The sequence below is a fragment of the Eucalyptus grandis genome, chromosome 8 (assembly GCF_016545825.1).
Source record: "Eucalyptus grandis isolate ANBG69807.140 chromosome 8, ASM1654582v1, whole genome shotgun sequence".
Classification (NCBI taxonomy): Eukaryota; Viridiplantae; Streptophyta; class Magnoliopsida; order Myrtales; family Myrtaceae; genus Eucalyptus; species Eucalyptus grandis.
This window is the reverse complement of record NC_052619.1, coordinates 43897280-43967430: the sequence shown is the minus strand read 5'-3', so window position 1 is coordinate 43967430 and position 70151 is coordinate 43897280. Positions and strand designations below refer to the sequence as shown.

Sequence of the window (70151 nt, the reverse complement as noted above, 5' to 3'; positions counted from 1 at the left end):
AGGACGGTCAACCGGGTCCGGGAGGCGTGCCAGAGGTGGGAGAGATTCCAGGCGGTGAACCACGGCATGCCGGCGGCCCTCATGGAGGAGATGGTCGAAGGGGTGAGGAGGTTCCACGAGCAGGACCTCGAGGCGAAGCGCGAGTGGTATTTGCGAGACTACGGGTCGAGGAAGGCGGCGTACAACAGCAGCTTCGACCTGTGTCGAGCTCCGGCGGCGAAGTGGATGGACACGCTGACCTGCGCCTTGGCTCCTCGTGGTGCGGATCCTAAGGAGTTTGCTGCCGTCTGTTGGTGTTGGCTGGGTCCACCTTCATGTGGGGCCCAGCCAGCATTAAATTAAAAAAAGAAAAAGAAAAGAAAAGAACAAAAGAAGTGGAAGTTGGGGGTCGTGCGTGGGGTGCGTCCGAAGTGAGGAGAGAGAAAACGAAAAAAAAAATGCACAAAAGAGAAAGAGAAGAGAGGAAGAGTGATGCAACTTTGCGGCTTTGATTCGAAGGCCAAATATTGTCGGAATCGGCTCAAATTTCAGTATGTTATTCGTGAGACCGAGGGCTACGAGTTGATGGTTTTTGTTCATCGAGAACCGTCTCCAAATTCTCTAGTTGCAGTTAATGTTTCGCTCCAAACTTGTTTGTTACCATGTGGTGAGAAGAAGATGATTGAAATGTTGATGTTGAGACTCTAATGTGTGACTAGAAGAATACTTTGTGTATCCTGCTATTCTGGTGATTAGTGGATGTTTTGGGCTGGTCAGTGATTTTTCCCGCATCGGGTTTTCCACATTAAATCCTTTGGTGTCGTTATTTACTTTGTCTACTTATTATTTCGGCGTTATATTTCCATTGTGTGAGGCTGTACATTGCTGGTTGTTGCTGGGGGTTAAGAAATTCTTAGTTGATTTTGCTTCGAGGGATAAATTGATCCTGGATTGCGTTTGGACGTGGTGAATTGTTATACCCGAGTTCTCCCCAACAGCTGGGAAGGTCTGTGCGTCTCTGTCGGGATCACTGTGTACGTGTTTTTGCGTGCACGTGTCTGTCTGACCGTTTGCGAAGGTTCCTAAACGGTTTTTCTTTTATTTTATTTTTTCTGGAATAATAGCAAGTCAGCAGAAGAAAAGAAAGAGTGCCACAAGCTGTAGCCTAAATAACCCCTACCTTGACAATAAGATTTCCATCCTTAGACGATTAAATCCATTTTTATTTTCATTAGGCAGACAAAATCGTTCTTGACAATATCTATATTTGTACAGTTTCCTTTAGCTTAGAAAGTTTATAGTTGCTTTCGACCATTAAAAAAAAAAAATTATTGTTGCTTAGATAATGAAGATTAGCTTCTTACTCATCATCATTAATCTTATCGCAACGTATCATTTCTACCTCAAATGGTAACTTTCATGGTGAATTTGGTTTTCGATTAGTTTGAAAACATAATTAGGCCTTTTATATGTTATATAATTTTTATATTATTTACTTACATACTTTTGCATAGACCATGAGAGTGAAAAGAGCATCTAAAAAGTGTTTAAAAACAACGATGTAAAATGCTTTTGTAGACACCTTGATATTTTTCTCATAAACTCCTCGTCCAAGACGAATTACATGTAAAAGTCATTTTGACCTTTTATTTCATGCAAATTTTTATTTAATTATTTTTCATCTATTAAATTTTGCATTAGGGAGTATAGTAGCAATTTTACTCCGACAAATCTTGTAAGAGAGTTTTCTTTATTTCATCCGAACATCTCATTATGTGGATATAAAAGGTCAGATAGCTCGGTGGCAATATGCACAATACAAATAAAATTTTGTAATGTTAAAAAGCTGTTGATCTTCAAATTTGTTTTGATCTTCTTATAATTAATCCATAATTTCGCTTGACAACTTGAAAAAGAATAAGATTTTCTGCAAATTTCTCGTTTCAATTTTGCTTAGATGTTTAAGCGCAATTTTGTCTCTTTCTACTATATGGTTGGATTTAGACATAAAATGGGTTGAAATAGCCCCCACTTTATGATTAAGGATGTGATAATTTAGTAATTGAGCCGGGTTTTTATGCAAAGTATATTGACCCGGTTCATATATATCCACACACATGAAACTAATTGTTGACACCTAAATTTTGGCAACCCATTTAGTCATTTATCGCCTTAAAAAATTAGGGGTTAATTTTATCCCTAAATATATATATTGCATAGCATATAGATTTATGTGCATTTGTTTTTAATTTGCATTTTTTACATTTGTTTATTGGACCGGTGGTGGATGGGTCGAATTGGTAGTTTTGAATTTTAAATTAACAAGGTCGGACCAAGCCCAAAAAGAATACAAATTGGCCCAAGCCCATTTTCGAAATTGAGATTTGAAATGAAGATCTTTTTGGAATTTGAGAAAATCGGATTGTGATCTTTAAAAATCAGTAGAAAATATTTAGGAGATAAGGAGAATAAAAAGATTTTTGTAATCAAGAGGTTATAGAAATCTTCGAAATATCCGAAGATCACATTTTTTCATGCTTATAAAAGGGCCGTGTACGGTAAAGCAGGGGGGCTTCTCTTCGTCGAAAAAGAAAACACAAAAAGTCAAGAAAAAAGAGGAGAGAAGGGGAGAAAAAGGAATTCTCTTCCAGTTGAGAAAAGAAAAAGTCTCCTACAGAAAGTACACGGGCAGAGGGAGAGTGACGTGAGAGAGGGGCAGAGAGGAAGGGACGTGCAACAGGAGAGAGAAAAAAAAACCAAAAAAAGAGAGAAATCCTAGCACTATTCATCATCTTCTTCAACGCTTCATCCCCGTTGGCTGGCCGCCCACCGAGCCACCTTCCTCGCGCCGACGTAGCCGCCGGTCTCCATCCACGAGCCCCGACGACCCGCGCCACCACGACGCCGAGCCTCGCCGCGCCTCTTTCACGAGCAACCCGCGACGCCAGTCCAGTTGTCCGCGACTCCCCTTGCCGACGCCGCTCCTGCCCTGCTCTGCCACTCGCCCGTGATTGCCCAGCAGATCTCGCCTACGCTCGGCTGTCTGTCCCTGCTCGCCTCCTCCTGACGCCCAGCCGACGCCGTGCTGCTGTCCCTGCCGCGTCCCGACGCCGCCGGAGCCCACACCGTCGCTGCTCTCGTCTCCTCGACAGCCCGAGCAGCGCATCTCACGCTCCAAGCGACACACGCCACAGCAACCGCCTGTCCGCCTTGCTCTGCCTCTGCCCGAGCCGAGTTGAGCCGTCGCCGTCCAACCGCACTGTTGATTCACCTCGCCGGAGCCCCGAACGTCGGCGACCCAAACCCCTGCCCGGTGTCGACGAATTGGCTGCCTCTCCATTTTCCTTAGGTTGTTTATTTTTCTTATTTTATATTATTTTACTTTACTTTTAGTTAGTTTTATTATTATTGTTTAAGTTTGAATATTGTGAGTTGACTTTTAGGTTATGAATATTGTAGGCATTACTCGCAGGAGTTATCCCTAAAATTATTATAATTATTAATCGACCCGTAAGATATCGGGTCATTTTTTAATTATATTAATTCTTGGGATTTGTCGATAGCATTTTAAGTGTTGAATCAATATAATTATTAATTTGATTCGTAAGAATTCGAATAAGATTTTTAGTTATTTTGAACTCTTTGTCGTGATAATTAGGGTTATAATAATCGTTAATTTGACTCGTGAGACAACGGGTTATTTTTTCGATTATTTTAATCATTTATTTGATTGAATATCTTGATTGTTTAGATTTAATGTTTAGTTGATAATTGCTTGTTTTGGAGAATCACTAAAAAAATCCAAAAAATATTTGAATTAGGATTTAGTTTGTTTTGGAGTATTTCTTGTTATCTTGCATATCTAGAATAGGGATTTTATTCCGAATTTAGGAAAATATTAAAAAACAAAAAAACAAAAAAAAAAAAAGCATTCATTTAGGTTGTTAGTTTTATCATTATTTGAATTGCATGTGAAATATTAATTTCGAAATTAATATAAAAACACAAAAAAATCATCATGTATATTTCATGTTGAATTAAGGCATTTTTTGCACGTCATTGCATATTAGATAAATTGCATGTTAGATTAAGATAATATCTTAGTTTAAATTAGGATTTAATGTGACTTGATCCTTAGTTTAAATTAGATAGAATTTTAATCTAGCTAGATCATTTTGCATAGAAATATCAAATGCACGTCATTTAGTTTTTATTAGGTTCATTTAATTAGAATTTCATCGTCATTAGACTAAGTCATTTAATAAATGTCGCATGACATATAACCCGCATACTAAATTGTATGTTGCGTGTCATTTTAGTTGAAATAATTTTTGTATGTCATTGCATTGCATTGTATGTCATTAGAATTATGTCATTTAGATTGCATTTAATTATTGCATTTCTTCATGTCATATAGTTTAGGTCATGTAGTTAAAATGCATGTTTTTATGAAAAAATTCTAATTTCAAGAAAACCCAAAAAATTGTTTGCTTTGTGTGATGCAATTTATTTATTGAATGTTTGAGCATCCGTGTGGTCACTTTTTGCATCATAGTAATCTAGGTTAAAATAAATCAGCCGCCCGCAAAAAAACATTTTTGAAGATAAAAAGAATGGTACCGAAAGGGCATTAGAAAAATATAATGTAACCAAGTCCCCGTACCCTTAGTCTCTGGTTCGTAGGAGTAAAGTAATTGTCCCATTATTTTACTTAGGTGTCTAATCGACCTACCATAAACCGATTAGTGGCGACTCCTGATTGAAAATCATTTGTATGTTAAGAACTTAAACATAAGTCGCGAATTGGTATGGGCTTGGGAGAGCCCGAGCTAAGCTTAAAGACTTAGTAATCCATTAACCTAGTTTTAGGTGGTAAACCCGAAAAATTGATCGCGACAGCTTGGCGACTCCGCTGGGGACTTGTGTTAAAACACTTAGTGGACTTAGGTCAATTTTTCTTTTTCTTTTAAAAATATTTTTGTTTGGCAGCAAGGATCTCAGGTACGTCTCTAACATCCTTAATGTGTTAAATGTTCTTGCAGATCAGAGGTATAAGGGGAGTAGTCTTTGCTAACCCATGTTCTGCAGGTTGGAGTTAGGGATGAATGTTTGAATTAAAACTATAGAAGTGTTGTTTGCATTTAAACTGTTGTGCATGCTTTATTGCTTTAGCACCACACTATTTGCACACACAACCTGCGGTTGAACCTGGGCTGCGAAATGATTTCTAGGATGGTGTTGAGAATGATACTTCCTCCAAAGCGAGATTACTATGTAGAGGTTGACATTCTCTTCCCCGAAATTTCTTTCATGGTGTCGAATGTGTTTGTCCATATCCGCGAGACTGCGTGATTATTGGGTATTCCATTCGACTGAGCCGGAGTTAGGGGGATCTGACACATTAATGCGAGACTACAACGGTCAGATTATCCTCTTAGCTCCACCTTGTTAAGCCATTTAAACAAAAATCGAGCCTCACATCTCATGTGCATGTCTATGTGATTGCCGTCGATTTTCTTGGTAAAGTAAGTTTTCTATCCCTATACCATGCAATTTATTTTGTCATGGTTTTGGTCTGTCCATGACAATATAGGATAGTCATTTGATCTAATTCCTTTCAAGAATGAAATGAGGAAATTGCCATAAATCATTTGAAAAAATAATATAAAAAAAACTTTGGAGAATTTGTTTTCAATTCATGTCTAAGAAATTTGATCTTACTAGGATGTCTATTTTTCTAGCTCTCTTTAGGAAATTCCCTCATTGTAAGAGCTTTTCATGAAAAAAAAATGAAAATGAAAAATTGATTAGATTGTTGTCATGGATTGTTTCTCTATTTAGACCTTGTGTTTACATATTTCCATCCATTTTCCTTAGGTCATAACGGATCTACCGCGATCGCCTATTATTACACGATCAAGGGCTAAAATGGCTGACCAAAATGAAATGCGTGATCGTATGTCGCTGCGGAGACTCAACTCCAACAAGTACTCGCCTCTATACAGCTTGTGACGGATCAACTCCAATTCCTCCAAGCAAATCCAACAACTGCACGCGCTCTTCCTGAAGTAGTTATCCCGAAGCAAGCAAACAAGGTTCAAATGATTGATGACGACATGCCTGGGCTAGAAGATGACCTAGTCATTGTTGGAAAGGCCAAGCTTGACGGCGTTCCCAAGACAGATCAGGATGAGCGTGTTGCGAAGCTGGAAGAGAAGTTGAAACAATTGCAGGAGTCACAGAGTTCACTCCCATTCGACTTGTCCGTGTAGGAGAAAGTCAAGATGCCAAAGAAATTCAAAATGCCGGATTTTGAGAAATACGATTGTACTTCCTACCCAAAAGCTCATTTGCAAATGTACCACGTACGCATGGCCCAGTATGTCAAGAATGAGCCTCTCATGATCCAATCATTTCATGCAAGTTTGACTGGGCCCGCTCTTAATTGGTATGTGATGAAGAATGTGAACCTCCTCGACACCTGGAACGAAGTGGCCGACGCGTTCCTCAAACAGTACAAGTTCAACATGGACATCGCACCTTCTCGAGAAGACCTGGAGCGGATGGAAAAGAAAAGGAGCGAATCCTTTAAGGAATATGTTGTGAGATGGAGAAACCTGGCGGCTCAAATTAGTCCTGAGCCTACCAACAAAGAGCTGATGAAGTTGTTCGTGAAAACCCTGTCGTCCGAGTTTCGTAATAGAATGGCCAGTACATACGTCGAAAGCTTCAATCAGCTTATTCCTGTAGGAGAACAAATCGAGATGGGGATAAGAGAATGGTAGTTTACTAAGCCATCTAACAAGAGGTTTTCTACCAAGAAGGAGAGGGACCCTGAAGCTGAGATTAATATGGCCTACTCTCAACTAAATCGTGATACATCCAATCGCGCTCCGGTAATTAAGATTTCTCGAGCAACAAGGTGGAGGATATCGGTTCTCGGGTCAACGACGTAATGTTAGGAGGCAGCTTACACCTCTTCCTAGACCCCTATCCAAAGTTTTGCCTGTTCTCCAAAAGAAGGGATTACTCTCTACTGAGCCGAAGCGACCAAATCTCGAGCATTATCCTGCATATAATCCCTCCGAGAAGTGTGACTATCACATGGGAGAGATTGGTCACTCTACCGATGATTGCTATGTTTTGAAGCATAAGGTCCAAGACCTCTTGGATACAAAGGCGTTCTCTTTCAGCAGTAATCAGAAAAATCCTCTACCCAACCATGATGAAGGCGCAAACGCTGTCACTGAGTGAAGAAGTTCTTATCTCCTAGGATTTCAAGTTTTGTTTAGGATTCTCTGCTTTTTGAAATTTCAATTATCGCTTTTGCTTTTAGGGTTTGGCTTGTTTGCATTTTCCATTCCAATAATGTAATTCATTTGATTCTATGAAATTACAATTTTATTTCAAATTTTGAGGACATGATGGAGTATACCAAACTAGTCCAATGACGATATCGAACCATGAAAAAGAAAAATATCATCCACGGAGAAATCCTGAGGGCTGGACTTTCTCATGCTTCCTCCCAAAAACTTTTTTGAAAACAAAAGCGTTTCACTGCTAAAAAAAAACATTTTCCCAAAGCTTGTAGCAGATTAAACTTGTTTGTTTGTCTGACTCATTTGCTTCTCGTCTCAGTGCATAATTCTATAACTTGTTATGACAAGGGACATCTGAGAATGGCGTATCAAGTTTCAATGATCATAAACTTGACTTGTGATCAACAGGTTTAGAGCGCACTTGTAATGAAAAAGATTTGGGGCAAGTAAAAAAGGACCATCATTCCCAAGTGGAAGAGTTGACAAATTGGGGGCATGACAGGTTTTGGTAGTGACCCGATTAGGATAAAGTCTTGACCTGAGCCAAAATGGATGTGCAATTTGAATTTACTTTGATGTTGCATAGTATCATACTGATGCACGTTCTCTTGTGCAGGGGCAAAAATGGATTTTCAGTCTTGAATGATAGGGACAATTCAAAGACATCAACTGCTGAGGCAATTCCCATTGTAGAGGAATCCTTGAATGAATGCTTAAAACCATTTTGCAGTATAGAAAACTATTTGAAGTTGACATGCTTAAAGCTATTAAGTTTTTTTTTTTTTTTAAAGGGTTTTGCATGATGACTCTTACATGTTTTATCCACCAATTCCACTAAAGAACATCAAGATGGACTAATTTAATGAATGATGTGGAATTGATTGAGCATACTAAATGAGACGAGTCGGGATGATAAAAGGCAAACCCTATCCTATACACAGTCCCATATTCATACACTTGTGAGATGAGTGTAGGAAGGTTCATATCAATAAGGTAAAGAGTTCTCTCGCAAGAGGTACGACAACCGAAATGATGAGAGGCAATTCATATCTCTATCCCAAACACTGCAGGTGATCCATTGCTTAACCCCTTTGAGCCCATACACTTACGGATATTCTTTTCAAATTACCCCTGTCAAAAATCACCCCACATCGAGGCAGCTGGGAGATAAAATGGCATCATGAGGTGAGGAAAATGAATTGAAATTTTTTTGCTCTCACTTGCATCAATCTTCAAGTCATACTATTACATTGAATTCATGTGTTAATTTAAGTGCCTTAGGATGACAAAGAGCATTTCTTTCTCTATCATATACACTTATATCCTTTGCATAACCCACTTGAGCCTGCAATTTCATTTCTTTAAACCTAGTTGGTGATCACCCCGCACACTGGGGCAAGGCAAAAGGCAGATGAAGACTCTTGAAAAGTTCAAGTGTCATTCAAAGTGTAATTTGCTTGACGCATGCATTATGCGCAAGAATTGAATTCATAATAGAACTAAGGGGCATGAAAAAGCAGTGTGCTTGGTAAAAGTAAGGCTGATGCCCATGAAAAGAAGTGAAGAAAAAATGCATGAGAACTAGGGGCATAAAAAAACGGTGTGCTTGGTAAAAGCAAGGCCAATGCCCATAGATGAAAAAAAGAGTCAAGATAGGTGACTGTCAATTACAAGAATTGAATCCCAATGGAGCAATAGTCAAAAAACTCAAATGCCGAGTTTCTACAATCAATGGGGGACTTCATGAAGACAATCCCCGATGGTGAAAAAGAAAACTGGTGGCAATGCCAAGATGATCATCAACTCACACCTTTTACACACATTTTGAGCCTAATGATCCTTTCATTTCTCAACCCATGAACCCAACTTACGTTACGTCCCTTACAAAGTCTCTTCAGATTAGGGCATTTGAATTAACGTATGAGTTTATATGTTTATAAGCATCGCTCAAAGAAGTGCGAACAAGATTATTTCTTTGTCATTTTGCAGGGTTCTTGACTTGTAAATCTGGAGATGATTACAAGACTGTTCATTCAATAGTCTTGACTCAAAGAGTCCCTTTGTTAAGCCGTTGACCAAGCCCACATTATGGTCCCTGTTAAAGACCTCTCAGATTGGTAAGATCGTACCGCTTGCGAGAATACTCGGACCTATGTCGATATGATGAAATTGAGTGATTAGCATAAATAGACATTCTAAATGAGAGTGAGTGAAAGTCCTTTCTAACCGAAAGTCTCTTATTTAGTATTCTTAAGAAATCCATGTCATGAGTGAAGATTGTCTTGAATGATAATTTTCTCCAATGGAAATTTGGGTGATGCAAAGGCCATTATGTATAAACCCCGGATTGAGTTGATGAAAACCTCACCGAATTTTGAAATGTGCATTCAAGAGTAGCTTAGATTGTCTATCTCTTTGATGAATGCATATTAGTTTTTGCTTTAAATCATGCCTGACAGATAATGTTTTCTCAAAGACCCAAGAGCTCCTGATATTCAGGAGGTGAGAGGCCTCCACAGGATATCTAAGTTCCAGAAGACATGTCTCAAAGAATCAGAGATATCATCAGGTAAGTGTATCTCTACCCATTCTCGACACTTGATTCCATCAAGTTGTCCTTTTAAATTGACCTGGTGTGCTTTTGTAGCCCAGAGTTCCCCTATTTATTGACCCGGCGTGCTTTTGTAGCCTAGTATCCTTTAAAATTGACCCGGCGTGCTTTTGTAGCCCGGTGTCCTTTAAAATTGACCTGGCGTGCTTTCGTAGCCCAGAATCCATTTATATTGACCTAGCGTGCTTTCGTAGCCCAGAGTCCCTCTTTATTGACCCGGCGTGCTTTCGTAGCCCGGTGTTCTTTATATTGACCTGGCGTGCTTTCGTAGCCCAGGGCCCATCTTTATCGACTCGGCGTGCTTTCGTAGCCCGATGTCCATTTATATTGACCTAGTGTACTTTTATAGCCTAGAGTCCCTTTTAATCGACACTCGATGGAGTTGTCCCCAAAGATTTTTCCTAGATTGCAACGCTGGGCGACCGAAGAATGGTTCGAGTCCTAGCCAAGCAAAACCTCGTTTAGGCGACCGTAGAATGGTACGGGTCCTAGACAACATTTATTGCTCTAACAGGCGATCGTAGAATGGTACGGGTCCTGGAAAAGCAATTTCCCCATTCAAGCGACCGTAGAATGGTACGGGTCCTAGAAAGTGAATCCCCGTTTAGGCGACCGTAGAATGGTATGGGTCCTAGAAAGTGAATCCCCGTTTAGGCGACCGTAGAATGGTACGGGTCCTAGACAAAACCTATTTCCCTATTCAGGCGACCGTAGAATAGTACGGGTCCTAAACAAAACCTATTTCCCTATTCAGGCAACCCTATAATGGTACGGGTCCTATAAAGTGAATCCCCGTTTAGGCGACCGTAAAATGGTACGGGTCCTGGAAGGTAAATCCCCGTTTAGGCGATCGTAGAATGGTACGAGTCCTAGACAAAACCTATTTTCCTATTCAGGCGACCGTAGAATGGTACGGGTCTGGAAGGTAAATCCCGTTTAGGTGACTGTAGAATGGTACGAGTCCTAGACAAACCTATTTCCCTATTCAGCGACCGTAGAATGGTACGGGTCCCGGGAAGGTAAATCCCGTTTAGGCGACCGTAGAATGGTACGGGTCCTAGACAAAACTTATTTCCCTATTCAGGCGACCGTAAAATGGTACGAGTCCTAGACAAAACCTATTTCCCTATTCAGGCGACCGTAGAATGGTATGGGTCATGGAAGGTAAATCCCCATTTAGGCGACCGTAGAATGGTACGGGTCCTAGACAAAACCTATTTCCCTATTCAGGCGATCGTAGAATGGTACGGGTCCTAGAAAGTGAATCTCCGTTTAAGCGACCGTAGAATGGTACGGGTCCTAGACAAAACCAAACACTGTTATACTAGGCGACCGTAGAATGATACGGGTCCTAGGAAAACAGTCTCTTTGCAAAGCCATCTTACTATTATGGGCGACCGTAGAATGGTACGAGTCCTGGACATGTAACGCCAACTATCTTGAATCACTCTACCGTCCTTGAAGGTAAGTCATTCCAAGTAAGTCTTTTATCATCTGCATTAGCATTTCCATACATCATATAAGTTGCATCAAAAAAATGGAATTCATTTTCCAACAAAAATCATCCATTGCATACGCATAACCAAAATTTAGGTCTCAAATTATCTTTGAAGACAACCTTTACGAGCTCACCTTCAAAGAGGGGCAACTGTTGACACCTAAATTTTGGCAACCCATTTAGTTATTTATCGCCTTAAAAAATTAGGGGTTAATTTTATCCCTATATATATATATTGCATAGCATATAGATTTAGGTGCATTTGTTTTTAATTTGCATTTTTTACATTTGTTTATTGGACCGGTGGTGGATGGGTCGAATTGGTAGTTTTGAATTTTAAATTAACAGGTCGGACTAAGCCCATGAAGAATACAAATTGGCAAGCCCATTTTCTGAAATTGAGATTTGAAATGAGGATCTTTTTGGAATTTGAGAAAATCGGATTGTGAACTTTAAAAATCAGTAGAAAATATTTAGGAGATAAGGAGAATAAAAAGATTTTTGTAATCAAGAGGTTATAGAAAAATTCGAAATATCCGAAGATCACATTTTTCATGCTTATAAAAGGGCCGTGTACGGTAAAGCAGGGGGGGCTTCTCTTCGTCGAAAAAGAAAACACAAAAAGTCAAAAAAAAGAGGAGAGAAGGGGAGAAAAAGGAATTCTCTTCCGGTTGAGAAAAGAAAAAGTCTCCTGCAGAAAGTACACGGGAAGAGGGAGAGTGACGTGAGAGAGGGGCAGAGAGGAAGGGACGTGCAACAGGAGAGAGAAAAAAAACCAAAAAAAGAAAAAAGAGAGAAATCCTAACACTATTCATCATCTTCTTCAACGCTTCCTCCCCGTTGGCTGGCCGCCCACCGAGCCACCTTCCCCGTGTCGACGTAGCCGCCGGTCTCCGTCCACGAGCCCCGACGACCCGCGCCACCACGACGCCGAGCCTCGCCGCGCCTCTTTCACGAGCAACCCGCGACGCTAGTCCAGTTGTCCGCGACTCCCTTGCCGACGCCGCTCTTGCCTTGCTCTGCCACTCGCCCGTGATTGCCCAGCAGATCTCGCCTTCGCTCGCCTGTCTGTCCCTGCTCGCCTCCGCCTGACGCCCAGCCGACGCCGTGCTGCTGTCCCTGCCGCGTCCCGACGCCGCCGGAGCCCACACCGTCGCTGCTCTCGTCTCCTCGACAGCCCGAGCAGCGCATCTCACGCTCCAAGCGACACACGCCACAGCAACCGCCTGTCCGCCTTGCTCTGCCTCTGCCCGAGCCGAGTTGAGCCGTCGCCGTCCAACCGCACCGTTGATTCACCTCGCCGGAGCCCCGAACGCCGGCGACCCAAACCCCTTGCCCGGTGTCGACGAATTGGCTGCCTCTCCATTTTCCTTAGGTTGTTTATTTTTCTTTTATTTTTTTCTTATTTTATATTATTTTACTTTATTTTTAGTTAGTTTTATTATTATTGTTTAAGTTTGAATATTGTGAGTTGACTTTTAGGTTATGGATATTGTAGGCATTACTCGCAAGAGTTATCCCTAAAATTATTGTAATTATTAATCCGACCCGTAAGATGTCGGGTCATTTTTTAATTATATTAATTCTTGGGATTTGTCGATAGCATTTTAAGTGTTGAATCAATATAATTATTAATTTGATTCGTAAGAATTCGAATAAGATTTTTAGTTATTTTGAACTCTTTGTCGTGATAATTAGGGTTATAATAATCGTTAATATGACTTGTGAGACAACATGTTATTTTTTCGATTATTTTAATCATTTATTTGATTGAATATCTTGATTGTTTAGATTTAATATTTAGTTGATAATTGCTTGTTTGGAGAATCACTAAAAAAATCCAAAAAATATTTGAATTATGATTCAGTTTGTTTTAGAATATTTCTTGTTATCTTGCATGTCTAGAATAGGGATTTTATTCCGAATTTAGGAAAATATAAAAACAAAAAACAAAAAAGGCATTCATTTAGGCTTTTAGTTTTATCATTATTTGAATTGCATGTGAAATTTTAATTTCGAAATTAATATAAAAACACAAAGAAAATCATCATGCATATATCATGTTGAATTAAGGCATTCTTTGCACGTCATTGCATATTAGATAAATTGCATGTTAGATTAAGATAATATCTTAGTTTAAATTAGATTTAATGTGACTTGATCCTTAGTTTAAATTAGATAGAATTTTAATCTAGCTAGATCATCTTTGCATAGAAATATCAAATGCACGTCATTTAGTTTTTATTAGGTTCATTTAATTAGAACTTCATCGTCATTAGACTAAGTCATTTAATAAATGTCGCATGACATATAACTCACATACTAAATTGTATGTTGCGTGTCATTTTAGTTGAAATAATTTTTGTATGTCATTGCATTGCATTGTATGTCATTAGAATTAGGTCATTTAGATTGCATTTAATTATTGCATTTCTTCATGTCATATAGTTTAGGTCATGTAGTTAAAATGCATGTTTTTATAAAAAAATCTAATTACAAGAAAACCCAAAAAATTGTTTGCTTTGTATGATGCAATTTATTTATTGAATGTTTGAGCATCCGTGTGGTCACTTTTTGCATCATAGTAATCTAGGTTAAAATAAATCAGCTGCCTGCAAAAAAACATTTTTGAAGATAAAAAGAATGGTACCGAAAGGGCATTAGAAAAATCTAATGTAACCAAGTCCCCCACTTTAGTCTCGGTTCGTAGGAGTAAAGTAATTGTCTCATTATTTTACTTAGGTGTCTAATCGACATATTGTAAACCGATTAGTGGCGACTCATGATTGAAAATCATTTGTATGTTAAGAACTTAAACATAAGTTGCGAATTGGTATGGGCTTGGAAGAGCTCGAGCTAAGCTTAAAGGCTTAGTAATCCATTAACCTAGTTTTAGGTGGTAAACCCGAAAAATTGGTCGCGACACTAATGCTCCGTTCGTTTCACGGAAAACAACTTCCAGGAAAATATTTTCCTAGATTTCCGGTGTTTGGTGGACGGAAAATACATGGTCAAGGAAAAAATTTTCCGGTCAACGGAAAATTCTCTCTTGACTTTGAGGAAAATGTTTTCCTCTTTTGAAAAGAGGAAAACATTTTCCTGGCCTCTTGCGCTCCTTTTTCCTTCTCATTTCTGCACTCTCTCACAAAAGCTTAGGGTTTCTGATCTCCTCCTCCTCCTTCGACGCCGAGGATGGGCGAAGCATCCCTCATTCTCCGCCCTCCCCGGCCGCTCCCGCCCGCCTGCTCCGGCCGCGGCGCTCCGCTTCCCCGGCGGTTCGAAGCCGCTCGGGAGGATCCGGCTCAAGAGGGAGCACCGCGGCGGCGCCGGGAGGCTCGCAGGGAGCCCGCTGTCCAGGCCGCTCATCGTGCAGTGCGAGGCTTTCGGTGGACGGGTGATTGCCCCCAATTCCTTTCCTTGGGATTTTTTTTAGCGCTCCGCGTGCTTGCTCGTGTGTTCGTTCGTTGCTCTGTTTTGGGGATTTGGTTATGCTTGTTTGGGGTGATGCGATGAGGTCGCAGATCTAGCGGCGGAGCTCGCGGCTCGCCTAGATCGGCGAGCCGTGAGCTTTGTCGCCAGATCTCGGCGAGCTCGGGTGAGATCGGCCGAGCCTCGAGCTCGCCGGATCGGCCACGGTCTTGGTCGGCCGGCTGGCAGCCGGCCATCGTCGGGGGAGAAGGAGGTGGCGGCGGCGAAAGGAGGAGGAAGAAGGAGGAGGAAGGAGGCGACGGCAGAGGAAGGAGGAAGAAGGAGGAGGAGGAAGGAGGAAGGAAAAGAAAAAAAAAAAAAAAAAAAAAAAAAATTCGATTTTTATAAATATAAATAATTAAAAATCATTTTAAAAATATAAATAAATAAAATAATTTTTTTGGTCATTTAAAAATATTAAAATTCATTTTTTGATAAATTTTCCCAAATAATTAAATGAGCTAACGAACGGTGGAAAATATTTTCCATTGAAATTTTAGATTTTGACCGAACACCGGAAAATAAAGTCATTTTCCGGAAAATGACTTCCGGGCAAATATTTTCCGGAAACATGATATTTTCGCGAAACGAACGGAGCCTAATTTATACAATTCAAATATTGCCGACATTAGTTCCTGAGTACATCATTATTGATAGGATCCTTCTTGAGAGAATGGGGTGAAGATTGATTTGCCTGATGTTCATTGCATCCTGGTTTCTCGATCAACTTGCGGAGACATGATGATCGAGTACAAGGGCAAAATCCTGGAATTGGCATATACAGTATTCGAATTGCTATCCGAAGCTCTTGGCCTCAATCCGAACTATTTGAGAAACATCCACAGTGGGGAGGGACTCTACTTCATCGGCCATTACTATCCTGGTGTCCAGAACCGGAGTTAACCCTTGGGTCTAGTGATCATACCGATAGTAGCTTTATCACCATTCTTCTTCAAGACCATGTTGGTGGCCTCCAAGTCCGCCACCAGAACCGGTGGGTCAATGTTACCCCAATTCCTGGAGCCCTCGTTATAAACTTGGGAGACATGATGCAGGTCAGTAGACGGGAGACTCACAATTCCCATTTCTATCAGCGAGTTTCTTTTTCCTGTGTTCTTGCATGAGCCGATGCATTTCTAGCCTGATCAGCGTTTCTCCGTCTTGGCTGATTTGACAATTTGGTCTTTTAATGGACACAGAGGTGGAAAAGGGGGCTTGCTTTGGCGATCCAGTCTCAATTACTAGATTGTTGTTTCAAAGCATGTTTGGCTTTTGATCTTCTCATCATCACTTCACTATTTCCTCCTCCATCTTGCAGCTGATCTCGAACGATAGATTAGTTCATAAGCATTAGTCATAGAGTTCAATGGCGTATTTCCTCAGGCATCTCCCTCTGGAGAATATTTCAAGGTTGCATGGCCTGATTAAGGAGTTGCTATCAGAAGAAAATCCCCCCATTTATCAGGAAATCACGATGAAGGACTTGGTCACTCATTATTTTGTAAAAGGACTCGATAGCACATTTGCACCCGAACATTTCAAGCTATGAATTATGTCGGACATGAGAATTCGAGGGTCTTCGCTATGGAATGACGGTCGTACACATCTGATCTATGTCATTTCTCACTGCATTTGCCCAAGGCAAAGTATCTAGATTGAACTAGATAGGATAGATTATATGTTGGTAGTGCTCATCGACCTCATGTATATCACACATTGAAGAAAGCTTTTCTGCTGAACTTGAGCTGCTCAGGTGGGGTTGTAAGGGGCAGGGCTTTTGCAAAGCCAAAGGGATTGTATAGTTTCAGTTCATATTTTCTTGATAGTTTGGGCTTGAACCTATGAATAGCTACTTCAATGTATAATCTCTCTTTTTTTTTTTTTTTTTTTTTTTAAAGATTGAGAGATGTTATAGAGATGTACGATATGTTAATTATAGTAGAATTTTTACTAGATGTAGCTCTAATTTAAGAGTGAAGCACGATAAAAATTTGTGTCTCAATTTTTTTCCTCGCTTTTACTCTATTATTTTGTGATTGTGCATTGAACCCTAACAGTTTCAATGGCTGTAGCTTGGTAGTCATGTGATAGCAGGTAAAAATCAATGCCAGCATCTAAGGGTGATCGCATGCCTTCCTCCACGTCAAATAAGTGGAATTCCACCTGATTTTCGCATCTGCCAGCAGCGGCAGTTTCTCGTGTCCCCTTCCACTTTGCATGCACAACGACCCCATATGTCGTACCCCTGATGCCAATGCTTGGCCCACCTCCGTATACGATGTGTGCAAAATTCATGCACTCCATCTTGCACGAAGAGATTTTTTAACGTGATACATGGCATCGTGCATGGCAAAAAAACACGTCGCACACTGGCCGAAACCGTTTGAACAAGGTCCCAGCGACAGGTTTGTCACGGTGACATTGTCTGAAGATAATCTTTGTCCGATATGTCAAAGTATTGGCAGCTCTCGTTGAGCCCGGAAATTAAAGCTTCATGCCTATCTTGGTGCTTCCTGAGATGGCCAGTCCCACCTCCGAATTTCGTGAATAACTTTTTCCTACAAATCGTGCACGCCACCAACTTTGTACTATCAGGTAGGACCTGGATTTCAAACGTCTGTCTGTCAATGGATGTTCGACACCGTGAAGCCTGCGCCACATTGTCCGAAGTTCATTCCTTGTCGGAGTTAGCTATAGAGTTTTGCCGAGGGAAGGGATGTCGACCTCGCCTCAGGGAGGGGTGTGGGCCACTATCGCCACTACATTCACAAATAATCATCTAATTGTCATGTCTCGTCATGAGTGGGTTCCTACGTAGCCGGGAGTGAAGAAATTGAAGTGCTGAAGGTGGTCGGCCAAACTTCCAACTCACTGTGTAAGTGACCTTGACCATTGGGCCGACCACATTTTGAAAAAATGGAGGAGGTCGTCTCCAATATCCTCTGCACTACAGCTCCTTCCATGTAACATCACTGTTACATGCTTTCACCGATCAATATGGCAGCGACCCACTCGGACAAAGCCCCCAACCAAGCAGAGCCCAGATAAAATCACGAGAGCGAATTGAAAGCCTTCGACACCTCAAGGACCGGCGTGAAAGACCTCGTCGGCTCCAGAGTCTCCAAGCTCCCTTATATCTTCGTCGACCACCAGCCTTGATCGCCCAACCGCTCCGATCTTCAGCATTCTGATCGTGGATTTGGAAGGAGTTCATGAAGATTCCAGCAAGCGCAAGGAGATGGTCTGCAGAGTTTGCCAGGCGTGCGAGGATTGGGGCTTCTTCCAGGTGGTGAATCACGGGATTGGAGATGGCATCCTGAGCGGAATCATAGACGGCGTGAGGAGGTTTCACAAGCAGGAGAGTGAGGTGAAGGAGGAGTTGTATTCCAGAGATAAGCCGAAATAAATAGAAAATGTTCAACTACAGGGCACCAATTAGGTGCAAACCCATTTCCTTACATAAACAGCCCAAAAGATTAAAGCCATACATAAAGTAGCTCCCAAACCAAAAGGGAGCTCAGACAGGACAAACCATCAGTTATATGAAAGCAATTAACATAAAACGATGACATAAAGTTTCGAATATCTTAAAATCATGACAAGCCCGAAACATACATGTTTAGAGCTCATCGTCTATATTAAAACGTTCCTTCTTTAAACTTTTGCCGGAAAAGATGCCAATATCTTAATTTAAGGAGGGATTACTCCAGCAGATTTCTGTAAGTAATAAATTCATCAATTTTTCTTTCAGCATAGACAAAGCTCTTAACACCTGTTTATATAGAGTCAGACATGAAATTTTGTCATCACGCAAGAATGCTCAAAAAGCTACAATTCTGCAAATGTTTAAAGCATTAGCAAAACTGACCTTTCTTCTACAGCAGGAATGAGACCCTCAGTCAAAGCCACTCCACCAATCTAAATCACAAAACCGTGTCATTATTCCCAGTCAATTTATAGCAATTCAAAGAACATCGTGGGTATGCACAAGACTTAGAGTCCTATGCTGCAGAACAGTTTTCCGTTGAGATCGACACATCTGTCAAAATAATATAAAAAACTACTATACATAACACGTGACACTCCCTGCAAGCAGAATTGAAGAAATTGCGGAGGACCTACCAGTTGAAAGAATACTACTAGTGATTGCTTCAGCAAGGCCGACCTTCTTTTCCTTATTAGGTTTTGTTTGAAATATCATACAGCCGTTTCACATTGGCAATCCAATGTTAAACCCAGGATAGAGGCTATCCGCCATGTCTGGCCGTCTGGGATAATCAACACACCGAGTTACTTCTAGCATATCCTCATAATCATTAAACCTTGCAAAACAACCACCATTTTGGAGAATTTTTATCATGATTAAACTTGATCTGAAAAGTTCTTAGAAGTAACAATTTCACTCACCAAGAAGGAGGTGGTGGAGGATATACATCTGCCGTGAAAAGCGTTGGATAAAAGAAACCCATAGGAGGTACCTAAATAGAAAAGAACCATCAGTACATCTCTAGAAAGCTATAAATATAGGAAGCAAAGTAATATAGAGATGGGAACTCAGTTTGGGAAACGTATATTGAGAGCAGTAAGCCTCGTCCTATGAGATGCAGCTGCCATCCTGTCCTCATATGAGTTAACAAATGCTACAACATCAACCTCCCCCTCCTCAGAGCATGAAACTTAGTCTGCGGATGAATGCTAAGACACGACTTGTCTGAAAGAGAGCATGCCACACATGTTTTTGTGAATACTGTGATAGGTATATATGGTTCCTCCACTGAATAAAGCCCCATTCTCACATGGGTTTCTACAATTAAAAGTGGAGCATGGGCAAACGTTTTCAGTGCTCACGATTATAAGAATTCTGATTCACACCGAATCTTAATTGCCAAATCAAAGGGATTCCTAGACAACTCACTTGGATGTGACAGTAGGATTCTTTCAGTTCGTTTAGCATCAACATATCTACAGGCTTGGCCAACATGTCAGTGTCAACTTGAGGCCATGTTTGATGATATCTCTGGGTCCATATGAGGCATCTAAATATATCCTGAAGCTCATTACCCATTGAATATCATAATCATTGGATGTTCATGAAATAGTTTTGAGTCCAATTAAACAATAAAATAGATATACTGGACAAAAAATACAAAGTTGCATGCTGAATTAAGTTATCTTAAGATAAAAAACAGTATATTGGTCAAAAGCTCTCTATCTGCAGTGTGGTACCACATAACGATAGCCAGACCTCACATGACACAACCATCTAATGCTGGTGGTTTCTCGGTTGAGTTTTCTGCAGTTAAGAACAATGTTGTGGAGAGTGTGATCCTACTCATGATCAATGAAGGTTTCTAAGGGAACGGATTGTAACATCATATGGTGGATCGTAAGATCCTAAAAAATTACACCAGCAACACAGAAATCTTGGATAGTCCTATGACGTTTGTTAATTATGAACATTGTGCAACATTAAAACTTCAAAAAAGTTCGAATTTATAGTTTATATACTTCATAAACAAGAAAAATCAGTACTTTCTATACCTGAATATTGGATATACATATTTAAAGGTCAAAGTATGTCAAAGTTGGATCAATGGGATCAGATGGGATCAGCATGATGGCATCAATCCTATGATTTTTCTTAGCTTAGGATCGGGAACATGTAAAGATCCTAGCTTATTAAGGTGCTCCTTAAGATTCCAATCTTTTCTTACTTTCAGATGAACTTTGGGAATTGGATGAGAATGCATGCTAGCAAAAGTGAGGAGAAGAGGAGATTGAAGCATTCCATTCCTCCCACGGTATTATTGCTGATTTAAAGAGGGAAGTGTTGGAAGCTTATAGAAGGAGAAGCAAAAACAGCGTTTACTTCAAACCTCGTTGACTTTTCGAGAGAGGTCATTTACTGAGAACCATGTTTCGCAGTGGTGGCAAACCTCAGTAACTTTTTTTACAATTAGTCTATCTTATGCTTTCCAACAGAAGAGCAACTGTTCAGTTGTGGACAATTAGTCTATCTTATGGAAGAGACGAGCTGACCCTAGAAGAGAAGGTACACCATTCACCACATTTTTAACCATGCTACTTCGCTCACACTTTAGCTTGCAACATCAAACATGCACCGGAACGAGCTAATTTGGAGCAAAATACTATAGCCACTTCAGATTCAGCCGTCATTTTTTTTCAGATAGAACGACAAAGAAATTTTACAGCAATGGAGCAGCCACTGTCTCAGCCCCTATCCACCACGACATTATGAGCAGACCACACTCCTTTTGAATTGGCTATATAAGAAGTCCTTAATTTTAATGGGAACTTCATCAAGTCTCTGCATTCCTTATTGTTGGTGTCAACCATTGTGACAATCCCCTACATTGAAAAATAATAGGAGTCGGCATAGAAAGTTCAACCGAATGTTGCATGGCTACGGTTATCAGCACTTGGTAATCAGATTTGATTTTGAGAATTCTAATGTTGCTCTCAAGAGCCACTGTCGCCTTGCACCGCTTTGCCTCTGTTGAGTTCACAGATACAAATGGCAGCCACTGCCATGCCTTCGATTTCTAAAACCAAACCATCTGTGTTCAGCTTGAACTATCCATCGAGCGGTGGGTTCCATCGGACTCTCCAAGTTCCGTAAAAAAACTGACTTCAGCTTGCTATCCATGGTAACATTAAAATCAGAAACTTTAGTCCTAGCTTGCATGATCAAATTAGAGTTAGGATAGCCGTCATCAAGATTTTTCCTATTTCTATTTAGCCAAAAGAGTCCGAATCACCATTGGGAACAAAATTTTCCCAGAATATTGAGATTTCTGCACTAGCATTTGGCGGTAACTTTCTCCGTTTCCTTTTGTGAATTTCACCAAGCGAGACCTTGGATTAGTGATGTCATGGCCCAGATGCATTTGGGTTTCTAAACCTTGGAAGGCCCACACATTACAGACATAGATGCGAAAATTGTCCGACCGAAACCAAAGACCGGATTCTTCTTCTTCGCTTTCGCCAATCACACTGTAAGAAGATTTGCCCTGTTTTTCTTTTACCTTCTTTCGGCCAGGCCTGCATCCGTGAAAACAAGAAGGGGTTGCATTCTGGGTGAACAAAAGCAGGCAAGGAAGGAATCATTTTAGCGCTAAGACAGTCACTCTCAGTCAGTGCATCGTCCATTTGATTCCCAATTTCACAGCAAGAGACATTAAGAGAAAGAGAGATGGAGGGAGGTGGGAAGTGGGAAGTGGAGATCAAATTGAGAGACGATTACACAGCCTTTACTGCCTAAACCTTCTTGTCAATTAAATTCCAACATGGTTTATATTTGTATAACTCTGTTTGAATTGAAGTCGTTGACTTCTGCATTTGTCTGCGATATTTTCTATCTGAAATTGGCAAAGAACCCGTCTCTTTTAATTAAAAGCTGAAGAACGACTTTTAGTGACAGATATTTCGTCACGAGAGAAATTCCGGTGGAACAAACTGGTAATCAATTTTTCTTTCACTGTGATACTAATTGACAAGGAAATGGGTTGCCTGACACAATCATAGACGAACTCCAATAACAGATATCTTGATGCATTAGAAGCTGAAGACTGCAAAACAATATACATACGTCCTCACATAGACACATAGACACTTAGACATTCAAGCTCTTTGGGTAGACTTCTATTCTTTTTTGGGTGGCGCCAGGTGGAGATTATTTGTTGATTGTGTTTTTTGGGTGCAGGAACTGAGCTGACAGTACTTGAATTCCAGAGTAAACTACATCCAAGGGTGCAGTGGCTCTGCAGTCTCCTCTTGGATAACAATGCTGTATAGATTTACATAGAACAAGAGGAGAAATAAGTTATCAAGAAAAAGTCATCAAACTCTTTCGAGTCCTTTACTAACCGTCAAAGAAACAAAACTTCCTCAGAGGACACTATGCCCATAAAAATGAAAACACTTCATTATCTTGAATACCGTATGAAGAACAAAAAACAGTCGAGAGAATTGCCTTAAAATACTGGAACTTCAAGTAGCCGACTCAAAGGATAGAATAATAAGATAATTGAACAATGAAAACAGTGAAGTTCACAAAAAAGGGCCTCCTCTAACTCGGGGGATGAAGAACTAGTAGGTCCAACAATTTTTTCAAAAAAGCTTGCAAACCTTGCGCTGGAAAGAGCCGCTGTTCGTGACCTCCTCATCCAAGAACGGAATCTTCAACAACAATGCTATCTGAGATACACTAACCCACATGTTTTTTTTTTTTTTTTTTTTTTGGTAAAGGTACACTAACCCACATGTTAATACTGAGAAAATTTAAAAATTTCAAAGGCGATTTACACTGCCAAAACTAAGGACAAATAGCAGAAGTCAACTCACAATATTGTAAGCCTTCTCTGGCGCCGTGTGTTCCGCTGTCGTAACTTGAGAATCGAGCATCTGAAAACCCCAAAACAAAAAGAACGAAGTCAGAAGGAAACCCAACGAATACAGAGAACGCTCGGCTCAACACAAAGCATCAACCCCCGCAATGCCAAACCCAGACACTCCCGAAAACCAAACAAAAAGAGGAAGTCATCAACATCGTGGGACCTGGTCTTGCACGTTTCACTTGGGGAGCCGGCTGGTGTAGCGGGCGATGCAATGAGGGACGACGAAAGGCGCGTCCTGCTGAGCGGGACCCACTCCGATGTTCGCAGAACCTATAAAGGTCGAGCAGGGGTTTTGTTCAAAGGAGGGAGGTACTCAATACAAGAGAAAGAGACAGGTGGGAGGAGTACCAGGTTGATGACGAGGAGATTGGAGCCTCTCTCTCCGAGATGAGCTGCCCAAGGAATCGCCGTCTTCAAATAATCACTTGCAATGAGAAACATAGGGAGCTGCGAGAGATTCAGTGAAGAAGCTCGACGACTCGATGGAGAGAGAGGAGATTCACCATGGCGAAGGGATTGCCTCCTCGTCCCCCGGAAACCCCACGCCCTCTTCGAGCCCGAGCCTTTTCTCTCTCTTTCTCGCACTACACAACCAGAGCAGCGAGAGCGTCTTTGATCTTGCTCGCGAGCTCCGGCGCGGCGATCGTCTCTCTTCGCTGCCGACCCCCGAGCCCGCCGGCGGCGGCCCGGATCCGGAGATTCTGCCCCGGGAGTAGAAGAGCGCTCGGGAGCTTCTCGGTCGCGTTCATGGCTTCTCTCGAGAGGTACGAGGCGGGGGTTCGATCTTTCTTGATCAGTTTTTGCTCGCGAAACTCCGTGGAATTCCGAAATTGTCCGACCAACTTCGCCGGAGCTGGTCCTCCTTCATTCGGTTTCTTTCCTAATTTTTGTCCCCGGTTTCTCATCGTGCTTGCCTCGCAGCTCTGGGCCGGAAGTGGTCACCATCGACGTTCTCGCGGCCAGGGATCTGGTCAGCTCCGGCCACCGTTTCCTGGACGTGAGGTGAGATGAGAGCCGCCTGCTTGAAAAAAAAGTCGGAAATTCCTTCTTGCTTCTGCGCTTCTTCTTTTCCACGGACATAGTTTAATCAGAACGAATTCATCGTCTGAGTGTCGATTTCTCAGGACCGAAGAAGAGTTCAAGGAGCGTCACCCCGAGGCGGAGGACGTCTTGAACATTCCCTACCTCTTCGTTACCCCGGAAGGTGATGGATCATGAGAATTTGTCATCTCCTTTCTGGACATCGACTGATGCTTAAACTCTCTTGAAAATCTTTAATGAAGTCAACGTGCTTTTCTTCTTCTTCTTCTTCTTCTTCTTCTTCTTCATCTTCTCGGTGGGGTTTTTTAGGTAGAGTGAATAATCCTCAGTTCATGGAGCAAGTTTCATCGGCCTATGGATTGGAAGATCGCATTGTGGTCGAGGATCTTCTCGTCCGATCGTCTCTCGCGCTCGCTCAGAGAGAAAGAGAACTGACTGGCTAACTGAGACGGAAGCCGATGATGCCCCTGCGGGTGCGACGACGCTTCTTGAATCGTGAACGAGGCTTAAACACTACACGAAGTTGAACTATTGTGCTTTTGTCTGGGTTTATATATAGTTTTGCTTTAAAGTTTAGTTGGAATTTTGAAAAAAAGGTATACGAGTTTAACAAAGCCATGTCTTTATGACATCGACACAGACGAAAATAAAATGGAAATCTGTATTTTAGTTTAATTGTTACGGTTGTTTTGAAGTCATAATGTCTTTAATTGAAATGCTAATTGGATTATTTTGTTTTTAGTACTTTTCTCAAGGGGAACCTCTGTCTGTGAAAGAATAAGAATGCATGTTGCTTGATCTTTCTAAATTTTGGATTTCAGTTTTGCATTGTTTTTAATTTCAAATAGTCGCCATATTATTAATTATTGAATCGTGAGCTCTTCTGATGTTGCGTGCATCACATTTTTGCATGTAAGTGGAAAGAAACAACTCTCCAGTAACAAAAGAATAAAATAAATTTGAATTTTCTCTTGTTAAGAAACTGATTTATTACTTATGGTTTTCAATAGATATATTTAAATAACTAATTAATCTCTTATTTATATTTCATCATCCTCCATTATATTAAATACAATGTTTCGATAGCTAAGCAAATATTACGAGCTCTTTACAAATTCTATAGTTTAATTAATCATGTTTGTTCATATAAAAACGAGAATGCATAGGATTCAGACATGCGACATGATTGTTGAAGTTTATTCCATCCAATTGTCAGACACATAACGTGATGGTTAAGCAAATATTTACGAGCCCCACCCATTACGACGACGTAGTTGCAAAATTTTGCGCAACCATGGGTCCCTGAGAGCCTCTTGGAGGAGGCGATCAACAGATCGTGCAAGTTCTTCGAGAAGGAGACGGATGCCAAATTTTTTTTACAAAGAGGGTCATAAAAAACAGCAACATGGGACTTGGTAGTTTTTTTTTGGGCCAAAGGGACTTTATAATTCAGTCGCTTTTGATTGGAGGAACAACATATTTTGGGGAAAAATACTAAAAAGTCATAAACCTGTTCGCATTGGCATCATTCATCATAAACTTTTCATTGGACGATTCGGTCTAAACATTTTACATCGGTCGATTCAGTCCATCCGCCAATTTTGGCACGCCAACGCCGACGTGGACATCGAGCGGTGACCAACGATGACGTTGCAATTTTTAAATACTTTTTTTATTTTTTTATTTTTATTTTTCTTTTTTTTTTTCCCTTTTCTTTTCTTCCTTCTTCTTGAACTGTTCAGCGAGCCTCCGGTGAGGCTCGCCGGCCACTAGGCGAGGGCCTCGAAGCCCTCGGACCGTTTGGCAAGGGTCGTGGCCCTCACTGGCCTCTCCTGGGCGCCGGGCGAGGTGGCTTCGCTCGAATCTAGGCGAGGCCAGCCTCGCTCGCGGCCTTAGGCGAGGCCGAGCGAGGGCCGCGAAACCCTCACTTGGCCGAATCACGGAGAGAAGGCTACCTCGGAGGAGCTTCTTTGCGACCGCCGCCAAGGAGAGGGAGACGAGAGACGATCTAGGGAGGGGTGCGGCGGCGGAGAGAGGACGGCAAGCGGTGAGTGAGATTGACAGGCGGAGCCGGAGGGAAACGGAGGAACTGGCAAGAGGAGGAGGTCTTTGAGGCCCTCGCCTAGTGGCCGGCGCCGGTGAGGGTTTGGCCCTCGCCCAGTGGTCGGCGAGCCTCGCGGAGCAGTCAAGAAGAAGGAAAAAGAAAAGGAAAAAGAAAAGAAAAAAGAAAAAATACCAAAAAATATTTAAAAATTGCCACGTCAGCGTCTGGTCACCGGCTGATGTCCATGTCAGCATTGGCGGGCCAAAATTGGCCAGATGGACTGAATCGGTACTGATGTAAAAAGGTTTAGGACTGAATTGGTCCAACTGAAAAATTTAGGACTGAATTGATACCAATGCAATAGGTTTAGGACTTTTTTGGTACTTTTCCCGCATATTTTGCTTCATGACTTTCCGTTGGGTGTTTTTCACCTTTCGAAAAGAGGAAAACTTGAGAGAAAGTTCACAAAGTGAATGGTAAAAGACAGTTTGCAAAAAAATTGCGGTAGTTCATACAATTGCAGAGTAAATGGTTTTCATTGTATGATACTTGATGGCCTTTTCTATTTTCTTCAACAAATCAAGGGCTAAACTAGCAAGCGTACGAAACTTGAGTTATTCACTTACTTTTCCATTGAATCGGCTAGAATGGATGTTGAACACTCATGAAATGAAAGAGCCAGTTACTTCGTTTAGCCAGCGAAGGCAATTGCTACCGCTGAATCTGTACAAAGTTTCTCACCTAAATTCCACTACCCATCATAGCATATAATCTTGCATCTAGTCTCAATCAATGATACAAATCAGTAAGACGATCCTTAATGACTAATAATTTTCACCGATGGGAACCTCGGAGGTGGTCATTCCGTTCTTTTTGTATGGAAGAAAAAAAAGGATGTTCCATGACGGTTGACTTTATTCGCGTTCTAGCAATAGCAGTAGCAAACTTTTGCACCTGAGTTAATACAAAATATCAACACCCTTTGTTGTATTCTCTAGGAATCAGTCCAACCATACTTTTACGGCAGCTCTAGTTCAGTTTTCTAATGCATCGCAACATTTCTGGCAGAGAAATGCTGGAGTACTCAAAGCATGTGATGAGAATGGGTTCTCGTCTGTTTGAGCACTTATCAGAAGCCCTAGGACTCCACCCAAATCATTTGAAGGAGATGGAGTGTGGAAAAGGACGGGCGATCATGTGCCCCTACCATCCGCCATGTCCACAGCGCAAGTTGACCCTGGTGGTAGAAAAGCATTCAAACAATGACTTCCTCACAATTCTCCTCCAAATATCAGATTGGAGGACCTCCAAATGCTTCATGAGAACTAGTGGATCAACGTTCCTCCAATACCTGGAGCACTAGTCATCATAGTTTCATGATTCAATTCCTTTAAACTGCATGCTGCTATAGACAGGTACGTGCACTGAGTACCAATCTAAGGATCGATCGGGTTCTTCTATGCATTTATGCTTGTTGATCCACATCACTTTTAAAAAGACTAAACATATATACATATATATATATATATATATATATATATATATATATATATATATATATATATATATATATATATATATATCAATGATCTGTTACTTGCATTGCATCCGGTTGAAATTCACTGGCCACAAAACACTGACATGTTGTCTGGGAATATGTTCAAACACTGTGGAGCCTAGTACATGATGAAGTAAAAGTCAAGCATGCTCTTAGTTTTTGGCCTTACTGAGCAACGCTCGAGAGGATGGCCCCGCCCAATGAAACAATGCAAAGGCAAATCCCCATCCTAACACGACTTTTCAACGCATGGACTTCAGAAAGAAAGCAAGAAGGGATTTTCCTCTAATCGGTAACATCAGAACCACATCTTTTCGCAGTTCAGCTTCTCATGTCTGAAGGCATATGATTGTTAAATTAGCTGCTCACAGAGCTCAGTACCTTAGCTTCAAAAGGGTCCACTTTTAGATGATTTATAAAACTATTGCAAGTCTCAGCATCAATCAAGGTTGTCCAAGATTCACCAAGTTGTTGTCTGTTATACTCAGATGAACATTGAAATTTCTATATGCTTTACTAGATCATATGGACCCAGCTCGTAGATAATAGTTATGTTTACCTGGGAAGTCCAGAGACTCCCTTAAAGTGATGACAAAGAGAGGGCTACAAACCAAAGATGCCTCTACATATAGATTTCTGTAATTGCAGAGCAGTCAAGGGCTAAGACAATATCGAACCATCCTGTCATCTATCATTGTTCAACTCTGTCCTAACAGATTTTGTTTTCATAAATTGCAAAACTTTGTGTACTAGCCGCCCGATCCTCCAATGGATTGGCCATTATTAAACAGCAGTGTCATTTTTTATGAACCTCATAATTCTAAAGTCAAGCGGAACCTCGTAATGGATGTCATTGTTCTCTTCACTTCTCTTCTCTCAATCAATCAATCAGCTATAAAGAAGATGCTCATATCATGTATCGACATTGTACTGTCTCCATAACACTCAATTCATAATCCAAATGTCTCCATAACATTCGATTCATAATCCAAACTTATTACACATTCACAGTGAAAATTGAATTGCAGTAGAGAGAGAGAGAGAGACAGAGAGAGAGAAACAATGCCTACCATTGATTTGGCCTCCGACTCCGGCGAGCAGAAAGCCACGACAGAGCAGGCGACGACTTGAAAGCCGGCGTCAAAGGCCTCGTCGACGCCGCGATCACCGAAATCCCTAGAATTTCGTCATCCGAAGGCAGGCAGCTCCGAATCGAGCGGCGGATCCGAGAATCTCAGCTTCCCGATCATCGACCTCGGCGGACCCGGCCAAAGAGGAGGGAGGAATTCGACAGGATGCGACGCGCGTCGGGGACGCTGGGGTTCTTCAGGCGGCGGTGATGGAGGAGATGAAGGAGGGGAGGGGGAGTGAGGAGGTTGTACGAGCAAGACGAGGAGGCAAAGGGTGGCGTTTGTTCTACACGCGCGACATGACGAGGAAGGCGAAGTGTGAGTGGAGAGACGCTATCCTTCTTTTTGATTTTATCGGATGTCTCCGAAGAGACATCCTTCTTTTTGATAAATATTTGCACTGCGACCTGCGAATATACAGTGAAGGGAAGAGAAATTAGTTAAATAAGAAAGAAAGGTAAAAAAGTTGAAAAAGGAACACTATTGATAGGTGATGTAAGTCTTTTCTCGTACCTCTAATGCTAATCCGAATCGGACGAGTCATCCTCCGAAGCAATGAGTGGGCCGGGCACGTACTATTCATCATCCTCCCAAACAATGATTGGGATGTGCACATAAGCTAGGTACCTTCGATCCAATAAGGGACACTTACGAATTCTCATTTTCTTCAAACGTGTAAGGTTACGTATCTCAAATGGTATATGCTTTAATCTTTGACAGTTAATTAATTCAAGCTCTTCAAGCAAAAAGAAATTTCCAATCCATTTAGGCAAACATCTTAGCATCGACCAGTCTGAAATCTGGAGAGATTGCAGAGTTGTCACATGTCGAATTCCCTCGGGTAGTGCCACCAACTCTTCACAAACTCCAATGGTAAGAGCACGGAGATTTGTAAGGAATTGCCATTGGGTGCCATGCTCGTCTTCTTGGCATGATAAATCGAGTCCTTCACAATTCCAAATGTCGAGTTCCTTGAGCAAGGAAAGGTGTTGCATCTCACGTGAGAGATACCTTAGGTCGAAATCCCGAATGCACAAATACTCGAGGTTACTGGCCAATCGGAGTAAAGTCTTAAGCATGAAGGGCTCTAAATTCATATAAGTATTATCAAGATCTAGATATTTTAGTTCAAGGAAAGGAATGAATGTGGCTTCCACTGTTCCTTCTGATGGGCAATTTGGATTGGCCATCAATTGTTGTTCCAACATTTTTGTGCTATCTATCAACAAGTATTCCACCTGGGGGAATGATGGTATAGAATTCAAGTGGGGACAATAGTTTATATCCACGAACCGAAGTTTTGGAAAGGATGACCATGAGTTGTTTGACTGATGCTTTTGATGTGCTCCCATTTCTTGCATTCTTCCCCGCCATCCTTTCAGCTCTCTGCACTCGTGGAGTTTCAGACTCTCAAGAGATTGAAAGAAGGGGAGTGTGGTATTAGATTGCTTTGGGTCACTTGTCTGTTGAATGAACCTTAATGCATTCAACCACTGAAGACTCAACGTCCTTAGGGAAGGGAGTTCACTCAGGGACGGTAGCTGGCTTAGTGAGTGACAACGATCAATTAAGAGGTGTCTAAGTTTGACCAATTTCCTCAAATCTCTTGGAAATGTTTGAAGGTACCGACACCATGAGAGTTCAAGGGTTTGCAAGTTCACCAAATCAGTGATTGAATTTGGCAAACTCTGGATGGATTCATTCATAGAAATATGAAGAAATCTTAATTGCTTCAACTTTCCTAAGGAGGAAGGAGGGAGAGGAATATGTTTATATTCCAAATACAACACTCGACAATGTCCACAACTGGAGAAAACTTTCTTATAGTCGAGTATGGAGGATACTTTGTTAAAGTTGAGTTCATAGCCTTTACTTTCCAAGAGAAACGTCCGCAATTTGGATGTTCTGAGTTGGGACATAATTTTCTCTTCAGAGAAAGTCTTTGAAATATATGACACGTGTCGAACTCCTCTATCGTTATCTCCTTCTTTAGAATTAATAGTATTGCATTCACCTCCAGCAACTTTTTGGGCAAGATCGTGCATGAGATCATGCACCTTGAATCGTTTGACCTTGTGGACATTGCCATATTTGATTGTTGATTCAACCTCGAGGAATGACCTACATATTAGTTCTGACAAGTAACTGTTGGCGACCTCTTCAAGGTTATCCTCCCCGTTGCGTGACTCAATAAAGCCTTGTGCCATCCAAAGATGGATCATCATATCTTTCTTATAGACATAATCTTTCGGAAACAATGAGCAATATGCAAAACAATGTTTCAAGCATGATGGGAGATGATCATAACTGAACTGAAGGACTTGCATAATTCCTCCATCAACCGCATCAATTTCTGGTATTTGTGAAAGTTCATGCACTTTAAAACGGAGCCATTCAGCTTTATTTTTGCCGTACAAAAGTCCTCCTATAGTTCTAATGGCAAGGGGAACCCCGGTGCATTTTTTAACTATATCTCGACCCATCTCCTCCAGTTTTGGGTCTAACGATTCTACCCCATCTCCAAAAGCCATTTTCCTAAATAAGTCCCACGACTTATCATTAGATAAGCCACGTGGTTCATAGATAACTAATTTCGCATTGGTGATCTCCGCAACTCTACGATTGCGAGTGGTTATAAGTATCTTGCTTCCCTGCAGACCATCCCTTAGCCAATCTCCAAGCATCACCCATTTATCCCGATCTGTATTCCACAAGTCATCCAAAACAAGCAAGTATTTCTTCCCATCTAGAGTCTTACGAAGAAGACTCGGCAACTGGTCTAGAGGCTTATTCTCAATATCTGGATAGTTTGCTGATTTAAGAATTTCTTTGATAATCAAATTCACATTAAAGACATCAGATACACACACCCACATCTTAGGCTCAAAATGTTCTTTTACTTCCCCATCGTTGTACACAAGTCGTGCGAGTGCAGTTTTTCCAAGACCTCCTTTACCAACTATGGCAACAAATGACACGCTCTGGTTAGGGGAGGGAGCAAACCTCTGGCTAGGAAAGGGAGCAAACAAACGTTGTTTGATCTCTTTCTTGTCCTCTTTCCTACCAATTATTTCACTGTCGGGTGCGAAATTTTCAATTTTCTTTCCTCTCCCAATGGCCATTGATTTCTCACTCGGATGCTCCTCTAAACGGAACTCCTTATCTTTTGCAATCCAATCCAATTTATTCCTAATTTCTTGAATTCTTTTAGCCACTTTGTAGGGCTGTGCTAGCTGATTTGATTTGGGAAAGAAAAGGCATACCGCTTTCGACATCTTGTTGTGGGGAGTGACCTTCCGCCTCAGATCTTCGGTTGCGACATCATCCAGCAAGTCTTGTGCGTCGTACAACACGTCCTTCAGCCACACGAGCCAGAGCTTGACCTGCTCTCTGTCCCATTGTTTCTTCTCGGCATCCAAAAGCACAGTTTGTATGGTCTTTACGGTGTACGTGAGACGGCTGAGATCATCCATCGCACCTCGTACAAGTTGGATCTTCGAAAAGATGTTGGAACCGGCGAGTTTCAGTATGTCGTTAGTCAGGGTGAAGAGCACTGCTTCAGCCATTTCCAAAAGGCAAAAGCAGGGGTCGAGGAGTGCTTGAGAGGAGGTTGCAGGGTTGATGCTTTTGTTGAGTAACAATGGTTTGGTGGTGCCTCGTGATCTACTTCGTGCACGAACGTATATAGCAAGGCCAACGGCAGCTCATTATAAAATTCAGTCAACCAGCGGGAACGGAATTGAGCAGTACGAAGACACGCGCGTGCAAATGTTGGGTGGTGTGCGAAAGACGTGTGGGGTCCACAATGAAGGGACTGAAGAAAGAAAGAGGAAAAACCAAAAGCCTATGGGTCAAAAAAGCAGGTCGCCCCTGCATTGTTTAGAGAAAATTTTCTTGTTTTTTTTGTTTTCATTTCCATTTGAACATGAAAATAAAAATGCCTTTGGTCTCGTATTAAGAGAAGTTTACGAACGAAAACCCAAATGCCCTCAGATAATGAAAACTTGTAATAGCTTTCTTGTGTAGAAATGAAAATTCTTATCCAAAGAATAAGAGAAATAAGAGAATATTCAGATTTAACAATTAAAACATTCTCAATCTTTTTGTTTCTCTAAAAAATTGATATTGCACCTTGCTTAGTCCTTCTTTTTTTGTAATTTCAAAATATGTAGCACTGTCTATAGATATCAATTCATACAAATACCTTTTGAAGTAAATTTTAAACGATATTATTTGAGGATCCTTATTTTGATCAATGAGAAAATAACTTCATAATTGCCTTTATATGTAATAATATACGTAAAAATTAGAGTTGGGAGACTTATTGAAGTAATTAATTCTGGGATCATTCACGTTTGTGACAATGAAACCAAAGAGATAATTCAATGAATGATATCACATGTTAATTCTAAATTTTTCAATCACTCATATTAGCAAAAAAGGATATTTAATGAATTATGTTTCTCTTTTGCACATGGGAATTCATGATCATTTAGACATATTCTCATGCAATCTGTTATTATGTCTATAGGGAATTAAAGAAGGCAGCTATGGTTTCTATCCCTTAGAAATTGATGGAATCTCTCAAAAAAAAAAAATTAATGCAAGTTTTGATTCTTAAATGAACGAAACAAAAGTTCAAGAACTCAAATACGTAAATGGCACAAGGACTCCTATCATTACTGTCCTGTTAATTGTAAATTTCAAACTATAAAATCAAGCAACATGATTAGGTTAACCACATAAGTTTTGTAATCAATATGGAAATATTCAAAATGTAAACAAGTCAAAGTATTGGAGATTTGATCGTAAGTTACTTGTCGGGAGTAGTAGTTTAATATAAATATTTTGTAATCAATATATGCACAAGGAATGAAATGCTACCGCTTTAATTTCCATGGAATGCAACGAGAAATTCGATGTAACATGGCCACTTAGCCCAAGCAGGAGTGAGTGTTCCCATTTTTTTTCTCCAAAACCACCATTGTGCATGAGTAGGCTTATTGATGTGGAGGTTGATTGAAGTGAACTCCCGACAACTTTGAGATTGCCGTGTCGTGGAGGTCGACACCCAACATTTGCAAGAACCCACGCGTCTCTTCTTTCATATAACCTAACTTTTGCACCAGCTTTATCTTCTTATTGGGTCAATTCTACTCGCACTTGCCATTATTTTGATTTCCTCCCATCAACATAATGATGAATGAGGGTTAAGGTTTCGACTTTTGTGCAAATGGAACCGCTGTGGACTATTACTCTTGGTTTTTTATTGTAATATTGATTATGATTTCCTCTCTTAACATGACTAACGTTTTCTCTTATGTTTGACAAACAATGTTAATGCAGCACCACACCGCCATATTGGAAAAGGATTGAAAAACATATTGGAAAAAGATTGAAAAACAGTAAGGGAGAGGAAGAGGGAGGGGGAGGGAGAGAAGGGGGCACGGGGTTCCGCCGGGGGGAGATGCCAACACACTTTCTGTTCATTTTCTCTTGAGACCGAGTCTGCCAAGTTGGGAATGGACAAATTATTTCTTGATCCGTTGTGGGAATGGAATTGACCCATAAGAAGATGACACAGGTGCAAATGTCTGGTGGGGTGCAAGAAAAATGCGTGGGGTCCACCTAAAGAGAAAAAGAGGATCGACCCGAAAATTGCAGTCGCCTTGACCGCATCCCAAACGTTTGGTAGTGTGCAAGGAAAAGACGCGTGGGGACTAGAAAAAAAGAGACTAAGGCTGCGCATGACAAAATTTTTGAAACATAAATTGATTTTTTGCTTTAAATGAATTTCTTAATTTCTATTTAGGACAAGTTTCGAAGAAAAGAAACCCGTTTGATAACGACTCAAAATTTCTATTTCGAAATAAACTGTTTCGATAACAAAACAAAATTTTTATTTCTAGGAATAGAAATTGATTAGATAACAACATAGAAATCCTCAAATACAAAATAATAGTCGAAATAATACTAAAACAATATAGGAAATCCTCAAATACAAAATAATAGTCGAAATAATATTAATACATTACAAAAGTTGAAAATACAATTTCATGGAATTTCCGGCATATTATTATCCCTTGCCATTTTATTAGCAATTGTTTTCCTAAGCGTATTTATTTGGTTTCCCTCCTCGGTCAATGTATCGTTTGCAAGCTCATCCTGCATAGGTTCAGATAAGTATTGCGGAAGCATGAATATGGGTGCCATCAATGGCGCCTATACAGCCTTGTCATTTTATCAAAAACTAGTATTATATAAGATTATCAACAAAATAAAATTAATGGTGTAAATGAATATATGAAAATTCTATCTTAAAGTAACGTTTATGGTTACGAATCAATCGGGGGAAGGTCAGTTTATTTTGATTCTCGAATTGAATCAGTCCAATTGCTCATCCCTAATTTCTTTATTGTTGCTCAATGAACCTTTAATGGCCCTTGCATAGCAAAGAGAGAGATTCTCTTGAATCTCTTGCCTTCAAATTAAAATTCAAGATTGTGTAACAATCTAGTTATTTTGATTTTGCAAGAATTTTGAATCAGTAAAAAAATAAGATTAAATTTCTAGGCACGTTTTTATTCATCTATTACGTAAGAACTTTTTCTTCAACTGGCCATGCGCGTGCATTTTCTAGGAGGAAAGAGCCCCATTATTTTTAAGTAAGCATTTAAGAACTTTGGTTGTTTTTGAAAATTGGGGACCCATTCGATTGCTTTTCATCCTAAAGAGGAAGTTATAAAAAAAATTGAAAAAAAAAAAAAAAAAAACACGAGCAAAATAAGAAAATGAAAATTAGCAATAATTTGTGAAATTGTGGTTATGAGTGAATTAAGTTAGCAAGAAAGTGCAATGTTCTTTTATATGGTTTGATTTCAGTTTCTGATTTCTTCAATTTCTCTTTTACGGAATAGAAATCTGTTTGAAATAGAGAAATGAAATTGCGTTATCAAACGGATTTTTCCAAACTTGTTCCTGGGAAAGAAACAGAGAAATCGAGAAACAGAAATTTTGTCATGCGCGCCCCTAAATGAGAAAAAAAGAGGATAGATCCAAAATTGCGGTCGCATCAATCCCAAAACTGCGTAAATTTCGGATATGACGTGACAAATTTAATCGATAGTTATTAAAACTATATCTTTTGGGGGTAAATTACCCATAAAAGAAATTAATAAACTTTCACATTAATTATTTATCTGTGTCTAAATAATAAATGATTCATTGACAAATAGTTGTTTACATCGCTTAGAATAATTAATCAATAGAAAATATTTTCATAATCAATAATCTTCTACGCCTAAAGTTATTTTTGTAAACGATATAAGTAATCATTTTTCACAAAAGTGTTTTTCAAATTGTTGATTTTATTAAAAATGTTTTTAGTATTAACAATTTATGTCTAATATTTTCATCGATGAAGAATATACTTTTCATTCGTTTTGTTGATGTAAATTATACAAACATTCATTTTTGGCAAAGTATTTTTCCAAACATTGAGTTTCAAGTTTTGCTATTACAAGTTTACCTAATAACCATGAAAATGTACCCATTAATGGAGTTTCCATGAATGCATATGAAACGCTTCATCGCCGTGGCAAAATACGAAGGAAAAGCAAGAATCGTCCATACCGACTGTAACTCGACAGAAAAGCTGAAGTTAAATTTCACTGCACCCAAAAGATTTTACACCCGCTCTACTTCGCGCCAAAAAGAATGAGAGGGCGAAGAAATTACTTGATGACGAGCTGGTCGATTTTTGTGGAAACTTTGATTTGTAACTCAAACAGGAAAGGTAAAGGCCAACCACTGAGATCCACATACCATTGTTATGCTCTAACATTTTGCTTTCTGACACCGAGCAAATGAAGTGATAAACATAGCAGAAGATAAACTCTTGCCGAGGGCGCTGAGGAAACTTGAAGGCAAAATTGGAAGGAGAATATAGATGTTCAAACTCTGATAAGATACTCCGACCGAGTTTAATGGGAGTGTCATGAGCCTCAGTTATTTTACCTTTCAAGAATTTATTTAACATGTTACTTGTGCTTGGACACAGTAAGAGTCTTTATACTTTCCGCTGCTCCCAACATGCATTCTGAAGCCATATCATATGATGTATCCAAGCATCTCAGCTAATATCAAGAATTCCTAATATCTGTTAAGAACAAAGCATGTTGCAATAAAAGAGGAATACTTAACACTCCTAGCAATATTCTTTCAAAAGCTAGGGTTATATCAGATTTTGACCAAACAATTGTCATGGATTGCACTGCAAACTATTAGTGTGATGACCACTCAAGGCTACAACTTCATGAAACAAGAAGTTGCAAGTTTAAATGATGGACATCAATATTGGTGAAAAAAATTAAGTTAACTAGTGTTCAAACACACTATCTAAGAGACCATGACAAGGTTCGATTTGAGGATTGAATTACCATTATGTGATGAGTTTGCATTAACATGGAAACAAGTCATGTCTTAGAAGCTATTATGTGTCTTTGAGATGCCATAAGACACATTTTTTTAAAACACTATGTATACCTCTACTGCCATAATCATTCACCAAGAAAACGACGGCAATGACAGTAACAATTTTTATTACAAATTTCAAATTACATAACAATGCAACATGACTAGGTTAACCGCGTAAGCTGTCATTGATGATGTATAAAAAGTCAAAGTACTGGAGATCTCCATGTTTGTATTCCAAATAGGTTCTCCCCTATATTTAGGAAAAACAAATATCAATTACTTATGCCCTCTTAAGTACTCATTCTTTTCAAAGGGAAAAAAAATAGAAACAAAAAAGAGAAGAAATAAGAGTAGCTTAATGCGTCAAGAACAAGAATATTTTTTCATCAATATATGCACAAGGAACGAAATATTGCCGTTTTAATTTCCATGGAATGGAAAGAGAAGTTGAACATAACAAGGCCACTTAGCCCAAGCAGGAGTGAGTGTTCCCATTTCTCTTCTTCAAAACCATCATTGTGCATAGGCTTACTGCTGCAGAGGTTGATTGAAGTGAACTCCTGATGACTTTGGGACAACCGTGCCGTGGAGGTCTTTCACGCCACCCAACATTTACGAGGACCCCACGCGTCTTTCTTTCACGTCACTAAATAATTGCACCTGCTTTATCTTCTCATTGGCTCAATTCCGATCCCACCTGCGGTTATTTGATTTCCCCCCATAACATGGAATCACTGAGGACCATTACACTAGTTTTTTTTCTTGTAAGGTTGATTACGATTTCCTCTGCTCATTTGACAAATGTTTTTTTTTCTTTTTGCAGATATGTAATGTTGATGTAGCACCACGTGACCATCATATTGGAAAACGGGGATGTAGAACACATTTTTGTTCATTTTCTCTTGTGATTGAATCCTAGCAAGGGGAAATGGAATCGACTAAAAAGTAGAGAGGATAGGACAAGCGCGAACAAACGTTTGGTGGTGTCGAAGACCGTTTTGGTGGGGGGGCACAAAAAACGGGCTAAAGAGAAAAAAGATGATAGACCCAAAAACAGCAGATTTATGACCTGACTCGTGGATCACGTAGAAGGGGAAGCCACCTGGTGCAACCTCTGTGCAAGTGAAAATGATCTAAAACTTCAACAGCCGATTTGGTTCGACTTTAGGACTCTAAAGTCTTTTAGCTAAATGCAAATGCATTTGGTTCGATTTTTTGGGCGATTTTGACAAAATGCAATTACATTTCCAAAGGCCCTTATTCCAAAATAGGTCTAGAGGTCCTTTGGAAACTTGTATTTTCGGAATACAAGTTTCGATTATTGTTCATCTTCTCCAAAACTGCCGCACGAGAAGTTGATCGAAGGCTGATGACCGCCAGCCAAGAGGTCGCGTGCGTCGGCGACACGCCGCCGAACGTCGGCCAAGGGTCACTCGACCTCGGCAACCATCGCCGGACCTCAGGCGACGCCTAGGTTGCGCGACCCAAGCGACTGATGGCTTGAATTGCGCGACCCAAGCGGCCGCTTGACGTTGCATGACCTCAGGTTGCTCAACCTCAGGCGGCCGTTGCTTGGGGTTGCCCAACCCCGGCGACTGTCCAAGGGCTAGATTCGCCATCCGGCCGCTAAATCTAACGGTCCAAAGGGTTCGAACTTTTAAAAAAAAAAAAATACAATTTTTTTTTTTTTTTTTTTATTTAATAAAAGTCATTTACAAATATAAATTTTACCAAATTTACATTTCGAAAAACCCCATTCACCCAAAGGTATTTGCATTTTTGCAAATGCATTCCCCAAAAGCCAAACCAAATGGGTCCAACATCTAATGCTGCCCGGTAGACACGTAAGTGTATTTAGACCCACGGAGATCAACAACCTTTATGACTAAGTCTTCAAAGCACGAGATGAATGGTGACCAACTCATGTTTGGTTCAATCATCCTAGTTTGGACTTGCATCTCAACTTGTTCGAAGGGTTTTATTTGGTATTTAATGATCTTACATTCCACGGAGCATGTTTCGGAAAGGTTAATTTAAACCTGAACCAAACTTGAAGTTGAATGAGTCTTGCCCATTAAATCTTAATCCGGTTTCTGGTAGTCTCGATTGCCTATCGTTTTCACCATAAACAGCATGCACGTTCTATCCTTGAGATGACTATATGTTTATCACAAATTGGAGCATTTCGGGGTACATTGGATTCCTCATGTAAAGTGCATAGAGCTAAAAGGAAAGGAGGCCCCCAAATAACATTTTGGGCAACTATGATGCCAATAATAATAGCATCATATGACTAAAAAAAGGGACTAAAGGGAGTTAACCTAATAACTTAATGATGCATTTTCATCTTATAATATTTAGGACTATCTGTCAAGGGTTGATCGAAGAGCATCTGATTCATGTAACGTGATTATTTAGTTTTAGGGAAAGGTCGACGCCTTATATAAAAAAAGATGGTGGCTATATATTTTTTGATATATCAACTTTTTGCTCCATTAACTGGTTTGACATGGCTTTTTGAAAGTTGAAGACAGTATCATATCATGAAATTGACTTAACTTAAAATCACAAGCTTATTTGTTCACATTTTTTTTTTTTTTGGATTGTTGATTCTGGACACATGCATTCAATTCAATAAAGCTCAACTTACAAGAAAACAAGGGAAGCTGTTTGCATAAATGTTGCCATAGAAAAACCTTTTTGCTATACCTAACAAAAGATGTATTTAGAGTATAGAAATTGATGTAAAATAATCTCAACAATTTGCCTCTTACGATCAAAGTATGAATAACCCGTAACTATCCTGTGTGATTTTGGGTCTAGATCTATTGGCAACTAGACTCTGATATCAGTGTTGGGTGGTTTTGAGCCTCTCTCACCTCATAGACTAGCTCAGAGGAGGAAGGTTTTCTCTCATACTTATAAACCGACCACCAGCCTCTTTCATAATCAATGCGAAACAACCTCAACAAAATGAAACTCATCCTTCATCCATTGATGTTGCAATCACAATTTCATGTTATAGAAGTATTTTTCAAAAAGCATAACTGAGGATGAAGAATCCATCAAAGAATCTACATAATTGCCTCTTCCATCAGTAACATGACTAGGCCTACAAAATTTCAGCTCAATAAATGGGATAAGCCCAGAACTATTTAACTACTAAAGCTAAACCACATTCTACAAGTTTAACTATCTAAGAAAACACAAATTCTTGCATAATGTGGATGATGGAAGTGAGCAGGAGCACTCCTAGAGTTGAAGTTGATAAAAAAGGATAGCTAATCCATCATTATCTCTTGAGTACAAATTACTCTTATCTTCTTCTGGCATGGTAAATTAAGTGTATAATCACTCATAAAACAATTATTCCCTAATTCTTTTAAGGCTTGTGGCAAGCCAGCGCAATTCCAAGATTTTTTTCATATACTGGTTATGATAGAACTGGATGGAATTTAAGTATGGTTTGGAGTGCTTAAGATTGGGAATTGGAACGGTGTGGTGTTCCTTCATTTTTCTTTACAATATTGAGAGTGTGGATCACACTGAAAATAAGAATCATTTGGTCTTTGTCTATCGATAGGTATTTTCAATCCTTCCATATACCGATCTGTCATTTCTGAGACAAATATGAGTGAGAAGGCTAATTTTCCATGGAGGCAATCTAGTAAAGGAAGTTCCTCAAAGAGTGGCTTCCTTTCCCTATAACAAGAAGGCTGTTTGGAATAGCATTTTGACAATCAGTAACAAACTGAACGGCTTTGATTCTGGTTCTAGGCACTTTTGTAAGTCTGCCCTAGGGTTGTTAGGCACAAGGATGTTAGGAACAATCATTAACCGTTGGTGATTTCTTGGTTGAGTTTTCTGCAGTCAAGAACAAGGTTGTTAGGAGCGAGACCCTACTTATAATCAATGAGGGTGTCTAAAGGATTGGATTGTAACATCAAATGATGGACCGTAAGATCCCAGAGATCACACCAACGATACACAAATCTTGGATAGTCTTAGGAAATTTGTTAATTATGAATGTCGCGCGACATTAAAACTTCAAAATGGCGTGAATTTATAGTTTATATACCACATGTACAAGAAATATTAGTATTTTTATCACCTGAATATTGAATATACATATTTGAAGGTCGAAGTATGTCAAAGTTGGATCAATGGGATCAGTAGGATTGCATCAATCCGATTTCTTAGCTTAGGATTGGGACCATGTAAAGATCCTAGCTAGTTAAGATCCTTCTTAAGACTCCAATCATTTCTTAAGTTTCAAATGAACTCCGGGCATGGATAAGAATGCATGCCAGCAAAAGCAAGGAGAAGACGAGAATGAAAGATTCCATTCCTCCAGCAGTATTATTGCTGATTTAAAGAAAAGAATGTTAGCTGCTTATAGAAGGAGCAAAACACAGCGTTTACTTCATAACTCATTGACTTTTTTGAGAGAGGTCATTGATTGAAAGTCATTTTTCGCAGGGGTGGCAACCTTTAGTAACTTTTTTACAAGTAGTCTATCTTGTGCTTTCCAATAGAAAATGTCATATTGTGATATTACTCTGACGCTCTGCTAACTGAAGAATTATAAAGTACATCCAAAATAAGGTGGGAAGAAGATGACGGCATGATTTTGACACATTCAGATCGACCTTATATCCAAAGTTCTATGTCAGCCTCTCATCTCATTCTTTGGCAATAGGATCGTTTAAACCTCAAGCCCATCACAAGTAAACATACAAGTTAATGACCCTATCAAGCACCCCCACATAAATGGAAATTTCTTTATTGATCACATACAAACTGTGGAAAAAGTATAAAAAAAAAAGGTCTTAAATCTATTGTATTATACTAATTCAATTCTAAATTTTTAATTGGATCAATTTAGTCCTAAACCTTTTTACAGCAGTACCAATTCAATCTATTCAGCTAATTTTGGCTAGCTGGTGTTGATGCGGATGCCAACTGGTGACTAGATGCCAACATGGACGCTGGCTGGTGATGGATGCTGACGTGGCAATTTTTTAAATTTTTTTGAATTTTTTTTCCTTATTTTTTCTCCCTTCTTCCTCCTTGGTCTATCTCGATAGTCGGTGAGTGAGCCTCTTGTTGGCCACCATGAGGGCCATGCCCTTGCCTTGCCCATGGTCGCAGGCGAGGTTGCTTTGCCTAGATTTGGGCGAGGCCAATCTCACCCTGGCCTCCCCATGAGCGAAGGCGGCCTCGCCCCTAGCCTCCTTGGCCATGGCTGCCATTGTCTTGCTAGCCGTGGGCAAGGTTGAGCAAGGGCTTCGTGGCCCTCACCCATGCGAGGCTTGTTGGCCATTGGGAGGACAGTCCAAGGAGGAAGAAAGCAGAAAAGAAAAGGAAAAAGAAAAGAAAAATTAATAAAAAAATGAAAAAGTAAAATAAAAAGATTTACTAAAAATATCATGTTATGCGTTCATCCCGGCCATTGGTCCACGTCCACATCAACATCCAACCACTAGCGTAGTCCACATTAGCACTGGCTGGCCAAAATTGGTCATATGGACTGAATAAATACAAATGTGAAAATGTTTGGATTGAATTGGTTCAATTGAAAAGTTTATGATTGAATTTGTATCAATGCAATAAGTTTATGATTTTTTTGGTACTTTTCCCTACAAATTGCGCCTTGTATAAAAAACTCCTAAAGCAAAAAGGACCAATATATTTACTATTGATCCAAGCTTTAGAGAGGAAAAGTACCAAAAAAGTCATATAAACTCATCACATTAGTACCGATTAAGCTATAAACCTTTTAATTAGACTAATTTAATCCTAAAACTAGTGCCGACCGTGCCAAGTAGGAGGTCGGCATCAACATCGGCGAATTTTTGGCTTAAATTGGCAGGATGGGCTAAATTTGTACTAATGTGAAAATGTTTAGAATTAAATTAGTTAAATTGAAAAATTTATAACTGAATTGGTATCAATGCAATAGGTTTAGAATGTTTTTTTTTGTACTTTTCCCTATTTTAGAGCTTAAGAAAAGGCCACCAATTGCTCAATGAGTTCTCCAAAAAAACATTAATCCTGGCAAATTTAGGTTTCCTCTTATCAACCTAAATAATATTACATTAATTGAAGACCTTAAAGGTCCTTTCTTGGAGTAACCTTTAGCTATAGAAATGGTATACTGCCTCTCTCAATTATAGAGTATAAAAAAGAAACCTTTTCCTAACGATAAATGAAGTAAAACGAGCCAATGAACCACAGTAGAAAATAAAGAACGGTGGGAAGAAACCACACTACAATTATTTTCGCCTTAGCGTCTCTTGCTCTCATTCAGAGAATTGACAACTAAGACAGAAGTTGATGCCCCAACGACAACATTTTCCTTTTAATTGCTAACGAACGAGGCTTAAACATAGGCCTTCAAACAAGTGGATTGGGTTGAAAATGCTTTGACCCAAATTTACCAATTTAATCCATATCACAATTTATTACAATATAATTTTAACGAAACATACCCAACCTAATTCAGACTCAACTCAAATTGGACCCGATCTAGTCTCCAATTCCTAGCGATTTTTCTTCTTAAATTTTTGCTTTCGAAGAATGGGCGAGCAATTTTGTGGATTGGCTTGCCTGAGACGGTGAGAGGGCTCGAGTTGGGTTTGAGAGTAGGGTTATGGATGGCGGCATGAAAATGGCAGTGAGGCGAAGGGTGGTGGAAACAAAAGATTATTTGGGTCAGTCCAGCCCAACCCAAAGGCAGAGAGAAGCCGAGGCCTTTATCCAATTTTGGGGCGTTATGTATTATATAGTACTAGGTTTTTTTTTGGGTTTCCATATTTTAGAACCAGTTGAAGTAGATTTGTTGTAATTTAGTTGGTATTTTGGAAAATTATTTAAGTTTAATGAAGCTTTTATATTTATGATATCGACAAAGTGAAAATATTACAATGCTCATTTTTAAGTAACGAATCTCTAGTTTCCAGTATACATATTCTTATAATTTGAGACATTTTTGTACACTACATATATAGTATTGCAACATTGCGATTATCTTAATTTTTATTTTTATTTTTTTTGTCTAACATACATTAATTACTTTATATGTTTTTATGTCATAATATCTAATATAGGGCTGTTGACGGGAGTATCAAAATTTAAATACTACTTACATTATTTTGCTTCTAACTCTTTTCTCAAGGGTAAATTATGTGGGGAAAATAGCATACGTGTTACCTGATCTTTCGCAATTTATGATTTCCATTTTTGCTTTGTTTAGAGTTTTAAATAGTCATCATATAATTAGTTATTAATTCATGAACCTTTCCACTATTTTGTGCATCAATCACGTTCTCTCATATATTTGAAAAAGAAGGAATGAATGAAAATAAATTTTATTTGCTAGGAAAACGATTAATTACTTGTGGCTTATAATTCATATGTTTAACAATCAATTAATCTCCTTCTATTTTTCACCATACCTCATTTTATTAAATATAATGTTTCAATAGTTTAGTAAAAACTTACAAGCTCTTCCGTATAGTTTGCATCAATCATGTTTATGCATAAATGTGAAAAAAGAACTCAAGTAAGGAATGAATGAAATAATATTGGATTTCCTCTTGTTAGGAAATTAATTAATTACTTATGATTTTAATTAATATATTTAAATAATTAATTTATCTCTTCTTATTTCTCCTCATTCTTCATTTTATTAAATATAATGTTTCGATAGTTAAGTCGATAGTTAAGTAAACATTTTTGAACTCTTTACATAGCCCCCAGGTCAATTAATCATGTTTTTTTTTTTCTTTTATAAAAAAAAAAGATGATAATGCACAAGATTTGGACAAGCAACTATCAAAGTCTATCGTATCCAACCATGTAATAATCCCAATTGGAAAACGTTTTCCCTCCCTATTCTTCTTGAAGATACCGTTAACATGTGCTTTTATGGATGGCGACAAACACTTTCTTAGTCAAGAAACAAGGAATTCTTAAGTTGCCAACTCCTAGCGTTTGACATCTTCTTGGGCCAAATTTCATTTAAAAGAAAACTCAACTCTTGACAACCTTCATGTCCCTTGTGTTTAGCTTCTTCTCTAAATAAAAAATGGTGGATATCCAATACCACCACTACATAACCACGTAAAGTGAACTTCATCAAGACCCAACTTGCTCAAATACAGTAAGGCCTCGTGACAGAACACACAATGGTCACCACCGCAGACACCGAACATGACCAAGTGAGCGAATTGAGAGCATTCGATGAGACTAAGGCTGGAGTCAAAGGCCTTGTAGATGCCGGGATCACCCAAGTCCCCCACATATTTGTCCGGCTGCCTGACAGCATGGCCTGCAGTGATGATCGCGTGGACATCCCGGTGATCAACCTAGGATGCGCAAATGCAGGCCCCGCCTGTCATAAGGAGACAGTGCAGAATATCGGGCAAGCAATGGGAAAATGGGATTTCGTCCAGGTGATCAACCATGGGGTCCATGAGAGCCTCTTGGAGGAGGTGATAGAGGGTCACGCAGGTTCTTTGAGCAGAATACAGAGGCCAAGAAAGGATCATACACCAGAGATTTTACGAAAGGGTCATGTACAACAGCAACATGCCCTTTATAATTCGATAGCCGCTGATTGGAGGGACAGTATATTTTGCTCCATGGGACCAGAGCCCCCCAGCCCCAGTAGTTGCCCGAAGCTTGCAGGTGAGCCAATGGCTTTCTCTTGGCGTCTTTCAACTTTCAGAAAAGGGAAATTTATGAACAAATTCACAAAGTTAATTGATAAAGATAGTTTGCTTGCATTGCCTTAGTTCATATAGGTGCAAGGTGACTGCTTTTCACTGAATAATACTTGATAACCTTTTTTATTTTACTTTTTTTCCTCCTTGAATCAAGGGCACTGAGGAAATGAAAACTAGCAAGTGAATGAAACTTGAGTTATTCACGTACCTTTCTCATTACAATGGATCAGTAAGAATAGATTGATCATGCGGTTGTTTTGTTCTTTTTGGGCAGAAAATAGGATGTTCCTTGATGGTTGACTTATTTGCATTCTTGCGATAGCAATACCAAGCTTTTGCCCCTGAAATTGATACAAAATACCAATGCACTTTCTGGCATTCTCCAGGAATCTGTCCAACCATACTTTTACGGCATCAGTTTTTTGATGCATCGAAAATTCTCTGGCAGAGAAATACTGATGGAGTACTCAAAGCATGTGATGAGACTGGGCTCTTGTCTGTTTGAGCTCTTATCAGAAGCGCTAGGACTCCCACCCAAATCACAGAGATGGATTGTGGAAATGGACACTCGATCATGTGCCACTACTATCCGCCATGGCCCCAACCCAAGGTTGACCCTGGGTGTGACAAAGCATTCAGACAACGACTTCCTCACAATTCTCCTCCAAAGTCAAATTGGAGGACTTCAAGCGCTTCATGAAAACAAGTGGATCTAACGTTCCTCCAATAGCTGGAGCGCTAATGATCAACATCGAAGATCTTTTGGAGGTAATTAGCTTAGGCCAGATATCATTGTTTATCTCTGAACTTCTGTAAAACGGTGTTTTGATTGGTCAACAGACGGCAATCCTCTTCTCGCCCTTATTACTGTACTTCCTCATGTGCTAAGCTAGTTAAAGCTCTTAAGAATTTACCAAGGCATCTTCCTAGCAATAACAAAATTTCTTCATAATCTGACCTCTCTTTGGTAGGATGAATCTGCATTTACCATTCCCGAATGCCTTGTGCATCAAGTATGCTAACAGAGCTATTTGACTGATCCAAACTTGATATTAACTTGGTTGTATCATGCCAGCCCTCACATGGACAGGCTCAAAATTGTCTAAATGAGATATGTATGTGAAGCACTTTTCACAGGAACAGTAAATGTGGGTCCTAGAAATTCTGCAGTTTTCTGTAAACATCAACATGAAGATTGCAATCATAGAAGTACTTAGAATATATATCCATTCATTTCTGACCTGAGAACTGACAGACTGAGAACGGTTCACTAATTGTTGCATGCGCAGCTCATAATGAATGACCAGTTTAAGAGTGTCGAGCACCGAGTCATGGCAAACAAGAGAGGCCCGAGAGTGTCAGTGGCGTGCTTTTTCGGCCACACTCCTCAGCCATCTTCAAGGCTGTATGGACCCATCAAGGAATTAACACCAGCAGACAACCCACCAATCTACAACGAGACTACACTACCAAACTACACTGCCCATTACATTTCCCAGGGTGTACGTGGAACTTCTGCCCTTCCTGATTTCAAGCTGTAGACCTTGTAGACAGGAAGATGAGAAGATAACAGGCGGAGGATATTCATAATTAGGTGGAATTTCTCTTCATTAGCTCTATTAGTGGAGGGGCAACTTTTTTATGGGGTCTTCTTCATGTGTGTATTTGAAAATAAAAGTCCATCCATATGTTCATCTATGTAAAACTATCAAAGAACGGGATTGCCTCTCTTCACTGCTCAGTCGCTTATGCTTATATTGCTTCATTTGATAGCACCTACATAACTCTCAAAAACAAAGATCCTTTTCAAACAAAGCTGAACCTGAAAAAGAACACAAAACAGGGGGAGAGGAAGATTAATACATACCCCTCTCAAATGGAAAGAAAGATGCTATCTTTAGATAAACCTGTGTTGAATACTTGTATGTCAGTTAAAACACTAGTCTACCATGAGAAAAATCTGCACTTTCGGGAATATTTCTGTTTGGTTCAGCTTCAACTTCCACTTTGTATATTGACGGCAAGGATAAAAAGTGGAATTCTTGCCAGCCTTCAACTTGCTCAACAACAACCAGAATCAACCGCAAGGCAAAAATCTATGTACACTTAGACGACAATGAATCGTCCTGTCATCTATCAATGGTCAACTCTGTCCTAACAGATATTTTTCTTTCCATAAATTGCAAAACTTGTGTACTAGCCGCCTGGTCCCCCAAAGAATCAGCCACTATTAAACAGCATTGTCATTTTTCTAAGCACGTGGTAGCTCACAGGCTATGACTTTCTCCTTCCATTTTTATGGACCTCATTATTCTAAAGTCAAATGGAACAACCCAACGTGATGTCACTGTTATCTTATCTCCATCTCTCAGCTATAAAAAGGGGCTGCTCATGTCATGCATTGCTGTGTCTCCATAACATTCAATTCATAATTTAAGCTCGTATCCAGCAAATTCAAATTCACAGAGAATTGAATTGCAGTAGAGAGAGAGAGAGAGAGAGAGAGAGAGAGAGAGAGAGAGAGAGAGAGTACCGATGCCTACCATCAATTTGGCCTCCGACTCCGGCGAGCAGAGCTACGACAGAGCGAGCGAGCTGCAAGCGTTCGACGACTCGAAAGCCGGCGTCAAAGGCCTCGTCGACGCCGGGATCACCGAAGTCCCCAGAATCTTCATCCGACCGGACGAGACATCCGAAGACAGCTCCGGATCGAGCGGCGGTACCGAGAATCTCAGCGTCCCGGTCATCGACCTCGGCGGGATCGACCGCGACCCGGCCAAGAGGAAGGAGGCGATCGAGAGGATGCGGCGCGCGTCGGAGACGCTGGGGTTCTTCCAGGTGGTGAACCACGGGGTCCCGGCGGCCGCGATGGAGGAGATGAAGGAGGGGGTGAGGCGGTTCTACGAGCAAGACGACGAGGCGAAGAAGGCGTTCTACACGCGGGACGTGACGAGGAAGGTGGTGTACAACAGCAATTTCGACCTGTACACGGCGGCGGTGGCTAACTGGAGGGACACCTTCTTCTGCTACATGGCGCCGAGCCCGCCGTCGCCGGAGGAGCTGCCGGAGGTTTGCAGGTAACGTGCCGTCCATCCCGGAGTCGCCGATGCCATTTTCACCTGCGACGTTACAAAATATGTTGTTTTTCACAGAGACATAAAGTCACAAAGCCGCCTTTTTACCTTTGGGATGACTTTCTTTTTTAAATCTAATTCTATTTCACTGAAATACCTAAAAAATCTCAATATAAAAAGTAAATTTAGGGATAAATATACTAAAAATCCTAACATTTTTCATGAAAGTGCAATTTAATTCTAAAATTTTTAAAAAGAATAATTAACTTGCAAAACTTATTATGAAAATTTATGCATCAAGTTTTAAAATATATCGTAAAAGTACCATCGAATCTTAAAGTTTTCAAAAAGTGAAATTAACGAAATGACTTGATTAAACAAATTTGACAAGTTTTATGATTTGAGAGTATTTTTTTTAATATGTTTTTGTAATAAGTTTTATGCCTTCCAATATACTTATTCCATAATTTTTATAAGTGGATCTAGCCTAAATGACTTTCATGACTAAAATTGTAGGGACATACTGATGGACTACTCCAAACAAGTGATGAGCTTAGGTGGGTTGCTGTTTGAGCTCTTGTCTGAGTCTCTTGGGTTGAGATTGGATCGCCTCCCGGAGATGGACTGCGCGGAGGGCCTCGTGGTCATTTGCCACTACTACCCGGCATGCCCAAGGCCTGAGCTGACGATGGGGACGAGCAAGCACTCCGACAATGACTTCCTCACGGTGCTCCTGCAGGACCATATCGGAGGCCTCCAAGTCCTCCATGACAACCGCTGGGTTGATGTTCCTCCAGTCCCTGGAGCTCTGGTGGTCAATGTCGGTGACCTCCTACAGGCAAGTTTCTCTTGTTGTTTGATTTGATTCGACCCTATTTTTATATCAAGCGATATTAGACGTAACATTTAACCACTTGCAAGCAACCCTTGGATCAATGAAAATGACGTCACCATGTCACTTGTCTTTAGGGAAAATACTGCTGGAAGTTAATTTCGAAGGGCATTGACAAAGCATTGCTAGCACATGATCTGATATCGCCGAATACAAAGTACCGAGTCAATTATCAAAACACCCGAAATTGATGTGAACAGCATGGGCGATGACTCGGGGATCCTGGGAGATACTCTTTGCCAAGGGATTTCTTGCCCTTGGTGAGCATTTTGGTAACGGGGTGGATGCTAATGATGTCTGTCCCTCTTATTTTCTTCCTTTCAGCTCATAACGAACGACAAATTCAAAAGCGTGGAGCACAGAGTGTTAGCAAACCCGGTGGGGCCGAGGATCTCAGTGGCCTGCTTTTTCAGCACAAGCTTCCAACCGTCGTCGAAGCTTTTCGGGCCGATTAGGGAACTGTTGTCTGAGGACAATCCTCCGATCTACAGAGAGACCACAGTGAGGGACTACCTTGCCTACTTCAAGGAACATGGCCTTGATGGAACTTCCCCTCTGAGACACTTCAAGCTGTAAACCTTACATTTTTCTTCTAAGGAAGAGATGCACAATACTTCTTGAACAATTAATGGCATTGCTACAAATTTTAGATTTTCGATTTGCTTGCAGTGTATTAGCCACGTCCCTGTAGCTTTGTATTGATTGTCTATAAAATAAAATTCCTTTTCATGCTACCATTGTACCAACATACCATACTTTAATCTGCAGACCTTGATTCGATAATAATTTGCAAATGGGGATTGCACTTGGACATCAGTTTTGGAACTGGCCATGGCCCGTCGGACATAGATATAGATGATGCTCATTGAGTTTTCGAAGTACTCAATTACAGAAGATGAGTTGGCTAACTGATAATTTTCTCATGACTTTGTGCAGTCAAAGATGATGAGCCTGTTTACAATTTTCTGACTGCTTCTTCAACTTCATCACTTCTGTTATTTGTAGCCATTCGTTTCCCAAATGCTTTTCGGATATACCTGCGTTTGACCAGCACTACTTAGAAAATGCCAAACTAAAATCTTGAAAGTCAGACAAACTGGCCGCACAATAATAGCCTGTCGCTTCTTGGCCTTGCTCTTGAATGCCAATCGCTTTCATGGTGATGCAACGTATGTAAATGTTCTTTCTCCTCACTCAAGTGTTTTCACTAAGGAAGAAAAATGGAAATGTTCAGCAGAGATGAAGAAAATAAAAATAAACAGAAGTACGATTGGATATGTGAGCTAAAGATTTTCAATGAATCAAAGAAAGGTATCAAGGGCCTTGTCAATGCAAGCTAAAGGCTTTCAGTGATCCCCATGGCTGTTCTGGAGGAGATGCTGGACGAAGTGTGCCACTTCCATGAGCAAGGCACTGGAGAGCAGAGATGGTTCTATTCGTGAGATTTCACGAGAAGCGTTGTGTACCATAGCAATTTCAACCTGTATAGAGCAGAGGTGGCAAATTGGAGGGACACCTTATTCTGTGTTATGGCACCTAAAGCTTCTGAGGCAGAGGACTTGCCAGTGGTATGCTGGCAAGTGATTCTGCAGAATCTTCAACCACAGTCTCTTGCAATAACTTGTAGTCTTTGCTTCTAACGCATTAGGAATTTGTAATGATTTGACCCGCTAAATTTTCTTGAACACCCCAGTGACATAATGCTGGAATTCTCGAAGTTGTGACAAATTTGGGAATTACCTCGTCCGAGGTCCTGTTGGATGCACATGGGTTGAAGCCGAACCATTTGAAGGACATGGAATGCACCGACTGACTCATCCTTCTGAGCCAGTACTACCCCAAATGCCCACAACCAGAGCTCACTCTAGGAGCCAGAAAGCACATTGACAGCGACTTCTTCACCGTCCTCCTGCAAGACCATGTAGGAGGTCTCCAAGTTCTTCATCAGAATCAGTGGATCGATATGGGCCCTGTGCCAGGAGTGCTGGGAGTTAACATTGGAGATCCGCTTCAGGCAAGTCTCACCTTACTCACTCTCCCTCCCTACGTCTTATCACCAGAGACCCTGTTAGGCACATGAATGAATCACTGAACAAAGCATTTTATGCCTGAGCTCTTTATCCAGCAGGTGAGTGTGCACTTCTAATCACAAAGTCAGACCATTTTTTTCAGCTTATCTCGAATGACATATTCAAGAGCTCTGAGCACAGAGTTGTGGCAAACATGGGGCCGAGAGTGTCTGCAGTGTGCTTCTTTTACATGGCGACGCCGCCATTGCCAAAACTGTATGGTCCCATGAGGGAGTTGATTTCTGTGGGTGATCCGGCGAAGACAGAGAAACCACCATCATGGAGTATAGTTCCCACTTTAGCACGAAAAGTGATGGGACTTCGGCTCTGCAGCAGTTCAAGCTGTGAGCTTGGCAGTGGCAAACAACTGGTGCTACAAATTGGAAAGGGGATGCCTACATTAGCAGAAAATAAACCCGAGCGTGATACAAGTTTGCTGGCTAGTTTGTAACTTTTCATAATCATATTAAGTCTCGGCTTTCATATGCAAAATACTTCATCAATTGACTACGATATGATCAGAGCATGAAGCTCCAATGTCAAGTCCATCTCAACTGATGATCATGTGAATCCCATGTTACCATGGACAGATTTGCGCCTGCACTATTAAACTAAAGAGATGTGTTGGAACAACAATTCAATCTAACAATATTTTAGATTTCTACCTGATGTGTACTTAAGTAGAAAACTAAATCCAAATTCTAATATCGAATTCTAGTCATCCGTCAGGGCCTGAAAGTCCTATATTGAACTTGTTCTTCCAAAAATATCAGTTTTTCGCCCAGACAATGTTTTTTTTTTGTTACCCTACTTCTTCTTCTTCATCTCACGGAGTGATCACGGTTATCTAGCATGAGTAGATCAATGAATCAAGTAACAACAATGAGTTTGTCACAGAAGTAGCAAAAATCTCTTATAATGCAGGAAGCAGTCTCTCTTATCATCTCCAAAACTATAGTTAAAAGGTGGGAAAACGTTACATGAATTAACAAACAAGAATTTCACCAAAAACGGCGACGTAGGATGGCTGAGGGAGGGGGAGTAGGGGAGTACTTCGACTCTATTACAAAAAGAGCTTGTTTCAGTTTTGCTGCTATGTTTATGCTCTGGTGTCATAAGCTCCAACCTTTTCAGGTGAAAACAAAATCAAGAGTTAAAGCAGAAAACGACCTCAAATAGAAAGAGTGTGCTTCCATTGCCGCAATGCTTTGGTGTCCTAAGGTCCAACTTTTGTGGGTAAAAAGCACAGTTACAAATTCAATAGCCGGAAAAGAGACATCAGATGTGCAAAGCGAGCTTTGTTTTTGCCGCTACGTTCTGGTGTCATAAGCTCTAAGCAGCAGAGGCCTCTTCTCGTTATGCAAGTCCGCAAGACCTACCGAGAGATTATAGACGGGACTGGCAATGCGTACTCACGCACTGCAGAAAGATGGGTGCAGATTTAACCCTGAGGAAGAGCCATTTCGGCGGCTTAGTTAGGCCCTGCATGGTAATATTTCTGTTCATTTTCTGTTCCCGGGAACAAAAATAAAAAGTATTTCTGTTCCGGGAACGGTTTTTGAACAAAAGAACGAGTTTGGTAACGTTTGTTCCGGAAATAAAAAATGAATAGAAACACGTTTGGTAAATTTTATTCTTTTTTGTTTCTTTTAATTTTTTAATATTTTTATTTTACTTTCCAATTTTTCCTTTCTTTTTTATTTTTTTCTTCTTTCGGCCGGTCGCCGGCCTCCGGCGATCGGGCCGGGGCCGGCAGCCTCGCCCAGCCACGGCGAGGCTCGCCGTGGTTGGGCGTGGCTTGGCCTCACCGGATCGGGCGAGCCCGAGCTCGCCCGGCCAGGCGAGGCTCGGCGTCGCCGACGCGGGCAAGGCCGAGCCTCGCCGCCTGCCGTCGGAGCCGAGCACCGCGCCCGAAGCCCGCAGCTCGACGCCATCCCGATCTCACCACGCCATTCGCGACGCCGTCCGCCGTCTTTGCCCGTGTCGCCCGTGTCGATCCCAAGCCTCTAGTGCGCGCCGCCGCCGCACTTTGTCCTCCGGAGCCCTCGCCGGAACCCTAGCCGAAGATCTCCTCGAGCGAGGTCGAGCCTCGCCTTGGCTAGGCGAGCTCGGCCTCGCGGTGCGGGCGAGGCTTGGCCTCGCCGGGGCCGGCGATGCCGGCGAGGTCGCGACCCTCGACGGCGTCGCCGCCCTCGACGGCCACGTCGCGGCGACCGGCCAAAGAAAAAAAGAAGAAAAAAAGAAGAAGAAAAGAAGAAGAAAAGAGAAGAGAGAGAAGAAACGCTTCTTCAAAATTGTTTCTGGAACAAGAAGCAACTTTTTTGTGTTTCTTTTTTTTGCTCCAATTTTGTTAGGAACAAAAAACAAAAAAGAACAGAAATGCAACCAAACGCGTTGCATTCTTTTTTGTTCCCTAACAAAAAAGTACAAAAGTGTTCCGTAAACACTTTTTAGGAACGTTTCCATGCAGCCCCTTAGCTTCGGACGCGGGTTTCTTTTGCTTAAGTGACAGAAGTGGCCTTGAAGGTCTTTTAAGGGGTTTACAGCTTGCTCGAACTTTCCTGCCCTCCTTCCCTCTCCCAACGGTGCCTTTCTGCACAATTCCTAGCATCGTTTTTGTTATATTCTTACCTGACTTAGAGTGTCTTTGTTGTCATTGATGGCAAGAAAAAGAATCAACCTCTCTTAATACTTTGAACAAGATTAGCCATGCATAAATATAAACGAAAAAAAAAATGGGAAATTGAGTAGTACATATAATATTACTAAAAATCTCAAACTGATAGATATGTGGCACATTTATTCCAAATTAGTTTTTATGTTACAAAAAATCTCGAACTGATACACCTGTTTCTAGCTGAAAACTTCCAAATTAATACACCCATGCCATAAAAAATTCCAAACCAATTCACCCATGTCATATTTACCCGAAATTGGTATATATTATAAATTTGAGTTTCTCGGTAAGTATGGCAAGATGCATCGATTTAGAATAAATGTGGCACAGATATATCAATCGTGGCACAAGGCTACCGATTCAAGAGTTCTTGTGACAATAAATTTGGTTAATGTGTACTAGTTTGGGTTATTGGGTGATGCTAATCCATTAGTTAAACAATGTGTTTTGTTTTCCAAAGTAAATGGAGTATAGGACAATGATAAGAATTAGAAAAGTTTTAAAAAGTTCCCGACGATGTTGTTTGAGTGCACGGTTCTTCACGAAACTTAAGTGGCACAGGGAACTGGACGCAAACTTGCAGAGACAATAGCTGAATCGTATGCATAATTTCAGTTATACGTGCAAATTAGATGTTACAAATTATATCTCAAGTTTCTTTTTTTTTTTTTCACCTCAAGATTGGTATATATAAGTGTTTCCAATATAGAGATGATGTCATCTGATCAAGTCGCTTGACACAAGTATTTAATGAGACTTTACTCAATATATCATAAAATTCATATTAGGAAGTAAGACGTGCCACTTATTTCAATTTAGATAATTTGAGAATTACAATTTACAATGTGACAAATGCTCTCAAATCATTGCAAAAATAGAATATTGAAGAGCGCTGTCTCTTTTGCCCAACAGCGGTGGCTTCTCAAATAGTGTTTTTACTTTTCAAATATTTCTCAATTTTTGCATATCTTGTCAAGCTCAATATTGCAAGATGACAACAGCAATTTGATTAATAAAAAAGATGATAAGGGGTGGTTGGTGTTAGTGACTCACATTACATAAAAAAATCCCATATTCATTGCACTAGAAACATCCACTACAAAATGGATGGTTACAATTACGAGATAACAACACAAATGATCTCGAATTTTAGGTTAATTTATAATGTGATCATTGAACTTTTAATTTATTCAATATAGTCTACAGATTTTACCCTAATATGCAATATAGTCTTTGAATATTTTGTACACGTTCAATTTAATCTTTAAAATATATGAAAATTTTCAATATTTAATCGATAGAAGGACAACATTAAATATTTTCATATAGTTCATGAATTAAATTGAACATATATTAAAAATTCAGAAATTATATTGAATAATTTAAAAATTCATGGATTATATTGAATAAATTGAAAATTCATAAACTATATGTACCATTTTCCCTCCCTTGAATGCAGATCACTCTGGTTGGCTGGTCTACGCAGGCTTGTGTTGACAATGGAGTTCCATGGATCCACAGATATTCGCTAGAAACGACAAGAGCCTCGATGCGGACGCATTTCCGAGCACTCCGCCGTCGGAAATTATCTTCCAATATCGTCTTCTTGAGATTTCTCTCATTCTCTTTGCCTCACTTCGCTTGCGCTGCCGCTGACCCCTGTGCCGGAAAAAAAGAGAAATGGCGCCGGAGCTGATACTCGCCTCCGACGGTGGTTACGACCGGCAAGCCGAGCTGAAGTCCTTTGACGACTCGAAGGCCGGCGTCAAGGGCCTCGCCGATGCCGGGCTGACCAAGATACCAAGATTCTTCGTCCACGACCACCTCGACCTCGAGCTCGACCGCGCCTCGGAGTCGCTAGGACTGAGCCCGAGCGTTCCGGTCGTGGACTTGGGAGGTGCGGGCCTGGGCTGGAGCCCCGGTGAGCGGAAGCGGACGGTCGGCCTGGTCCGGGAAGCCTGCGAGACGTGGGGGTTCTTCCAGGTGGTGAACCACGGCGTGCCGGTGGCTCTCACGGAGGAGATGGTGGAAGGGATCCGGAGGTTCCACGAGCAGGACCTCGAGGCGAAGCGCGAGTGGTACTCGCGGGATTACGGCAGGAGGAAGGTGCTGTACAACAGCAACTTCGACCTGTACCGGGCCCCGGCGGCAAACTGGAGGGACACGCTGAGCTGCGTCTTGGCTCCCCGTAGTCCGGATCCTCAGGAATTGCCTGCTGTCTGTCGGTAATCTCTGTGTGTGCGTGCTTGAAGGGCTGAAACTAATTCTAGTTTTGGGACTAGCGATATAAAAGCTTTCAAATTTAGGTTTGCGATACCCACTTGTGTCCTGTGAGAGGAATTGAAAGTTCCATGATAGTTTTCTTTGACGCATAGCAATTCAGTGGAAGAAAAGAAAGAAAGCCAAGAATCTCTAGCCTAAATAAGATTTAAGATCTGATAATTAAGTAAAAAATGGGGCTTTCGGAATAGATGGAGCTGCTGCTTGGCCCTGGCGAAACTTGTGCCCGGTGGTGCCAGGAGTTCTTGCCATTTTCTCAAGGAGCTTTGGGGTCATAGATCAGTTGAAGCAAACGATCATGTGGGGCGTAGATCTTTGGGGGATTCGGAGTCGGAGTGCCGATAGATTCAGTTTGAATGGAAAAACTAATTCCTTTTTCTGTTCTTCCTCTTTGGTCTGCAAGAATGGCTGCTCTGTTACACGAATATTGGACTTGTATTTTAGAAGCTTGCTTTTTTATGCAGACTAAATAGACCTGGTCTTTGAGAGAGTGAGATAAAGATTGATCTTCTGATGTTCCACGGCATTTGACTAATCACCTGTTCTCTGTAACCAATCGACTTGCAGAGACGTAATAATTGAGTACAAGGACAGAATTCTGGAATTGGCAGATACCATATTTGAATTACTGTCAGAAGCTCTTGGCCTCGAGAGTAGCTACCTGAAAACTATCCAATGTGGGGAGGGACTCTTCTTTGTTGGCCATTACTATCCACCATGCCCAGAACCGGACTTAACCCTTGGGACTGGTGATCATACTGATAGTGGCTTTCTCACCATTCTTCTCCAAGACCAAATTGGTGGCCTCCAGGTCCACCATCAGAACCAATGGATCAACGTTTCCCCAATTCCTGGAGCCCTTGTAATAAACTTGGGAGACTTGATGCAGGTCCGTTTATCAGAGTTTTGCAGTTTACATTTCTATCAGTTAGTTTCTTGTTTCAATGTTCTCACATTAGCCAATGCATTTCTAGCCCAATCTGTGCTTTTTTGTGTGGCTGATCTAACGAGTAGGTCCTTCAGTCAATTTGTTATCATAGTCCATGGACACACATCTGGTGTTACAATCTGAATAAGTGAAATGGAATAGCTCTTTCATCTATGTTCTTCTATCCTATCTGTTTTGTAGTGTGTTAGAGATGCCAAATACTTCCCTAAGTCAGTGTAGAGGTCTAACAGATGGATTGTAGAGTATCCTGTTTACAACTGTGGAACTTCCAGTTAGCTCTTGCAACATTAACTGAGCTAAGTCAATTCCGTTTCCATGATATTTCTATGTGAATGTTGTTTTTCTTCACAATCTTTTGGTCTTAGCTAATTATTTTGACAACTGTGCTAGGAGTACATGTGAGAATGACTTGATAAAATTTCGCCCTTTTAAACAAGTTTGATTATGTATGCTATTTTTATGTGTAATCGATATTCCAGAGTATTTGGTCTTCACTTTGCCATGTCCTCCTCCATCTTGCAGCTGATCTCGAATGATAAGTTCATTAGCGTGAGTCACAGAGTTCTAGCCCAGAAAATCGGGCCAAGGATTTCAGTGGCGTGTTTAATGAGGCAGCATCTCCCCAGAGAATTCTTCAAGGTTGTATGGCCCTATCGAGGAGCTGCTATCAGAAGAAAATCCCCCAATTTATCGGGAAACTACGGTGAAGGACCTCGTCACTCACTACTATGCAAAAGGACTTAATGGTGTATCTGCACTGGAACATTTCAAGCTATGAAATATATTGTATACGACAATTCAAGGATGTTCTCTCTTGAATGACAGTTGGACACATTTGATCTGTGTAGTTTTTCAGAGCATTAGCTCCGTGGCAAAGCATCCGGATGTAGTTAAATTGAATAGAGTATATGTTTGTAGTGCCTGGCAAGCTCGTGCTTATGTAACTATTGTGCATTTAGAAGAGGCTTTCTGCTTTCGAAGTAAAAATAAGAAATTGAATCATGGTTAGGTTCACCATACTTGTTCTTGTTGATCCCTCCAATCTGTGAGTTGCCTGAGTCGCCAAGTTTACTGATCCAAACTGCAACTCTGTAGAGGATTATCTTGTTCGACTGATCTATGATGTTTAGTTCATGAATGAAGAAGAGAAGAGGGAGGGGGTTGAGTAAGACTTGCTGATGGCATGATCAAAAACTTTTTATTACATGAAGTTGCACTAGACATGAATATGGTAATAGCATAAACATCATGTTTATCATCCTGTTTGGCAGCATGATGGCGATAGTGATTAGTAGTGGAGAAGTTACTTTTTTTTTTTTTTAAACTGGGGGGGAATTGGAAGTGCTCATTTGCGAGCTTTGTTTTGATGGTCGTGGATAATTAGTTGGATTATATTTCAAATAAACCATCATAAGGAAGACTACTCCTTTGAAATCGGTGTTTTAGTGCTTCACGTATTTTTCACACCTGTGGCAGGGTTTCCTATCTTACCTGAGTAATGCTTTATCTACGATATTAGCAGTCAAATGTCATTAACAATTTTGATGGTTAGATCACTAATGTTTTATGTTAGCCTACAGCTCGGGCACGATGGATTGCCATGCGCAGGGGCACGACGCGGTAGAACAACCCTTTTTTAGGAGCGTTCTCGTGGGGCATTTGGCTAGCCTAAATCGCCACTTTAGTGAGTTTCTAGTCAGTTTCGATCACGTAACATTGGGGTATGCTTTTGTCCCTCCTTTTAAGTATAGTTTGGGGGATGATACAAGGCCACTTTCAATTGAAGTTTCAGTTATTTTGGAGGCAAATACATTTCTTTGTATTAACTTGCTTCCTCATTACACGTCTTTTCTCAGTCACTTCAAGCTTGGAGCAGTCGCCGTCTTGGCTTTATTATCACTTGTATTCGATATAGCTAACGAGTCATCAGATTCCTCTTATCAACATTCCTTGCTCGTCATCTTTAACTCGCCATTTGAATCCATGTCCCAGTCGCCGTCTTGGCTTTATTATCGCTTTCATTGTGATGCAACGTACACAATTGTTCTCTTCTTTCTTCTCAACTGTTTTTGAATCCAGTCATTAAATACCACAGGACCTTTGTCTTTCAATTTCTCCCATATTTAATGTAAGATCGGACTTGGAACTCTTAAGCGTTTTCACTAAGGAAGAAAAATGGAAGTACTCAGCAGAGATGAAGCGCATGAAAAAACACAGGAGTACGATCGGATGCGCGAGATAAAGGATTTCGATGAATCAATGGCAGGTGTCAAGGGCCTTGTTGATGCTGGGATTACAGAAGTTCCTCGCATTTTCGTAGATCACCCGGAGAACCTGCAAAGTGCACTGGCATCGAGCAACGGCCACTTCCATGTTCCTATAGTTGACCTCGCAGATATTGTGAAAGATCCATCTCGGCGCAAGGAGGTTGTAAATGAAGTTCGAAGTGCATCCAAAACATGGGGCTTCTTTCAGGTGGTGAATCACGGGATCCCCACGACTGTTCTGGAGGAGATGCTGGATGGAGTGCACCGTTTCCATGAGCAAGGTGCTGAAGAGAAGAGACGGTTCTATTCGCGAGATTTCACGACAAGTGTCGCCTACCACAGCAATTTCAATCTGTATAAAACAGAGGCGGCTAACTGGAGGGACACCCTGTTCTGTGTTATGGCACCTAATGCTCTCAAGGCAGAGGACTTGCCAGCGGTATGCGGGTAAGCTATTCCACAGAATATATAACCGCAATCTCTTAAAATAACTTGTTGGGGTGTCTGCCTCTAACGGACTAGGAATTTGTGACGAATTGACCCACTAAATTTTTTAACACCCTAGTGACATAATGCTGGAAATCTCGAAGCGAGTGATGAATTTGGGAACCACCTTGTTCGAACTACTGTCGGAGGCGCTGGGGTTGAAGCCGAACCATCTGAAGGACATGGAGTGCGCCAAGGGACTCGTCCTTCTGAACCAGTACTACCCCAAATGCCCACAACCAGAGCTCACTATGGGGACCAGCAGGCACACAGACAGCGACTTCCTCACCGTGCTCCTGCAAGACCATGTCGGAGGCCTCCAAGTTCTTTATCAGAATCAGTGGATCGATGTGAGCCCCGTGCCAGGAGCACTGATAGTTAACATCGGTGATCTGCTTCAGGCAAGTCTCACCTAACGTACTCTCTCTCCCTACGTTTTATCACTAGAGACCCTGTTAGGCACACGAATGAATCAACAAACAGCACTTTATGCCTTAACTCTTTATCCAGCAGTTGAGTGTGCACTTCTAATCACAAACCAGACTATTTTTTTCAGCTTATCTCAAATGACATATTCAAGAGCTCCGAGCACAGAGTTGTGGCGAACAACATGGGGCCAAGAGTGTCTGTGGCGTGCTTCTTTTACACGGCAACGCCGCCATCACCAAAACTGTATGGACCCATTAAGGAGTTGATTTCCGAGGGCGATCCACCAAAGTACAGAGAAACCACCATCATGGAGTACGTTTCCCACTTCAGCGCGAATGCGAAAGGCGATGGGACTTCAGCTCTGCAGCAGTTCAAGCTGTGAGTTTGGCAGTGGCAAAAATCTGGTGCTACAAATTGGAAAGGGAATGCCTACATTAGCAGAAGTTAAACCTGAGCGTCCTACAAGTTTGCTGGCTAGTTTATTACTTTTCATTATTCATATTATGTCTTAGCAGAAATTAAACCCGAGCATTATATGAGTTTGCTGGTTAGTGTATTACTTTTCATTATTCATATTATGTCTTAGCTTTGATATGCAAAGAGACTTCATCATTTGACTATGTCATACGATCGAGCCACTTGGTGTAAGTACTTTAGAGACTATACTCAATATACCCAAATATTCATAGCATGGAGATCCAATGTCAAGGCTGTCCATCATATGAATCTCACATTCTCGGACTCACATAATTAATGATTGATGTGGCGTTGGTCTACATAGTTTATAAACCAAGCACCGATTTTCTTCATAGATAGATTTTGCGCAAGTACTGTTAAACTAAAGAACTGGGCTGGAACAACAATTTGATCTACAACGTTCCAGTTTTCACACTTGATGTGTATTTAAGTAGAAAACTAAATCCAAATCCTAATATTGAATCCGAGGTTATCCGTCAACGCTTGGAAGTCCTATATTCTTGTAAACTCGTTCTTCCAAGAATATCGTTACACCTACTTCTTCTTTTCATCTCAAGAAGCGATGGGGTTTATCTTGGAGTGGCCGAGAGAAGATGAGGCTGTGTTATCTAGCATGAGGAGATCTATTGTGAATAAAGACAAGAAATTGGATAAAATTAGTCGGAAGGGAGGAAAGGAAATCGAATACCAGATTTACGTGGTTTGGTTCGAATATCAAAACATACATTCATGAGGAGAGCAGCATAGAAATTCCACTATAGAAACAAGTGATATGATAGAAATTACAATCATTTGAGTACTCAAACACTCTCTTAGTATTTCTTAGCCCTCAATTACACCTAATAACTCACAGTGTTTAGCCTCTCGCAATTTCTAGTAAAACTTTTCTTAAAGAATTAAACAAATTCTACTCACAAATAAATATATTTGGCTAAATCACTCAAGTGTAATTACAACAATACTCAACCCTCTCAACCACCAAAGAACTTGTCACACTCTTCTCTCTAACCACCAAGGACTTGGCACACTCTTGGCCACCAAAGGGACTTGATGCTCTCTCGGCCACCTTGGCACAATTCTTGTTCCACGTCTGTCACTCTCTTTTGTAATGCAAAAGTAAGTCTTCATCATTTAGTGGCAATGACCATTGAATAATCATTATTACACTTCATGATGCTCGCATGGGAAAGAGACATCTTGTATATTGGTCTCTCTTCTCAGGTTCAAAAAGTCCACCTTGCATTTATTAAGATGGGCTCCAAGCAACTTCCTTTTTAATTGCTCTTTCGACTAAGCTTCCACATGCTTCTTCACAGGGATTCCTTTATTTCATATGTAGATAGAGAATTCCCATATTTAGTGCTTGGGCAAGTCTCTTCATTGACTTCGATCACAGCTCGGCATAGAACCAAGGAAAGAGAGTCAATAAAACACGCAAGTTTTCTTTATTGCTTTCTACACATGTAGAGAGATAAATGCAAAATGAAATCCATACGCAATTTTCTTCTTCTCACAGTTGGGGCTAAACATAAATGCAATCATGTGTAGCTGGATCGAAGAAGAAGTCTTACAAAATCACAAGGTCGGTTAGTCTTATTTTTTTACATTGAGTATTGTTCAATATGCTCAAACTCGAGACATATTTTAAACAATCTCCACCTTGGCTCAACGTTTAAGTCAAGTCACAATCGCTTCAATGAAAAACTCGCCACTACTCTCCCACAGCCCCAATGGGATCAACCACCACAAAGTGCTTCCAAGTTTGAGCCACACTTAAACTTTGCCACAACCGTGGACCTTATCAAGATGCCAACTCCACTTGCATAGTTAGCTAGTCCATAAGGATTTTCGACATAACCTCCCATACCACAAATAAAACAAAACCATCGTTGCTTTCGTATTTGACAGAAGGTCAAACATGCACATTGTCAAATTTAGTAACTAAAGCAATCGTTGGCTTTACTAACTCCATCTCGCTACAAGTGGCTTTACTAACTCCATCTCGCTACAAGTATCATATGTGTCAATTATTCTACTAGTACCTACTACCTAAAGAGTTTCTGGTTGTAACTCCACCTTGAGTTAAACACCGTCCAAATCCATATCAACACTGCCACAAACACTCTTAGCCAAAAGTATTGGAGACTTGTCAAAGGTAACTTCTCTGCTATTAACATGCGATTTTATATCAGGGTACCACAACTGACTGCCCTGCTTTATGCATAGCCATGGAATATGCCTTGCCCTCCCATCGAGCTTACCATCATTCACTCAAAAATAACACGCGCAACTAAACATTCTAAGAATAGAATAACTAGTAACATTACTTGACCATACTTCTTCGGGAGTCCACCAATCATTAGCAATTGATGGGGATGTATTTACCTAGTAGCTTACCATACTAAGCATGTCAGCCAAGATTCTCCTACCAACACCAGCACTAGAGATCATTCTACCGTCCGTCTTTAATAATGATTTGCTAATCAATTTTGCAAATTGTTATGGTTTATCGATATTAGTGCGGTGTTTCATTATGCATTCCTTCATGTAGAATTTATTTACTAGCTTTGAGCAAATTTCCATGCTATTATTAATTCACATATGCTTGATCGACTTACCAGTCTTCATCTCAATCAAAGTTTTCAATTGTATGTTCCTAACAATGGCATCAAATTTGTGCATCGGTACAAACACCCAGGTCTTTATCAAGTAGTTGATAGACTCTTGAATAGATGTATTTGATGTCTTCAAACTGAAACCTATCACTGTCTCACCTTGAAGTTCATACATGTCTCCATGCTTGATTCCTCTCAATATCACCAGGGCACCTCGAATAACCTTTACATTCCACCTTCTAAAATACCCATAGCCAACTGAACCTAAGGCACCTAAGGAAATTAAGTTCTTTTTCAACTCCAGGATGTGCCTTACTCTAGTCAATGTCCTCACAATACCATCATACATTTTGATGTTAACATCACCAACATCCACAACATCACACTCAGTGTTGTTTGCTAACTGGACTTTACCATTTTCCGTGCACTAATAAGTGATAAATTAGTTCCAATTTGGTGTAGCGTGAAATGAACAACCAAAATCCATTATCCATCCATCAAATGATGAATCCTCAATGACAGACAAGACACAATCTACATTATCAGAATTATTCTATAGACTCAACTCTAATTCTCTTACCCTTTTCATTTTTCAGCATAATAGAGTCTCTTCTACCATGCCCACTCCTGCCACAAGTCCAATAGACAACTCCTATAATCCTAAATTGACTACGTCTATTCATATTTATACTACTCTTATTAACACATGTATTAGTTGTTCTTCTACTTTCACCTACTAAGGCAATATGTATAGGTTCACTAAATTTTTTCCTAAGAATGTCTTCACTCAAAATCAAATTATGAACCTCATCAAATGTCAAGCTCCTTGACCCAAATGAATTATTAACAACAGTAACAGTAGTATTCCAATTATCAGGTAATGAGGATGATAAAATCAGCACACATATCTCATCTTCAAAGTTGATTTCAACCAAATCGGCGCACATCTCTCATCCTCAAAGTTGATTTCAACCAAATTCAATTGGTTAACAACTTCATTGAATTCGTTGATATGCTTAGCCACTAATGTATCTTTGCCCATTTTAAGTAAAATAGATGTTGCATCAAATAGACCTTTTGGATCATGGAGGACTTCTTGTACATATTTGACAGGACTTTCATTAGTTCCGTAGGGGTTTTCCCCTTCATGATATTAAACATGATGTTATGAGCCAACATCAACAGAGTAACACCCATCACTTGTCTATCTAGCAATTCCCACTTGGCATCCTTCATTGATTATGGTTTCTCCCCATATAATGGTAAGTGCAAATTTCTCTAGTACATATAATCTTCAATCTGCATCTTCTAGAAAGCAAAATCGTTCCCGTCAAATCGGTGATTCTCACCTTTTCTTCCTCCATCGTTATCAATTCACTTCAAGTTAGCCAACACTAGCTTTGATATCAATTGTTGTGAATATAGACAAACGAGTAGGATAAAATTATTTGGAAGGAGGGAAAGAAAATTGACCATCAAATTTATGTGATACAGTTCGAATATCGGAACTTATGTTCATGGGAAGAGCAGTATGAAATTCCACTAAAAAACAAGTGAGACAATGGAGATTACAATCACTTGAGCACTCAAACATTCTCTTAGTGTTTCCCAGCCCCTAACAATTCTTGATGAAATCTCACTCAAGGAATTAAACAAATTCTACTCACAAGAATTTGTCTAGCTAAATTACTCAGGTGTAATTACAACAATCCTCAACCCTCTCAACCACCAAAGAACTTGGTGCACTCTCTTCTCTCTAGCCACCAAGGACTTGGTGCACTCTTAGCCACCAAAGGAACTTGGCGCTCTATCGGCCACCTCGGCGCAATTTTTGTCCCACATCTCTTGCTCTCTTTTATAATGTAGAAGTGAGTCTTCATCATTCGGTGGCAATGACCAAAGAATAATCATTATTGCACTTCATGATGCTCACATGGGAGGAGACATATTGTACATTGGCCTCTCTTCTCAAGTTCAGAGTATTTAGCCCCTCACAATTCTTAGTGAAACCTCACTCAAGGAATTAAACAAATTCTACTCACAAGAATTTGTCTAGCTAAATTACTCAGGTGTAATTACAACAACACTCAACCCTCTCAACCACCAAAGAACTTGGCGCGCACTCTTCTCTCTAGCCACCAAGGACTTGGCGCACTCTTAGCCACCAAAGGGTTTTGGTGCTCTCTCGGCCACCTCGGCACAATTCTTGTCCCACGTCTCTTGCTCTCTTTTATAATGTAGAAGTGAGTCTTCATCATTTGGTGGCAATGACCATAGAATAATCATTATTGCACTTCAAGATGCTCACATGGGAAAGAGACATATTTAATGTTGGCCTCTCTTCTCAAGTTCAGAGTATTTAGCCCCTCACAATTTTTAGTGAAACCTCACTCAAGGAATTAAACAAATTCTACTCACAAGAATTTGTCTAGCTAAATTACTCAGGTGTAATTACAACAACACTCAACCCTCTCAACCACCAAAGAACTTGGCGCGCACTCTTCTCTCTAGCCACCAAGGACTTGGCGCACTCTTAGCCACCAAAGGAACTTGGCGCTCTATCGGCCACCTCGGCGCAATTCTTGTCCCACATCTCTTGCTCTCTTTTATAATGTAGAAGTGAGTCTTCATCATTCGGTGGCAATGACCATAGAATAATCATTATTGCACTTCATGATGCTCACATGGGGAAAAGACATATTGTACATTGGCCTCTCTTCTCAAGTTCAGAGTATTTAGCCTCTCACAATTCTTAGTGAAATCTCACTCAAGGAATTAAACAAATTCTACTCACAAGAATTTGTCTAGCTAAATTACTCAGGTGTAATTACAACAACACTCAACCCTCTCAACCACCAAAGAACTTGGCGCGCACTCTTCTCTCTAGCCACCAAGGACTTGGCGCACTCTTAGCCACCAAAGGGATTTGGTGCTCTCTCGGCCACCTCGGCACAATTCTTGTCCCACGTCTCTTGCTCTCTTTTATAATGTAGAAGTGAGTCTTCATCATTTGGTGGCAATGACCATAGAATAATCATTATTGCACTTCAAGATGCTCACATGGGAAAGAGACATATTGTACGTTGGCCTCTCTTCTCAAGTTCATAGTATTTAGCCCCTCACAATTTTTAGTGAAACCTCACTCAAGGAATTAAGCAAATTCTACTCACAAGAATTTGTCTAGCTAAATTACTCAGGTGTAATTACAACAACACTCAACCCTCTCAACCACCAAAGAACTTGGCGCGCACTCTTCTCTCTAGCCACCAAGGACTTGGCGCACTCTTAGCCACCAAAGGAACTTGGCGCTCTATCGGCCACCTCGGCGCAATTCTTGTCCCACATCTCTTGCTCTCTTTTATAATGTAGAAGTGAGTCTTCATCATTCGGTGGCAATGACCAAAGAATAATCATTATTGCACTTCATGATGCTCACATGGGGAAAAGACATATTGTACATTGGTCTCTCTTCTCAAGTTCAGAGTATTTAGCCCCTCACAATTCTTAGTGAAACCTCACTCAAGGAATTAAACAAATTCTACTCACAAGAATTTGTCTAGCTAAATTACTTAGGTGTAATTACAACAACACTCAACCCTCTCAACCACCAAAGAACTTGGCGCGCACTCTTCTCTCTAGCCACCAAGGACTTGGCGCACTCTTAGCCACCAAAGGGATTTGGTGCTCTCTCGGCCACCTCAGCACAATTCTTGTCCCACGTCTCTTGCTCTCTTTTATAATGTAGAAGTGAGTCTTCATCATTTGGTGGCAATGACCATAGAATAATCATTATTGCACTTCAAGATGCTCACATGGGAAAGAGACATATTGTACGTTGGCCTCTCTTCTCAAGTTCAGAGTATTTAGCCCCTCACAATTTTTAGTGAAACCTCACTCAAGGAATTAAACAAATTCTACTCACAAGAATTTGTCTAGCTAAATTACTCAGGTGTAATTACAACAATACTCAACCCTCTCACCCACTAAAGAACTTGGCGCACTCTCTTCTCTCTAGCCACCAAGGACTTGGTGCACTCTTAGCCACCAAAGGAACTTGGTGCTCTCTAAGCCACCTCGGTGCAATTCTTGTCCCACATCTCTTGCTCTCTTTTATAATGTAGAAGTGAGTCTCCATCATCCGGTTGCAATGACCATAGAATAATTATTACTGCACTTCATGATGCTTACATGGGAAAGACAAATATTGTACGTTGGCCTCTCCTCTCAAGTTCACAATATTTAGCCCCTCACAATTTTTAGTGAAATCTCACTCAAGGAATTAAGCAAATTCTACTCACAAGAATTTGTCTAACTAAATTACTCGGGTGTGATTACAACAATACTCAACCCTCTCAACCACCAAAGAACTAGGCGCACTCTCTTCTCTCTAGCCACCAAGGACTTGGCGCACTCTTAGCCACCAAAGGAACTTGGCGCTCTCTCGGTCACCTTGACGCAACTCTTGTCCCACGTCTCTTGCTCTCTTTTATAATGTAGAAGTGAGTCTTCATCATTCGGTGGCAATGACCATAGGATAATCATTATTGCACTTCATGATGCTCACATGGGAAAGAGACATATTGTCCGTTGGCCTCTCTTCTCAAGTTTAGAGTATTTAGCCCCTCACAATTCTTAGTGAAACCTCACTTAAGGAATTAAACAAATTCTACTCATAAGAATTTATCTAGCTAAATTACTAAGGTGTAATTACAACAATACTCAACCCTCTCAACCACCAAAGAACTTGGCGCACTCTCTTCTCTCTAGCCACGAAGGACTTGGCGCACTCTTAGCCACCAAAGGGACTTGGCGCTCTCTCGGCCACCTCGGCGCAATTCTTGTCCCACGTCTCTTGCTCTCTTTTATAATGTAGAAGTGAGTCTTCATCATTCGGTGGTAATGACCATAGAATAATCATTATTGCACTTCATGATGCTCACATGGGAAAGAGACATCTTGTACATTGGCCTCTCTTCTCAAGTTCACAAAGACCACCTTGCATTAATTAAGATGAGCTCCATGCAACTTCCTTTTTGCATTTATTAAGATGGCCTCTCTTTTTCTTTTTTTTTTTTTTTTCTTTTTTCCTTTTCCTTCACTGATTACCGGCCACTGCGATGGCTAGCAAGCCAAACCTTGCCAACCTCAGATGAGGCTCCACCTATCTTTTGAGGTCGAGCTCGAGTCTTGATAAATCGGCAAGGTCTAAGCCTTGCCAGTCGTCGATGAGGTCGATTCTCGCTGGATTGGCGAGGATTGACCTCAGCGAGGTCTCGGCCTCGCCCGATCGATGAGCTCAAGCTCACCTAGCCAGCGGTTGCCGTCACCAGCCACTAGTGAAGGAAATGGAAGAAGGAAGAAGAAAAGAAAAAAAAGGAAAGGAAAGAAAGAAAAAAGTAATTTTGATTTTTTAAAATATCTTTATAAGATGAAGAGAAAGTGTGAATGAGCCTAATGGGTTGAGTTAATGAGTTGAAAATGGGTTCTAAACTCAACCCATTTAAGATGGTCTTGTCAAAATTAAGTGACTCATATAAGACTCATTTACGTTTTAAATTGGATCGTATATGAGTTTAAGATTCATTTTGACAAATTTAATAGCCACAACCTAATCAACAAAATCCGATGTAGCAGAACCACCACCCCCAGCATATACAGCAATTCGGA

General features: G+C 40.6%; 7 protein-coding genes and 1 long non-coding RNA gene across 8 annotated transcripts; 6 read left to right on the top strand and 2 right to left on the bottom strand.

The window, feature by feature from the left end:
* Positions 1-23796: 23796 nt before the first annotated feature.
* LOC120287260 lies at positions 23797-24776 on the top strand. Its single transcript, XM_039300003.1, has 4 exons — positions 23797-24056; positions 24214-24294; positions 24417-24496; positions 24643-24776. Exons 1-4 carry the CDS (start codon positions 23797-23799, stop codon positions 24774-24776), a joined length of 555 nt encoding a protein of 184 aa, XP_039155937.1.
* Positions 24777-27272: 2496 nt separating this feature from the next.
* Positions 27273-29468, bottom strand: LOC120286901. The gene is made up of 2 exons (XR_005545616.1): positions 29006-29468; positions 27273-27614 (listed from the first exon to the last, which is right to left on the bottom strand). It is a non-coding gene; the product is annotated as an uncharacterized LOC120286901 (long non-coding RNA).
* A 1262-nt stretch (positions 29469-30730) lies between these two features.
* LOC120287259 (putative disease resistance protein RGA3) lies at positions 30731-32631 on the bottom strand. The gene is made up of 2 exons (XM_039300002.1): positions 31080-32631; positions 30731-30753 (listed from the first exon to the last, which is right to left on the bottom strand). Exons 1-2 carry the CDS (start codon positions 32629-32631, stop codon positions 30731-30733), a joined length of 1575 nt encoding a protein of 524 aa, XP_039155936.1.
* Positions 32632-45729: 13098 nt separating this feature from the next.
* Positions 45730-47810, top strand: LOC104417249 (1-aminocyclopropane-1-carboxylate oxidase homolog). The gene is made up of 3 exons (XM_039300001.1): positions 45730-46231; positions 46940-47037; positions 47559-47810. Exons 1-3 carry the CDS (start codon positions 45730-45732, stop codon positions 47808-47810), a joined length of 852 nt encoding a protein of 283 aa, XP_039155935.1.
* An 811-nt stretch (positions 47811-48621) lies between these two features.
* Positions 48622-51025, top strand: LOC104414540 (1-aminocyclopropane-1-carboxylate oxidase homolog 1). The gene is made up of 4 exons (XM_039299191.1): positions 48622-49346; positions 49860-50181; positions 50560-50807; positions 51004-51025. Exons 1-4 carry the CDS (start codon positions 48805-48807, stop codon positions 51008-51010), a joined length of 1119 nt encoding a protein of 372 aa, XP_039155125.1. The 5' UTR covers positions 48622-48804; the 3' UTR covers positions 51011-51025.
* Positions 51026-51593: 568 nt separating this feature from the next.
* LOC120287258 (1-aminocyclopropane-1-carboxylate oxidase homolog 1-like) lies at positions 51594-52755 on the top strand. Its single transcript, XM_039300000.1, has 4 exons — positions 51594-51664; positions 51707-51803; positions 52067-52249; positions 52408-52755. Exons 1-4 carry the CDS (start codon positions 51594-51596, stop codon positions 52753-52755), a joined length of 699 nt encoding a protein of 232 aa, XP_039155934.1.
* A 3752-nt stretch (positions 52756-56507) lies between these two features.
* Positions 56508-59224, top strand: LOC104414532 (1-aminocyclopropane-1-carboxylate oxidase homolog 3). Its single transcript, XM_010025680.3, is given in 4 exon segments — positions 56508-57206; positions 57829-58150; positions 58733-58824; positions 58826-59224. Coding segments are annotated over 4 exon segments (1122 nt in total). The 5' UTR covers positions 56508-56661; the 3' UTR covers positions 58989-59224.
* Positions 59225-60247: 1023 nt separating this feature from the next.
* Positions 60248-62083, top strand: LOC104414538 (1-aminocyclopropane-1-carboxylate oxidase homolog 1). The gene is made up of 3 exons (XM_010025687.3): positions 60248-60924; positions 61043-61364; positions 61520-62083. Exons 1-3 carry the CDS (start codon positions 60386-60388, stop codon positions 61772-61774), a joined length of 1116 nt encoding a protein of 371 aa, XP_010023989.2. The 5' UTR covers positions 60248-60385; the 3' UTR covers positions 61775-62083.
* Positions 62084-70151: the final 8068 nt, after the last annotated feature.

What these genes read in the sequence shown, in the direction of transcription:
- LOC120287260 (XM_039300003.1), top strand. Translation starts at nt 23,797, where the DNA reads ATGGCGAAGGGATTGCCTCCTCGTCCCCCGGAAACCCCACGCCCTCTT. An exon ending in TTCATGGCTTCTCTCGAGAG is followed by an intron (nt 24,057 to 24,213) that starts GTACGAGGCGGG and finishes CTTGCCTCGCAG; the next exon opens with CTCTGGGCCGGAAGTGGTCA. An exon ending in CACCGTTTCCTGGACGTGAG is followed by an intron (nt 24,295 to 24,416) that starts GTGAGATGAGAG and finishes TCGATTTCTCAG; the next exon opens with GACCGAAGAAGAGTTCAAGG.
- LOC120287259 (XM_039300002.1), bottom strand. Translation starts at nt 32,631, where the DNA reads ATGGCTGAAGCAGTGCTCTTCACCCTGACTAACGACATACTGAAACTC. An exon ending in TGCCCAAAAAGTTGCTGGAG is followed by an intron (nt 30,754 to 31,079) that starts GTGAATGCAATA and finishes GAATCCATCCAG; the next exon opens with AGTTTGCCAAATTCAATCAC.
- LOC104417249 (XM_039300001.1), top strand. Translation starts at nt 45,730, where the DNA reads ATGGTCACCACCGCAGACACCGAACATGACCAAGTGAGCGAATTGAGA. An exon ending in TAGTTGCCCGAAGCTTGCAG is followed by an intron (nt 46,232 to 46,939) that starts GTGAGCCAATGG and finishes TCTCCTCCAAAG; the next exon opens with TCAAATTGGAGGACTTCAAG. An exon ending in ACATCGAAGATCTTTTGGAG is followed by an intron (nt 47,038 to 47,558) that starts GTAATTAGCTTA and finishes TTGCATGCGCAG; the next exon opens with CTCATAATGAATGACCAGTT.
- LOC104414540 (XM_039299191.1), top strand. Translation starts at nt 48,805, where the DNA reads ATGCCTACCATCAATTTGGCCTCCGACTCCGGCGAGCAGAGCTACGAC. An exon ending in GAGCTGCCGGAGGTTTGCAG is followed by an intron (nt 49,347 to 49,859) that starts GTAACGTGCCGT and finishes CTAAAATTGTAG; the next exon opens with GGACATACTGATGGACTACT. An exon ending in ATGTCGGTGACCTCCTACAG is followed by an intron (nt 50,182 to 50,559) that starts GCAAGTTTCTCT and finishes TCTTCCTTTCAG; the next exon opens with CTCATAACGAACGACAAATT.
- LOC120287258 (XM_039300000.1), top strand. Translation starts at nt 51,594, where the DNA reads ATGGCTGTTCTGGAGGAGATGCTGGACGAAGTGTGCCACTTCCATGAG. An exon ending in AGGCAGAGGACTTGCCAGTG is followed by an intron (nt 51,804 to 52,066) that starts GTATGCTGGCAA and finishes CTTCTGAGCCAG; the next exon opens with TACTACCCCAAATGCCCACA. An exon ending in ACATTGGAGATCCGCTTCAG is followed by an intron (nt 52,250 to 52,407) that starts GCAAGTCTCACC and finishes CATTTTTTTCAG; the next exon opens with CTTATCTCGAATGACATATT.
- LOC104414538 (XM_010025687.3), top strand. Translation starts at nt 60,386, where the DNA reads ATGGAAGTACTCAGCAGAGATGAAGCGCATGAAAAAACACAGGAGTAC. An exon ending in GACTTGCCAGCGGTATGCGG is followed by an intron (nt 60,925 to 61,042) that starts GTAAGCTATTCC and finishes TTAACACCCTAG; the next exon opens with TGACATAATGCTGGAAATCT. An exon ending in ACATCGGTGATCTGCTTCAG is followed by an intron (nt 61,365 to 61,519) that starts GCAAGTCTCACC and finishes TATTTTTTTCAG; the next exon opens with CTTATCTCAAATGACATATT.